This window comes from Amblyomma mixtum, chromosome 3, assembly GCF_055824585.1.
Source record: "Amblyomma mixtum isolate Tamu chromosome 3, ASM5582458v1, whole genome shotgun sequence".
Classification (NCBI taxonomy): Eukaryota; Metazoa; Arthropoda; class Arachnida; order Ixodida; family Ixodidae; genus Amblyomma; species Amblyomma mixtum.
The window spans coordinates 289558249-289629492 of record NC_143014.1 but is presented as its reverse complement, the minus strand read 5'-3'; the positions used below and the strand labels follow the sequence as shown (position 1 = coordinate 289629492).

Below are 71244 nucleotides of genomic sequence, written 5' to 3'. Positions count from 1 at the left end.
GAAGTATTTCTCCTATTTTGCACTAGAATCTGCATTTTCATTTGATCCACTTGATTTAAATTTTTAAAAAAACGAAGCCTTTGAATGCATTCATTACTGCCGTAAAAGAGAAAAACGTTTCTTCGGCACTCAGTTCAGGAGGTCTGACTTGCTGTCATCTAGATGGCGCCACAGTATGTTATGCTTCTCGCGCGCTACGCTCCCAACTAAAACTGTTGTGAGGACGGGTGGCAGTGCGCGCAAGGTGCGCCCGTAGCATGCGCAAAGCTTTTGCGGACGCACAGCTAATACTGTCTAATTTCACCATAGAGAGCGTTTCACAAAATGACGTCCGCCATTTGCCGGCCACCGCTGGCTGAGCTTTGGCTTGGCTTGGACTTGTGGTGTAGCAGTGATCAGCACGTTATTGAAATGAGAATTAGGATTTTAAAATCGGTTTCCATTAGCAAAGCAATACTTTTTGCAACGTATTGAAGCATACATCGAAATTTTTGTATGCTGTACTCTCTTTCCATCGCAATCGCCATCGTTTGCAAATGACATTAGTTTTTGCCGTGTAGCAGCGCGCAGAAAAAAATGACATTAAGTCGAACAAATGTCATTCGATGAGAATGACATTAAATTTGCCGTGTGGCAGGGGTATTACCCTACCCATCATAAAGAGGAGTGGATTGTACCAACCAAGACCTACTGAACTACAGACATGCACATATGGCGGGGTCCTATGGGACTGCGTGCGTCAACTTTCGTTAGCTTTTGGCCGCTGAGGGCGCTCGGTTGACTCGTCTGCCATTATCATCATCATCGTTTTCTATGTGTGACGGCGCGGTTGGCTTTCACGCATGCAATTTTAGAACGTGGTTTGAAGCAACGTGTTTGAAGTGCATGCGCTACGACAAATGATTTCTCCTCTCACTGCCTCTCGGTGCATTTGTCCTGTCTTATTATTTTGAAATCTAGTTATGAACCAAGCAAGTATGTTTTTTTTTCAATCCTAGCGCTGAATATTCTGTTTGCGCGCATGCATACGTGTGACTTGCTGGCATCGCGGCCGCGTTAAAAGAAAAAGTCGGTGAGGCACTCAGTTGTTAAAACACTTTATTTACACAAGGCTTACATATCATTCTGAGTAAAACACGCTTAATACAAGCGTAAAGTAATTTTTGTAAGTATTTTTAGAACCAGTTAATTACGTAAAGCGTTATGTGTCGCTGTTTATAGGTTCATGCAGCTGGTAGCTTAAGGACAATACTCGGGCTTGAAATATAGGCGTGTCTAGATCTCCAAGCCACCAAGAGAAAATTACCAGCGATAGTGTTTAATTAGTTTTACATTATGCACGCTGCCTTCCACATGTATAAACCTTAGCAGGTGAACTTAACATACTCATGACTTGTATTTAATCATAATTTTCGAAAACCCATTTTGAAGGTTTATTTTTCTTATACGTACCCGCTGAAATCTTCGGCGACGCTATATTCCGAGACGAGAATGAATTACGAGGGTAATCCCAAAAGTAAGGTCTTCAAAGGGCTGCGGCCGTAGGGAAACTATTTGTGTGGCTTCTCGCCACACTACTGTGTTCATTGTTCCTCGTCTTCCAAAGAAGCCATGACTCAGCGCGAAAGGGACTGTCAATCTTGGCACGGCAGCCATTTGAAATGGAGCTGCCGTTTGCCGCTACCGCCAGATGCGAAGTTCGCGCAGTTATTCAATTGTTGAACGCAAAAGGCGTTTAACCAATCGAAAATCATCGCCAGTTGACGGAAGTGTACGGAGAGCCTTGCATGGACATTAAATACGTCCGCAAGTGGTGTAGGGAGTTCACCGCTGGTTGCACTGAAATTCACGACGAATAAAGACGCCGGAGACTGTCAATTTCTGATGAGACAGTCGCAAAGGTCGAAGAAATGATGAGGCAAGATCGGAGGATCACACTCGACGAACTCTGCATTTTGGTTCCTGGCGTTTCTAGAAGCACTATTCATAAGATTTTGACAGCAAAGTTTAAATATTGGAAGGTGTGCGTAAGATGGGTTCCGGGAATGCTCAGAGACGACCATCAACGACAACGTCTTGACTCCTCGCGCGAATTTCTTCGGCGTTATGGAGATGAAATGGAGACCTTTTTGGATTCATAACTTAGGAGGGTAGATGTGTAGGCCAGTTGGTGAGACATGAAGGAGCTAGACACCGCAGCGGACACGGGACAGAGAAAGAAGACGACACAGGGCGGTTTGGATTCCATTGTTACGGGCGAAGAAACCTGGGCATTCCACTTCCCACCTGAGAGTAAACAACAATCACGTGAGTGGCGGCACTCCTCGCTGCTCAAGCCGCGAAAGTTCAAGAGAACACAGTCTGCCGGCAAAGTCATGGAAATTGTGTTTTTGGATCGAAAAGTGGTATTGTTGGTAGACCTCATGGCTCCAAGCCCCACAGTAAACGCGGAGAGATATTGATGAGACCCATAAGAAACTCAGACGGGCGATTCAAAATCGCAGAAGAATGCTGAGCAAGGGCGTGAGTCTTCTCCACGACAACGCTCGCCCCCACGTTACCTGCCAAACCGTCGCGCTCCTGCAACAGTTTGGATGAGACGTGATCAGCCACACACCGTACAGTCCGCACTTGGCACCAAGTTACTACGACTTGTTTCCAAAGTTAAGAGAACATCTCGCTGGAAGGCGCTTCACCCGATGACGACGAAGTGAAAGATGCGGTCAAACGCTCCCTAAACGGTATGGTGGTGAGCTGGTATGATATGGGCACACAAAAACTGCACCAACGTCTGCAAAAATGCACACACCGCAACGGCGATTATGTGGAAAAGAGGAAGAATGGTCTGCCTTTTAACTGATTTGTAAATTGCTTAAAAGAAACGTTTCTTCCGATTGATAAAAGAAGTGGAGACCTTAATTTTGGGATATGCTTCTGTCTTTGCTGCATGAAGATCTTGACCAAGACCGCGATGAAAGCTGCAGCAGTACCCGCGTCGACGTGCGACTAATTAAACTTTCAGCACTTTTCTAGATGTTGGCTTCTGAGATATTCTTTTCATTCTCCCTTCCTTGGCGGTCTTGTCGGCTAAGTAGTTAGCAAAAAAGGGCCTGCTGAACTTTTCGAGGACAAACGGTGTGACCACTTCTAGTTGCTGTTTGGTTGATCCGTCGTGCCTGAAAAGTTTGCTCTGAGTCGCTGCCGGAAGGACGCTTTGCACAAAAAGTGACATAGGTTTCTTTAGGCAAATGGACAAAGGCGCGAAGGCTTCTGCTGCTTTTTCTAACGCGCAGACGAAAGAAATGAATTGGAGGTTAGGATATGACAGTCCTCCGCGATCCATATTGAAGATCACGGCTGTGGCAGGGCCGGATGATCGCGGGGCCTTGATGTTTTCAACGCACTGGTGACAGTCGATCCCATCTTCCACTGCCTTGACCAAAAATCCTGCTATAAGGCTCAGTGTGCTGGCCCTAATGCCCGGAATTGGGGCACCTGAGAAAGAAACCAGAAGCCGAGATGAGGTGACAAAATGAGGGTTGCACGCACAAAAAGGTTAAGCTTTCTGTGTTAAGGCAAGTAAAATAGACAGCAAGTTACAAACGCAATTATTTTACACAGCGCAGGCCTGCGCATTCTTTGTAAAGCTCTGCAACGCATTTTTTTTCATGCATAGAGTTGTTACGCAAGCATAGCAGCAATCAGATAAACATGCAGACAGGGAAAAGAAAGTACAGACAGAGTACGATCAGAACTAAGAGGCGTTTGAAATGCATGCACTCAATTATTCTGGAAGACCTCCAAAACGGCACCCCTTTCTTCCTGCCCCGCCGCGGTGGCTCAGTGGTTACGGTGTTCGGCTGCTGACCCGAAAGACGCGGGTTCGATCCCGGCCGCGGCGGCTGAATTTCGATGAAGGCGAAATTCTAGAGGCCCGTGTACTGTGCGATTTCAGTGCACGTTAAAGAACCCCAGGTGGTCGAAATTTCCGGAGCCCTTCACTGCGGCGTCTCTCATAGCCTCAGTTGCTTTGGGACGTTAAACCTCAATAAACCATAAACCAAACCTTTCTTCCTTTCTTCTTTCACTCCCTCCTTTATCCCTTCCCTTACGGCGCTGTACAGGTGTCCACCGAGAGAAGTTAGACAGATACTGCGTCATTTCCTTCCCTCAAAACCGAAACCAAACCCAGCGACAATGAGGTGTGCTTGTTGTAAAAGCGGTCGATTTAATAATTACTTTTAAGGCGGAAGCCTTTAATGCCTCATCGTTGCAAGCAGGAGTTGTCGATAGAAATGTCACGCTTTTCAATTGGTCGAAATGGTAATGACGGCACAGTGGGCGAATTTCAACGGGGCCAATTGTACTTTGGCCAGTAACCATGCAACCGACTAAAGGGATCGTATAATGATGCTCCATGTAAGTTGGACTGAGTTTAGTTAACTGCTTAATTAACCAATTAGCCTAATTAACCTTTCTACTCAGACCAGAATAAAACCGAGTAGGAAATTGGTCGAGTTCGGGAATCGAACCCCGGTCTCCGGAGTGCGAGACGAGCATGCTAACCACTCCGCCATGCCAGCTTTTTTTTGTCGATGGTTTGGAATGAAAAAGGCGCGTCTAGTGAATACGGTGTCTTCGTTCACTCCCATCATCTTCCCTTCCCTTACGGCGAGGTTCAGGTGTCCACTGCACTTTCGTTCAAAAAAGCGGCCCCCTGAATTTTAATATTATCATTCTGTTTCTGTTGCTACAGCAGATCGCTTTTTCTGTAATTTAATTTTATTTGCGCGAAATTTTTGCCGTGCATGTGTCACGATGAGTTAATAATAAATATACGCTTCCAAACAAACAGAAGTCTAGGAACGCAGACATTTAGGAGCGGTGAAACTCTATGTATGAATGTTTTTTTTTTGTTCTTATTGTTGCTGTTTAGTACAAAATCATATGCATTTAGCCTACCCCGGAGATTTCGACATATGTGCCTCACGCGGAAAAAATGTAGCCTCAGCCAGACTCTGTAAGAAAATGGGTGTAATGCGGGCTTTCCTTTTTCTCTAAACCAGGGCAAGTTTTAGACTGGTGACATTGAGTAAAGGAAAAGCGCATAACTGGCCCGCTGGGTCAGTGGAAACCTCAATCGTGCTTTGAGGTATACGTGACGGTGGTGTGCACCTGCTGAAACCGCACTTTCGCAAAATATTTCGTGCTGAGCGATGCTAAACTGCCAGCCATGTTCTTCCTCTATATCGGTAATTATATCCACTTGAAAGGTGGTGTCAAAACAAGATGCTTAGCATTGCTGCAAACGGAAACGTTCACCATTCGAGATCCTCAAAGCAGCAAGGTGTGGCTGCAAAACCCGCCCCATTTCGGCACGCGTCGCGATTCCTCCTTCTGCGGCAGATCCGGCGTCACTGTGTCCGCGACCGCTGGCCATGGCGATAGATGACTCCTGTGACGGCTCTTGTCGCCTGCCAGTCCCTGCTGGTAGCATATGTGGCGCCTGGTAGCCCGAAAGCGTCTGAATGGAGCCCAGAGGGGCCACAACTTTCCCTGTAGTGCCGCTTGCTGATGACTGAACAACACCCATAACCAGCATTTTCTGCAAGGACGAAAGTGCGGCACGAGCATCTGTCTGGTCATTGCAGCCGTTCATGCGCCGGATTGCAGAAAACAGGGCTTCCACAGGATCGCTAGAGAATTTTGCCGTCAAAACATAGACGAAGCCAGATTGGATGAGGTATCTGGTGCACAAAACTGTTGACACCGTGGTCACCTGCAGCGCTTCATAGGTCTCAAGAGACAAGAATGCACTCTTGTGGGGTGCTGCTTTCTTCCAAGCCGCAAAGAAGAGAAGGAAGTCGTTCTCCAGCCAGGACAACCTGGAATAAACATCAGTAATAATGTCAAACCAACGGCCAAAAGATATGATAGACTATACCTGTCATCGTCAGGAGAGCTGAATGGCATCCTGTTTGGATCTCTGCTCACAATGTAAAATGTCGTGCTTCGTACATTGTGAATGGTGAAGCATTTGAAAATGAGTTCCATCAATTGTATGGTTGGCAGACTGTCCTCAAAGCCAATCACCCCAAATCTTTGTCCGTGTTGTAGATACCGAAGGACGGCTGTAACCTAAAAAAAGAAAAAAATTGTTGGGAGCGTTGGACAGCATGCGCCATTGATCTTCTGTTCTTTTTTCTCTTGGTTTAAATACCATTGGTACTTGCATGCGGAGAAAATATGTCAAGAGCCTTCTTGACATTCATTTTCTCGAAAGTCGTGGGAAAGACATGTTTCCGTGTGAGGCATCTCACTAACTTGAAAGAAGGCTGCCTTTCAGTAATTTCGAGCCGCATTCTAAGATATTTAGGGCTGTAGTGTTGATCCCCGTTGCATAGGGTTCGGCTCGAGGCGAGTAGCTGGCTTCGCAGGTTTTTCAGAATGTGGCAGTGATCAAATGCTAGAAACAACTTTCGCCCACTGTTCATGGGGTGTTTGCAAAAAAAAAAGAAAGAAGAGGGAAAGCGTCAATAAGCACAAGATAACAAAAAAAAATGCCATATCTGGTTCTGTCAGCTAATGCAAGCAAAAGAACTGTACGCCGGCGCTGGAATGAAGACAACGACCAAGCGCCGACGCCAACGACGCTGAGGCTCTGGGGGTGGCCTGTATACTGACGCTCGTGCTGAGAACTGCTTTTTATGTAACCCTCCCTTCCGCCCCGCTGTTTTCCCGATTACATGTGGCCGAGTATTCGTTGCCGGCGCCGCTCACATCCCCATAAACTCCTCTTCAGTGCATATATACTTGTGCCTCGCTGCTTCTGCTTCTACAAACGTATAGCACCGATCTTCGGGAGGTTAACATCGAAGAGTACACGGAGTGTTAACGGCGCTTACGAAATGTGCGTATTTAAAAGTATGAACCGTTCTTTTCCTAACGGGCAGCTCGTCTAACGAACGGGTGATCATGCATGCTATACAATAACCGAGTTGCCCAAATTCTAGCACTACTCCGACGCCCACAGTGTTCCCTCGATAAGGTCAGTGCACACAGCTGTGTATACTATATAGGTAAAGTGTATATGAAAGGAATTGCGCTCAAGTATACTTACGGCACCTCCGGGCTTATTTTGCCATTGCTTAGTATGGAAAGCATCTTGCAGTTGGAGGCATGGTTGTCGGCTACTAGGCGCACTACTTGGAATCCAGCCTACTCTACGGACTTCATTACTTTCATTGTCAGGTGGTGCAGTTCCTCTCCCTTTATCGATTGGGTAAAGTAGTACCCTACTGGTAGGCTGAAAAAATGTCACACACGTATGCCAGGTTAGAATAGCCCAGAACGCAAACACGATTTACATACTCGTTAATTATACATATACGTAAGCGTTGGCATAGCTCATGTGTAGTGCGTAGAGAGGCCGACGAAGACGAAGGCAAGAAGGTGCGTGGCCAGCTCATTCTCCAGACCTACTTCGCTCCCGAGGCCTCCCATTTCGACAAGTCCATGAACGGCGTCTCCTTGCTTTTCATAGCTTGCACACTGCTTTAGAGACATTTCGTCAAGTACAAGGGAGCCCATTTTTTCCTGAAAAAGCACATATATAGACCAGATTTTTTTACCCTCACGCGCAGGCTGCGGGCGCGCGCCTACTCTCTACGCCAGTCGCCATCTGTCGGCGCGCGCGGCCCGAGGGACTGCGGGTCGCGCCGGCGCCGCGCATAGAACGCATGTTTACGTGTTCGCTTCTGCCGTTTTGTGCTCCATCAGCTAACGTATGAGGGTGTGTGCTGTGCGTCACTACTCACATTTGCCCTCTTCCAGACAGTGCTGCGGTTATCTTGTGCGCAGTTACTCGTTAACGTGACATCCGAGGGTAGTCGACCAGGTAATGTACGGACTGGAAACCGGCACTTCGAAGCAGATTTCTGCGCTGTCGTGTCGTTTGTTGTCGCCTTTTACGTGCGATATCATCTATGATAATATTATGCATTAGAATGTAGATCTATTGACTTGACTCAGTGGAGTAGTAACTGGATAGGCGAGCTGCAGACTGAAGGTTGTCCCGACGGAGCGCGTGTTTTCGATCACCAGTACGTGTTCAGCATCCTTGCGCTGAGCTTGCTCTTGTTCCCATTCAGAACATTTCATGCACAGGATTGTAAGCACGACCGCTACCGATTTCAGCTGCTTTTTCCGCACACATGTCAGAGGTATCTGGGGGGTAAAGGTTTATCTATAGTATCTTTCTGCTGTTGGTATCTACCTTAGCTTGGTTTGGTTTATTAAGGTTTTACGTTCCAAAGCGACTCAGGCTATGAGGGACGCCGTAGTGAAGGGCTCCGGAAATTTCGACCACCTGGGGTTCTTTAACGTGCACTGACATCGCACAGTACACGGGCCTCTAGAATTTCGCCTCCTTCGAAATTCGACCGCCGCGGCCGGGATCGAACCCGCGTCTTTTGGGCCAGAGCAGAGAGCTGTAACCACTCAGCCACCGCAGCGGTGCGGTATCTACATTATTCATAGGAAAATATGCGCGATTTCATTACATTTTTCACACTTAGCCAAACGCCTACGCAACGCTCTCACACGCGGCGAGAGCTCCTGAGTAACATAACGCGACTTCGGACCTCAGAATTAGTGAAAGCTGGATTAGCTGCTCATATCTATTCAAGCTTTTATAAAGTAAGCGAAAGTACGTTTTTATGCACCAGGTTGCATAAACCATGACAAAATTTGTTTTCTGTTGGCGCTGCGACTCAGTTGAGCTCACAGCGGTAATTTGTTGATAAACTGGCGCGGCGACAAGAAAGCCGTTTGTGGAAGGGGGGGGGGGGGGGCTTTATGGCCGGCAGGAAGGAATAAGAGTGCATGGGAATTAGAACTGCATACTAGCCGCACACCTAATTCTTGATATTGAATAAAAAGTTTCTTTGCGGTGGAGCACCAAGATGGAATTCGATATAAGCACGAGCGCGTTCTAAGCGCCGGCACAATTAACCTGAATGTCAAACTAAATGTCATTAAAACGCGTCAATGTTATCGCTTTGATAACGTAAATACTTCCTGCAACACAGCCACGCAGCGGAAGTATGCTCGACAATGTTTTTTTAGCGCCCGAAGCGCGGCTATATGCAGGCGCGGCCGCGGAACTGCCGCAGCCCCGCAGTCCCCAAAGAAACGCCCGCACCGCGGCGCGCCAGTCGGTGCAAAATGGCCGCGCCCAGGAGAGGCTCAAAAATCTGGTCTATATCATACAAGTGAAGGGAAAGAGAGGTGCTCGAATTGTGACATATATGACTGTTTGCTTCCGTCTGGCGCGCACGCACGCACGCACAAACACACACGCGCGCACACACGCACGCACAAACACACGCGCGCGCACACACACACGCGCGCACACACGCACGCACACACACACACACATATATATAACAAATTTTTTGACAAATTTTGTAACAAATTTGTAGCAAATTTTTTAGATGTCGGGGATAACCGCAAAAAGTGCGTTACGAACAGCGTAGTCTTTCTGAACTTACCCGCTCAGTCAGATGCGCAGCTTCCTGGTGCAACCGCTGCTTCATTAATGAAGACACCACCCCTCCGTTGCACGGCCCGATGTACCTTTTTAGAGTGGTGCGACTCGGAAGAGTCAGGCACCCTGACTCCCGTATCATTTCATAACCGCACGGTGATTTGGAATGCGATAGTACAGCTTGTCTGATTGTGTCCTCTGACCAGTGGTGATGTTTCTTGTTCAGACAGTAGAGCTGTTCTTTGAGAAAAAGTGCTTTCGAGTTATTTGCAAGCAGCTTCTCCTGAAAAACAATGGAATTTTTTGCAAATATTTAATGCGCCAACCCACACCCTCAAGAAGAAGAATGCGATTTCATTATAGTTAATATAGTACCTGAAGTATTTCAACGCCAGCAAGCTGTGAGCACGCGCCGACTTTGGATGCTTTTTCTTCAGATCAAAAACGTGCGACTTCAAGGCACGATTCGTTTTTACAAGTCTCAGCGTCTTGCGCTTTAGTGTCTTTGTGGCCGCATTTGCGAGCCGCATCTTTTTCGAGGTCAGGTTTGTTTGCGACGAGACTGAGCGTTTGAAGCTTCTCGGTCTTGCTGTGCCGCTTTTGATGAACAAGAGGGCTCTGTTAAAGCAGGGTCATAACTCGCCGTTAGTGAGGTCGAATCGTGGATCCTAGTTGTTCGTGCTTCCTGTTGTGTCGACGGACGTGGTTCTGAATACGGTGCAACAGGCTGTGTTTCCTTCCTATGAAAAACCGAATTTCAATATCTATGCGCTGTATGTGAGGACAGGGGTCAAATGAATAATTAGCTGGCATATTGGCTCACATTTCCTTGTTTGGAGCTGGGCTTCCTCCCACTGCATTTCTGCAATGCAGTGACGCTTTCCTCCCGGTTGGCATCATATGGCAAGAGTCGCGCAGAGACACTGAAGGTACTGCATCCGGTTTCAGCCATCGTCGCTTCAAGCCTGGCCTATAATCGTCAGGCGTGAAGTGAAGGCTACATACTTTTGATCGGTCACTTGGCTGCCAGAGTTGATTTTCCAGGCCTTACAGAAGAACGAAATGGAAAAGTGAAACCAAAAGATAAATTACCGCGCACACTGCAGCTGTTGTCTGCAGTGCCTATTACCACTAGTATTTTCTTGCCTGCTGATATTTGCGCGTATAAGTGGAACAAGTTACAGCGTAAAGAACGAAACGATACTTTATTGTGCTTAGAAAACAGGTATACATGCAGGCTCTCTCATGTTTTGCGTTTGATGGTTTACTTTCCTTTTCTTCAAAATATGCTCCACAAGTTTCTCAACCAACCATGCATCACCTCCTGCACATATTATGTTCTGTTTTATTCCGATATAGCTTCAAAATTTCTAATTTTAAATTGCCTACCTCATTACTTTGTCGTCTAGCTGAAAGTGAGAGAGATCTGAAAAGGTCTCACCTTTCCTCGCAACAGCTTGGATCCATTCCTTCCGCACACTCGTGACAGGAAACTCATGAAAGCTTACTCCAGGTGTTTTTTCTTGCTCTGATTTGCAGAATGGTACGCAGCAGTAAACCATTCTACAGGCTTTACGATCGCCTTACGCCATGCAGCAGTCTTTTCCAAGACGAAAACAAGAAAAATACACCCGTTCGCAACGTATCCTAATGCCGCACAAAGATCTACAGGGTCTGGAATATTTGGGGGCCGGGTTTTAAAAAATTCCTATGCAAAATCTACTACCCCATTCGAGCTGAAATAACGTTCACAAAGTAGCAAAATGTGGTCTACATTATCTTATAGGTGATTCAACATCGGTACTTGCCTAGATTTTTCGGAATGGGCGGAAAACTGCTCTCGGCGGCGTGCACAATTTTCGCAAAAGCGAGTCGAGAGGCAGAGTTGACATGGTGCGCCATCTGTCGAGCGGCAAGGCAACCGCCATCTCCGGCAAGGCCGTTGGCGCGCTTGCTTCGAAGGTGCAGATCGACAGATGGCGCACCATGTCAACGCAGCTTCTCGACTCTCTTCTGCGAAAATTCTGCACGCCGCCGAGAGCAGTTTTCCGCCTATTCCGAAAAACCTAGGCAAGTACCGATGTTGAATCACTTATCAGATAACGTAGACCACATTTTGCTACTTTGTGAACGTTATTTCAGCTCGAATGGGGTAGTAGATTTTGCATAGAAATTTTTTAAAACCCAGCCCCCAAATATTAAAGACCGTGTACAACCAGTGCATCGACAACTGTCGCACCAAGCACCAAACTGCAGATATTTTGCGGCACGCTACCGTCTGCCAAACCTCCTACTCAGTTGTCGTCTGCCACATATATGTTTGCGACTCGTGGATGCTCGTTTTTTATAGTAGCGTTAATATGTGTAAGCTTCTTTTTTTAAGAAGTTCCTTTACGAGCACCAGCGCTAACAGAAAGTGCATGCTAGCATGCCGACACTCTCAAGGCCAAGTGCAGCGCCCAGGATTTTAAAAAGGCGCGATTACGCCGCTCCCGCCGCCCTCTGGTCGACAAAAGAAAGCAACACGCAAAAAAAAACGCCGAGCATGCGCAAATTGGGTGCTTCTGCAAAATAACATGGATGGATGAGTACTTAAAACATAGACAGCTGATAAAAGTATTACATTCATGAAGTAAAATAATCCCGTCTATACTTCTCGTCACTATCCTCTCCCTTTCCCTTTCATTTCTGCCGGCTGCAGCTCGGGTGCTTAAGATATTAGATAGCAATTGCCGCGGCCGGCAACACTCTTTTGCTTCACTTTTTTTATTTTTTAAATAAACCACTACCACCACAAGCGCCATCTTGTTCAACAGGTATATTGTAGCGTCACGCTTCCCGTAGATGCCTTTTCCTAGCGGCAAAAGGCATGAACTAGAACATGCGCGCTGGAGCAGTGCCAAATGTGCAGGTCTGTAGTTCAGTAGGTCTTGGTACCAACCCCTATATAAAAACCAAATACGCAATGAAACAATTAACCTTCACCCTTCCAACACTATTAAACAACTATAAAAAAATCCGGGACTGACCTGTTTATTATATCTAAACGCGAATTACGACAGCTTCACTGCATACACTCCTAAAAATTGTACCTGTGTTCCTATGATATGTGTATTTAATCATTTGTTTATTGTACCTCTTTGTGCCCTCTGTATTTATTGCATTACTGTTGTTTCTTCTTCTTTTTTGTTTCTACTGTACTTTATTTTGGCTCTGCTAAATCGCGAAGAGTTTAGATGTGCATATTTGTCTTTCCATGCCTTGCTGCTGTTGCCCTGTAGAGGGGGGCTTTGGGCCTTTGTCAAGCTGCCGTTGACGAGCAGCATTTACCCAAAACATCCTCCATCATACCGATGGAAATAAAGATTATTATTATTATTATTATTATTATAACTCCGGCGCCTTCACTCGCGCTCTTCTCGGATATCTCGGAAAGCGGGAATGCGGCATCCATCGATCAGTGGTCCCGAACTCTCTATTAGTGCTGCATCATGGTTTCGCTTTCGGGACCACAGATTGTTCACTTCAAGGGGCGCCATGTTGAATCACAGCGGTCGGTCGGGCTGGTCGTCATTGCTTAGTGCAAGCAGTTGAGCTTCCGTTTTTAGAGGCCCAGTGGCTGCGGACGATCGCTGGTGGCTTTATTTGTTTGACAGTGCTCTACCGCATGATTGAGGAGCTTCTCAAGTCCACCGAGGCAGCATGACGGGTTGTTGTGTTCTAATGTGCGCCGGGTCAGCGCGTAAAGGTCTACGCTGTTTTCGCTTCCCCGAGACTCCGAGCGAATGAAAAAATGGGAAGCTCAAGTAAAGCGGGATCAGCCCTAGAGTACATTGCTTTAAATGTTACACCTCACTGTGCTTTTTATCACTCTGTCTCGTTCTGCTATTTCGTGGTTTGCATCTTTTTTTTCATACTTTGTTTTCATGTTTACGGCGAAGGTTACACCACACTGGGCACAAGAACATTTTTCCCCTAGGTCTTATTAACTTATTTCGTGGTTTCAACCTTTTTTCATGCTTTACTTTTATGTTTTCCTTTAAAGTTGCACCCCACGGTACATGCCCCACTTTTCTGTCCCAATGTCTTGCTTACTTATACTGTTGTTAGTTCGTGTTTTTTTCATGACCTGCAATACAGTTGGCATTCAATGAAAAATTTGCATTGTCTTTTGTTTTGTTCTCTGTAACCTCTGTAAGAGGGTAGGCTGAAAAGCTATGTTACATATTTGTCTTCATCAGTAGTAAAGATCAACTTTTAGGTAGGAGTTGTTTTTCTAACAGCCTAATCCATCTGCACACAATTTTGTAGACAGAATAGGTACATACACTGATAGCCAACGTTAAAACCGCGTTTTTTTTTAACAAAACCCTCTATGGTCGATTTTTTTCGAAAAGCGTGACTTTTCAATGTCGATTAATTCGATTTCGAATTTAAAATTTTCAGAATTACTGCAGTTTCTTAATGACTAAAATCCACCCTTTTTTGAACAGGTTTACTTGCATGGTTTATTAATGAATACCGATTGGCTTGAACAAAAAATATGAAAAAATATGCGTAAAATTGTGTTTCACAAACTGAGGAATCGCGGGAGAGCAACCGGTGCGTATGTGCATGGCGCAAGCGAAGTGTGCATGCGAGCGCACGCAAGAACATTCGGTGGTTGTGCACCCCTCATAAAAATGAAACGAGTGAGAAACTTCCAGTAATCCTTTATGCTATTGCCAACGAGGGGCGATTCGTTTTCTTTGGCCTCGAGAAAGAAAACGCAGGAGCAGTGGCAACGTCGGTATACGGCGGCATCATTTGTATATACCAGCGACCACCCCATAAGCATATGTAATTGCGCCCTTGTGAGCAATAAACGGGCGAGCAACTCGCAGTTACCGTTTGAAAGATTAGAAGAAGACAGACACCAGTTTTTGCGAGCAAAAGGAACGGAAACAGCCCGCGCGACGATAGCGAAACCAGCAGCAGTGCTCGGGCGACTGACGGCACGCGGGCGTTAACAGAACGTGCGAATTAAAATCCAAAATATCGTGGAAAAAACAGAGGCAGCAATTTATTCTATCCGCATGGAGCAGCGGCACCTGCCCGGCAACAGATCTTTAAAATATCAGCGCGTTTTTCAAACCAACAGACGGAACAGTAAATGTTCAACCTCGACCACCTGGGGCTGTAAAATTAAGTCATGCAATTACGCCTTCGACCCTCGGATGTTAAAATGGCTATTATGAGTGAAAAGATACGCAGTGCGATGTTGATGAAAAAGACTGTTCTGGTCAAAAGCACTCTCACGCCCGCCGAGAGTAAGAGTGGCGCCGTTACACACGCTAGAGCAGCTGATCCCATGTGATTCAATATGGCGGCGCCCGCGATGTTGTCTCCACCCTGAACGGCGGCGCTGGCATCGAGGCACCCTAGGCGCAGGCGGCGCTCAGTCTATTTAAGGCGCCGCGCTCTACATAAACGAGGGCTCTCTAAACGTCGGTCAGCGTTAGCGTTAGCGTCAGTGTCTTTAGGCTGCTGTCCCGGCGTGGCGTTCTTGGAAGGCCGCGCGACACATTTTGGCGACGAGGGTCCATCCACATGCATCATGCCTATACGTGAGTCAGAAAATTTTACTTACTTCTCCGCTACGTCTACTACTTCTGCTGACCTACTTTCGAGCGGCATTTTTGCAGTTGGCTGCTTTTTGACGAGACTGCAACGTCGTCTGCGTGACCTCTTGACGCTACTGCGGCGTCTTCTGCACGGCTGTCCTGACCCCCTCGTTCCGCTTGCAGCTGCTTCAAGATGAACATGGCACCTCTGCCACCCTACTCGTCATGCCCCGGGGTACCGGCTAATCCTTGGCTCAAATGGCGACATGTTTTCCAGGCTTACGTAGACGCCGCCGCCGGGATCGCTATGCCAGACCACCAGAAAGCGTTTCTGCTCAACGCGCGGGGGGTAGATCAGTGCCTACTACAGCCTTATTGAGGAACAGACGCAGGCAGGAACCGACGTGGCGACAGGTGACTCCGAGGCACCGGACATATACAAAGCGGCGCTTCCAGTTCTAGACAAGCACTCTCAAAAAGAACAAAACGAATATTTCAGCCGCGTTCATTTCAAACGCAGAGTGCAGAGTCCTGCTGAGCCAACTGCCGAATATATTCGAGATGTCCACCGGCTCGCCAAATCGGGCAAATTTGGCACCGCTACCGACATCATGGTGCAAGATCAAATTCTTTGCGGCTTCCAGTCACATCGTCGCCGGTTCATCCAACTCGGCGAGAATTACGATCAAGAAAGCAATGGAGATTGCTCAAGGAAAACGCACAGATAAAATAATGCAGCAGCTAGGTGTTCCAGAAGACCGTTTCACAGCGTCGGTAGACACAAGATGACGAGTCTCGTCCTCGGCGAGACTTTCCTTCCCTGCGTGCAACGTTTCAAGATAAAGACAGTTGGAAAACTCTCTCCGGGTATGCGGCCCCTTTCTGTCGCCGATTTCATCTCAAAGAGATGCGAGCGCCATCTCTTGGGTGGTGGGTGTACCGCGTTTGTTTTCCGTGGCCTCCGTGACCAGCTCCAGCATCGGTCCTTTAACACACCGCTTGATCTCAGAGGCCACGATTTCTCTTCACCGCCGCGGCGTTCATTGACTGCGCTTGGTCACTGTTTGCTGTGCGAATGATTAACGTTAGTTCGCGCCTCGCATCGTCTGCGCCGGGGGCGGCTGCTTCTAGCCGCGCTCATCTACGAATTGCGAAGTCCGCGTGCGCTCCACGTCTTGGGTACGTGAGGGCAGGATGCTCGAGGTTGAGCTTTTGGCTGTAAATATCGGAAAAAACTGGAAGCCCCTCTTTCCGCGGTTTAGAGAAACATGACGTACCGCTTGCCCGCTTGCCTCCTCGTAGTTTATGTTGATAATATTCCTCGGGTGGGTAATATTCCTTAAATACGTTGTTTTTTTAACGGACGCGAGCCATCTCCATCTCCTTCCGACGCTCCTCAAGCTGGGAGTAGCAGACGACGCGTTCATCCTAAAGCGACCGCAGCGCCACCGCCTAGACGGCGATCGCGTGGGGCCGCTCCGCTCCCTGGCTCGCCGGCGCAGTTTCCCAACTGTCTTTATCTAGAAACGTTGCCTGCGTGGCTTCATTTCAAGATGGCGGTCTTTCTTTTCCTGTTCCAGTTCAATATGACTGTCTCCCTCCCTGCCCGGCTTCACTTCAAGATGGCGGCCAACGGACCGGCGTTCCCCCCCGGCCGGGTAGCGATGACGGACGCCGAGAGCGAGGAGGTCAGCCTCCCCGTCAGGCAGGTAGGCAACCGGGAGCCTCTGCGCCATCGGCATGGCCAGGCTGCTGTTTTTGCTGTGGCTCGCCGGATCATGGACGAATTTTCCTGCTTGTCCTGCTCGCCATAAATACTGCCAGACATGTGGGAAGAAGGGACATTTCTTCCAACTATGCCACTCATCAGAAGATACGGTGGGAACCGTCAACGAAATGGAAACTCAAGAAGGCACCATTACAAATGCATTGACTGTCTGCAAGGTCAGACAGTGTCAGTGCCCTGTTACTTTATGTGCCTTCCCATTCAAGCTGATAATGTGATCCTCCCCTTAATGATTGACACTGGGGCAGTTGTCTCTCTCATGAATGTTCGGGACTATGAGACATTCTTTTCACACATCTGCCTACTCAAATCCATTTGATCATCCAGAACTACTTGGAGCAAGAACTTGGGATTTTTCTCCATAGCCAAGTGAACTCGCTTGACTTAATGTAGTATGCTAACAGATTTTTAAATTGTGAGTGCTTTTAAGCTTCTTGGGAAACTCCTCAATGACAAGATAAATTTGATGGCTGTGTTCAAACATGCATTTATGTTTCTTCCTTTTCAGCTCCCCTGCAACTGAGAACCCCACAGCTGATGTGATGGCTCATCTCCATCGTCTTCTCCATCCTGAACCAGAGGGGTGAGTATCCATGAAATCCATTTTTTTTTCAAAGGCCTGCATGTGATGGTTAATTAAACCATTGCAGTGCATGTGCCACTGGGAGGTGCTTCAGTTAGATTAGACAGGGCAGCTACAGCCTAAAACCTCATTACTGAACCTCAGCACCCCTGACCCGAATGGCGTAAAGCCAAGTGCTCCCTAGATTTCCACTGTGTTTACTCACATAATGATTGCGGTCCTGAATTTTGTTGGCAAAACTAATTTTTGTATTCCCCATATAATGATCGCACCGAGAACTTGCAACTGCAATTCATGTGCCAAGTCTAGCCGACGATTGTACTCCACAGATGGCACGAGCAGATGACCACCATGCACTGTTGAAACATTGCTAATGCTGAAACGTTGCTGTTGGTTGGCCTGCGGTCACATGGGCAGTCAAAACACGGTAATGATTAACTGTGGATACCAAACTTAACTGCGGTTATCTCGAATCACGATTCGCCATTGTCACAAGGCTCGCCACCGTTCTGGGTTGCGGTGCAACGAACAAAGTGATGCGGAGGTCCGGAGCGAAGCGACATTTACAAATATCTAGCAGTGCAGTTGGCGCAGTGTCGAGAGTGCCATCCGACGGCACTGCCTCCACAAACGAATACAACACCGCGCCACCCGCAAGCCGACCGCGCCAAGGAAACATCTCTACGGCGGATCCCTAGTGGCAGCATCAGAAAACCGTGTTAAACTTTCTTGTTCTCGTAAATAATAAGCCCTGGGATATGGTAATGCCAGAAATGAATCCTTCTTGAGGATCGCTGACCTGTACCGAGTTGCTGGTAGGAGTAATAACTGTGGTACAAGCTAGTTTTATGCTCCCAGACCCATAGCAGCTGCCACCATTGCAGCGAGACTAACCCGATCTGCTTGCATGCCAGCCTCGCTGCTAAGGCGTCACTGAAATCGATAATATATCTTTCTTTTAATATGAAACAATGAGGTTGTCAGTAAGGCAGTGCCATAAGTAGACCCTTTAGTATAGCTTTGGTGAATTCAAAACAGCTTCCGCTATGGCTTCGATACGAAACAAGTTAGGCCTAGCGATGACTAGGGATAGCACTCCAGAGCGCCGTCGTCATCAGTGCTTTTGGGTGACACAATTGCGGTAAGCTCGCGGAATCCAGTGTTGCGAGCTACCTACTTTAACGCTGCAGAAGAGATCGGACAACCAAGCAAGCAAACAAAAAAAAGATGGGAGGCTGTTCTTTGATCAAGATGTATCTAGCATGAATTACCAGGACAGCAAGAATGTATTTGCAGCATCACATAAATTGCTCGAGCCATTCCTCATCCAGGCTAGTTCTGCCATAAAATACTTCCTATCTTCCCCTCGTGCTTCACTACGCTTTCCCCACATTTGCCGTTGGGGCAGTCGCAATTAGCCCAGTGGTAATCGGGACCCTAAAGCTTGTTCCGCTGCCTCCTGCGTACAGTGGCTGATGCATTCTGGCTGGATTCATGGCGTAGACCTCTGCTGTAAGTTCGTGCTAGCAAAAAAGAGGATGATCAGAAATGGGACCTTGAATCATCATTTGTTTGACTTGCTAGGCAAAACATTGAGTGGTGGGTATACTACAGAAAAATTATGCAAACACTTCCATTTCCGATGCCTGTTACTGCGCTATGAAAGAGCCTTTCGAGACATTTTTCTTAGCAGTGCATTCCTGTAAACATGCCTTACAGCCACCAGATAATAAATATATCTCCTGCCATAAGAGATCTACAGGCCGTAGTTCACGCGAAATTTCTAGCTTCTCTGCTAATAGTGGCCCTCGATGTGTTTGGGCTCAAATTTGATCTCTAGTAAACAGTATGTGTGGTGACTGAAAAGAATTATATGTAATCTTTTTAGATGTTTTTATGCAGGGGAACAGTTTCATTCTAGAAGCATGACTTTCAAGCATATGTGTATCACTTTTTGTTTGGCCAGAAATTTAAGGGTCATGTGTTCTAAATTTTGTGCAGACATCGTGTGGCTTACCTGCATCGCGTCCAGGGGAGACTGGGAGAGGCACAAAGCCTGTCTGTGTGAGTGCTTGCAAGTGATCATAGATGCGAAGAGGAAGACATAGGAAGTTGCGCTGCAATTATTTAAGGTCGCTGACAGCACTAATGATGAAAACAGCGAAGAAGGTCATGGACAGCTTTTTCCCTTCATTGGTTAAAACTTTGGTAAAATAGCTGTGCCTGAGTAGTAATGTCTTTCAAATTTAAGGTTATTTTCGGCTCTTCTCTCAGTGTATCGTCGAATATGCTACAACTTCACAATTTCAAAAGTGGCCCTTCTCACGGGCGTAACGGCTTTTTATGGTTTCACCTTTGACGACGTCGGTAGCCGAGTAAAGTTGCTCGAATTCATTAGGTGGTAGACTCTTTTTCTAGATTTTTTTGTATTCTAAGTGCTTTTAAGCTTTTTATGAAACTCCTCAGATAAAAGATACATTCAAAGCTGTGTTCAAACTTGCATGCTTGGGTTTCTTCGTTTTCAGCTCCCCTGAAATTGAGAATTTGTCGACATATTCATTCTGAACTCGAGGGGTGAGTATCCATGAAATCATGTTTTTTTTTTCAGAAGCATGCAGGTGACCTTTAATTAAAACACGGCAGTGCAAATGTCTCCGGGATACATTTCAGTTGGATGAAAATGGGCAGCTACAGCCTAAGGACTTTATTTGTGAACTTCAGCACTCCTAAGCCAAAACGGTGTAAAGGCAAGTGCTCCCTAGATATATACCAGGTGTTTCAGGGAAAGCTTTCAAAAATTTTCAAAATAGTTAATGGTGGTTTAATGTCCCAAAGCGATTCAGGCTATGAGGGATGCCATAGTGAAGGGCTTCAGAAATTTTGCCCACCTGGGGTTCTTTGACGTGCACTGACATCACTACATGGACAGCGTTCAGCCTGACCTCACCACGGTCTTTGCATCAAGAGAGAGGGATTCGTCCCTGCCCGGCATCACCTCCCGCACGTACAATCACGCTGACTCGGACGCCGCGAAGAGACGCCGCGGTGAGAGAGAGATGTGCCCCTTTTGAACACAGCTTTCGTGGTCATTAGAGTTACTGTACAAGTACCTAAAGTTGGGCGTACACCTGTCAAGTTGCCGCAGAAAGTGTCCAAGCCTCCATCAAAATTGGACTGCCGTGGCTGGGATGGAACCCGCATTTTTCGGGTCATCAGCCAAGCGCCACAACACTGAGCCACCGCAGTGGCTCAAAAATAGTGTTTTACGGGTAAAAGGATGGCTCTTATGGCCTAGTATCACCATTGTTAGCAGACACCAGAAAGCTGGTGAATTGTCTTAGGTAGTAAGCCGGTTAACTAATTTCTGATTAAGTGTCAGTGCACGTTCAAGAGTCCCAGGTGTTCGAAATTTTCGGAGCCCTCCACTACGGCGTCTCTCATAGCCTGAGTCGCTTTGGGACGTTAAACCGCATAAACCAACCAATTTCTGATAGCTGAATAACTAGCTTTTTAACTATCATGGATGGGCAACAGGTTGCAATTAGTAAATTGTAGCCAGTTGTTAGTAACAGGCACATCAGTTTTTAGAGTTTTAAAAACTCGATTTTCCTCGCCACTGTGATGCGACAGAATTTGGTGGCATCGTGCAGAAATTCATGAGCTTTCGAAAGCATCCAGGCTAAGTAACCCCTCCAGTGCATGTAGCTAGTCGAAAAAGCCAAACTTTATCGAGCCACAGCGCCAAGGGTAATTGCGCTTTCGAAATCCTGAAAGCTGGTATAGGTATTACTAACGACCTGCTACAAATCACTAATTGCAGCTGTTCTAGGCACAAAACTGTACTGGAGAAAAACTCCTCTGTTTCATAGTTTCCCCACAATGCAAAGCTGTTGTGGTTGATAAAACAATTTGTTTAGAGTACTTCTTGATCGATTTCAGCAATGAAACTTTGGGACAGTATAAAACATGAGGCATACAAGTAGGTACAACAGTTTAAAAAAAAAAGTTTTATTTCAAAGCTGCCCTCTTCTCTTGAGGTAGCTTCCATGTGCCGTTGCCCATAATGGAGGGGAATCTGCGTTGCAGGCAGTATGCTTTCTTAGGAGCAAGCTTACTTGGCGAGAATCTTTCATGCCAGTGTGTGGAAGGCCGGGTACCTTCTCTAGAGCTGCGCGTGCTGCCACAGCACGCATTTGAGGGGGAACGTGCTCTATGCATTTGAGGGGGAGCGTGCTCTAGAAAACAAAACTTTATTCATGTAGTCACAATTACAAAATCCCCCGGCAAACACGTATTTTGCTTGCTGATTCTAAATATATCGTTTAATTTCGTGTAAAACAATTCCTTGAGCACTAATGTAATTTTTATGCTGGTATTTTGTGCAGTGTGTGCAAGAAAATTTGCTGCAGGAAACTTGCCGAAATGTATTGGGTTCTCTTGACACCAAGGAATACAATAAAGGCAAAATTATCATCCTGCCTATCATAGAACTTGAGTTATAGGGCATTGAAGCTGCCACTTCAGAAACAGGAATACAAACCTTGCATTTCTGGAGTGACAACTTCAAATCCCTATAACTATCTGTGATAGGAAGCAAGACAGCTTTGCTATTATTGCATTCCCTTATGTAAAGAGAACCCATAACATACATTTCAGAAAGTTTCCGGCAGCAAATTTGCTTGGTGAGTTGGTAACAGGTGTGTTGCCGTAGGAGCAAGAGCACTCTGAGCTGGATGGAAAGGAAAACTCAGACTCACAAATGGCAGCTGCTGTGAGGTACAGTGGGAATTAAAAAAATGATGAAAAAAAGAACTTTAGACAGCTGACTATTGCCATGTTCAAATAGGATAACACGAGCTGGTTTCATGGTCTGTCTTCAGCTCACTTTATGTGTACTACAATGACTGCTATTTGCAGTTATCCTCTCTCTGAAGGGATATTTTATTCATTGTTTTCATAAAACATACATATGGACACACTTAGCACGCTCACATCTTTTTAGGGGCACTTCCGTTAGAATGACCAAATTTTGTGGTCCCTTCAAGTTAATGAGCGCCTACTGTATTGTGCTTAGGTTTTTCTCCGAGGTAAACTAGGAGGGAATTCTGGGAACTCTAAAGCTGGGATCATGCATTTCCCGTGAACGTTCTCTATCTTAGCAAAACTTCAGCCTGGCACAGCTGTGGGGACGCTTCCTGCTGCCCCCACTCTTTTGTGATGGCCATAAAGATGCCACACGGCATGGCACCCGCTGGAAGACCCACAAGTGGTGAATGAGAAAATGATGCTAGTGTGTGCAGTGGCAGAGGTGAAGTTTATCAAGGATGAAGTGTTTGGAACACCTTACATTTCGTGCTGTACAGGGCATTTTAGCGAGGAAATTCATATTGCTAATATTCTGCTTTACTTGGGAGCAGCATAGGGTAGGGCCTACATAAAGTAAGGAGAATCTACTTAAGTTTCATTCTGATACATGTTCCTTGAAAAATGTCCAGACCTGTCCTTCTAATGTGCCTGCCTAAAGCATCTCTGCCTCACAGTTTTCTATTTTAGTTTTGCCATTGAGTAAGTTCAGTGATCGGAAGCATGATTGGCATCTCACAGTATTTTACGACAAAACAAATTCCTTTCCGCCACAACCTGCTCTCAAGAGAGAATGCAGTAGTACTTATCCTGAGTTATTAGTTTTCTAAAAGAAGGAAAACTGTAACGATTTGAAAACTGGCGGTCCGCCAGCCCAGCAGTGCGGTCGTTCTAGCCCTGTGTTTGGTGCATGATAGCTTCAACTGTTCATACGCTGTAAAACCTAACATGCCAATCACTAATCATTGCTCCAGATGTTTCAGGAAGCCGATCACTAATTTCTTAAAGATAAGGTTTTTGAGGCAAAGAGAACCTTTCTGTGGCATAGCATTACCAGTGTTGGCACACACCAAAAATTGGGTATCACGTTAAGTAGTAAAGGTATTTACCAAATGCTAATAGTTAACTTTTTAACTATTGCCTGTAAACACCGGATTGCAAATAGAGATTTAAAGCAGGTCGTTAGTAATAGCCATGTCAATTTTTAGAATTTCAAATGCGTGATTACTCTCGCTGCTGCCTCATAACCAATTGTGGGTACATTATAGCCAAACATATGCACTTTTGAACTACATGCAAGCAAAGCAATCTCTCCAGTGCACATAACTAGTCAATTCATCCCCCTCATAAATAACAAGCATTAAAAGAGGTTCAAGATCCTTAACTGACCAAAGACACCCCTCTGAAATAAGCTTTAGATATCCACATGATTTCCTGTGATATCTTCAGAATTGTGAACATGAAAACTAGCAGTCTAAAGGCTCACTTTCGGGGACAAATTGGGTTTGACCTGAGTTTTAAGAAATATGTTCAAGGTGCAAAAATCAGGTAAAATTGTTCCTCAAGGTGAACTTTCTAGACTATGAATTGTGTTTTACCTTAAAAATAGAGGGCTTTACTTATATTTCATAGCTTCTGCCAGCAAAATTACAACTTCCTGTTACAAAGTGCACTGTTTTTTTTCACACTTGTTCCAGTTTGTTTGTGAGGTTTCTTTTGTGTGGATCTATGCATATTCTAAAAACAGACATAGTGCAAACAGGTATGTTAACTTTCATAGATGACTGAGTGTACTTAAAAATAACCTTCGGTAAAAGTGGAGCAGGCAATAGGCTTTTCCTGTAATCAAGTCAGTATGATTAGGACAGTGAAGCATTTCACTAAACGTAACCTCAATATATTTAACAGGTTCTATAGTTAGAACTACACTACTTATTTTACGTGAGCTGGGAAGGGAAGGGCTTCATCTTTTTTTTTTTAACTGCACACCATAACATTTTTCAGTACTGAAAGTCATCTGCCATAGATTGCACCAGGGAGAGGCTTTCTTGAGGCTAGACTGCAAAATAGACACATCGTCAAAGAATTTAATCGGACACAGTCATCACTATACGGCCTGATATTTTGCAAGGCCTGCTGCTCGATCATTTATTGACATTGTTAGGCCTCGAGGATTTTTCCTAGACCGAGGTCATACTGTCGTACACTTCCCCATGCCGGTGCCCTTCCCATGCCCCAGTTCATGCACAGATCGCAGGCATACCGCACTCATCTGTCTCCACCACGAAAGTCCTCCCTACTCACAACAAACACCATGCACATCAACTTCTTGCTCCTGGTCCCCCTTTGCCCACGTCACCTCGTTGTCTTCCCCAGTCTGTTCCACAGTGCTCCACTGTGACACCTAATGGCTCCACTGACACTGGCCTTCACAACACGAGGAATAAAAGTGGCGTAAATACAAAGCCTTCAGGCACTTCCTTCATGTGTACTAGATTGAGCAAACAAGGGAAGGGGATGAGGGGCTCGTTATAAATATGACAAGCCAACAGCCACAGAAACCAAGGGGCACAGGGGATTTTTTTTTTTGAAGTTATTTATTGTGTGGTGTTGATCAATTTAGAATATTACTGAATATGTTATCGTTTAAAGATAACTGATTAGAAAAGCAGAAGAAAAAACAACCACCTGCCACCGGTGGGATCCGAACCCACGACCTCCGAATTACGCGTCCGGTGCTCTACCTCTGAGCTACCGCGACGGCTGTCAATTCTTCTGCTTTCGGGGGTATTTATGTTTACAAGTAACCTAACCTTGAGAGTGTTCATCAGCGCCACCCACGTTCATAAGCGGCTGACGTAGAACGTCCTGAGTTACCGCAGGTGTGACGTAGGACGTCATCGAACGGAGAGGGTGGAAGCTGCGTGAGAACCCTCTTATGCTTCCTAAGGCGTCAAGGCTGCCAGAATCGAGGCCCTCGCTAAGCAATTAAGCAAACAAGGGAAGGGGATGAGGGGCTCGTTATAAATATGGCAGAAGCCAACAGCCACAGAAACCAAGGGGCACAGGGGATTTTTTTTTTTGAAGTTATTTATTTTGTGGTGTTGATCAATTTAGAATATTACTGAATATGTTATCGTTTAAAGATAACTGATTAGAAAAGCAGAAGAAAAAACAACCACCTGCCGCCGGTGGGATCCGAACCCACGACCTCCGAATTACGCGTCCGGTGCTCTACCTCTCAGCTACGGCGATGGCTGTCAATTCTGCTTTCGGGGGTATTTATGTTTACAAGTAACCTAACCTTGAGAGTGTTCATAAGCGCCACCCACGTTCATAAGCAGCTTACATAGAACGTCCTGAGTTACCGCAGGTGTGACGTAGGACGTCATCGAACGGAGACGTCCCCTGTGCCCCTTGGTTTCTGTGGCTGTTGGCTTCTGTCATATTTATAACGAGCCCCTCATCCCCTTCCCTTGTTTGCTTAATTGCTTAGTGAGGGCCTCGATTCTGGCAGCCTTGACGCCTTAGGAAGCATAAGAGGGTTCTCACGCAGCTTCGACCCTCTCCGTTCGATGACGTCCTACGTCACACCTGCGGTAACTCAGGACGTTCTACGTCAGCCGCTTATGAACGTGGGTGGCGCTGATGAACACTCTCAAGGTTAGGTTACTTGTAAACATAAATACCCCCGAAAGCAGAAGAATCGACAGCCGTCGCCGTAGCTCAGAGGTAGAGCACCGGACACGTAATTCGGAGGTCGTGAGTTCGGATCCCACCGGCGGCAGGTAGTTGTTTTTTCTTCTGCTTTTCTAATCAGTTATCTTTAAACGATAACATATTCAGTAATATTCTAAATTGATCAACACCACAAAATAAATAACTTAAAAAAAAATCCCCTGTGCCCCTTGGTTTCTGTGGCTGTTGGCTTCTGTATATGTGTACTAGATCTTATGTCACACTACTAGAACAACTACTGTTTGTGTCAGTAATTGTTTATCCTCTTGAGAATCTTTTGGAGTGGCCGTGAGGGGCAATTTTTTCAAAAGAAGATTGTGCAAATAAGCTCTCGTACTTGTTGATCAGTTTTTAAACTGGTTGTAGTTATGTCGTGTGCAAATTAGTTTATCTTGGGAGGCATATTTCTAATAAAACCTATCTAGGCACTAAATGCTAAGTATTGCTCAATAGGAGCGAGGAGTTAGAGCTATCTCAGCATTTCTGCTGTAAGCTCCTGAAATCTTTTGCAGAAAACCAGGCGCGGGCGATAGCGTAAACACGCGGACTCACAAATATGGCTTAGTGTTTCAGTGATCAGTCTCTTGTGGTTTTGTGTACAATAAACTGCCAACTAGCCCCTGTTATCGTTTACCTGATGTTGATGCATCTACGCCCAGTGTTATAGCTTTAGCGTAGTGTGGGTTCCCATCCTAGTTATTTAGTTGTGCTACACACGAAAAACTGAAGTGAAAACCTTGCTGGGTGGGGGTAAAAAAGATATTTTCCTAGAAGTGCTTTACCAGGTTAGAATACAGGAAGTGTTCGAGCATCTTGCAGCAAGTGAAAGTTAACGATACTAGTCTCTCGTTGCAGGTGTGTACATTCACCTTCTTCAAAAATTTGCATCACGTTGGATGTCTCTTCCAGTGTTAGGGCAATTTGCAGTTTGTTGAATTAGATTACTAAAAGAGGTGAAGCCTTTCTTGAGCAACTCATCAGAATGTAACCAGAAATTTTGTCATGTTCATGAGCTGAATGAGAATTAGCGTGGCTTACTGCAGCTGTGCGAAAAATGTTTTGCATAATTTTCCAGGACGCAATAGGAGACAGTCTACAACCGTTGGCATACCATGTGATTAGGAGGTGATGCCAATACCCTCTTAAACCCGACCCACATGGAGCGATTTTCTCGCGAAAAACCTGCGAACGGCCGCCCGGTGGCGGCCGCCTGGCCGCCGCCGGCCGTTCGCCGCCGACCAAGCAGTGCTAGATACGTTCGCCCGGCGGTCAGCCGCTCACCGGAAGCGGCGAATGCGAGCTCGGTGCGGACCAATGAGGGCGCTCTGCTCCCGCATCTAGCTTGCGCCCGATTTCCGCCGCGCGGCGACAAACATGGCGGCGCCCTTCGAAGCCGGACCCCTCGCTTCGGACTGAATTCTCGTTGTTGCTGCCTTTTTCAGTGCGTTTACTGGCCGTAAATGGAGCACCGGTCTTTCGCTTCGTCTCAGCTTGCCTGCAAGAAAATGTATAAGCGATAAATTTGGTTTATTTTTTTATTTAGAGTGAAAGTTCTCCCACTTCTAGGCTTACGAGGAGAGTCGGTTTGTTTACAGTATCAAGACGGCTGCTGTCTGGCGGCGGTCGCCTGTTTTTCGCCGTATGTGGTGCAGCACGGCGAACGCGCGTCGGCGTCCCGCCGCGCCGCATGAAATTCGCAGCGTCTGTTCGCTCCATGTGGGTCGGCCTTTATGTGTGTTTATCACTGTCTTGCATGAACGAGGCTAGTTGAACAATTTAAAGGGCTTTGGATGTGCTCGTGGTAAATCTGGTGCAGAGTGCTGTTGAACTGCTTTCTGCCTCTGCAGAGGTGTGTGAATGAAACCTTGCACCAGATTTGCTTGAATTGGTCTAAAAGAGTGGTGTATTGAATGTGTTCCTTGTGTGTTCTTCATGTGGTTTCTGCATGAGTGCAGACCTGCTTCAAAGTGTTGATATGCATGCTGGCTTGGCTCCAGGCAGCCTCGGAGGCTGGAAGAGACCGAGGTGCATTTGCATTTGTACGTCGTTAACACCATAGCAACCTTGGAGGAGACCTGCAGCTGTATTTCAGGGGCGGGGACACAATGGGCAGTTTTCAGCTAAGGCTGCTTTATTATGTATATGTACAGCTGAGAGTAAGAAAGATTAAGGCCGTATTGGAACATATGCAAAAATTAAAAATCATAACAGCCTTTGAAACTAAGGAAAGCTATGGGAAACATTATTATTGTGTTTTTTTTTTCTTTTTTATTTATTTTCACGGGAAGATTGGGAAATAATTTGATGATTAGATCCTAAAAGAAGCCAGATAATATCTGCTGCTTGATGTTTTCTATGCAAAACACTTTATTTCCACTTATATCCACATCTAGCTGGATTGTAAAAAAAGTGTGTTGACTCTGCAGGAGCCTGGAAGGGTGCAGTGGCAGCTGTAGGGTCTGCAGCATGGGTATAATTCTCCAGCTATTTGACACTGCCCATCTAGTAGATTCGTATAGTCTATACTTTAATTGCAGCAACTGCCTGTTGCAAAAGTTGGCTGCACAGTCAGTGTCAGTTTGAACTGTGGTCTTGATGCTGTGGTCTGCTTTTGTGATAGAACCTCAGTTGTTCACACGTTGTTGGTGCAGTGACGACTGAAAGGTATCTAGGCTTTTTGATCTTTAGAGTGAAATTGGGGCGTAATGATCATTACTGGAGGAAATGAACAGAATTAATTGAGCCTTTCACTTTTAACTAGTGATCTCATTAATGCACACTTAGAAAGACCAGAAGAATCATTCCAGTTATCCGAAGGGTGAATTATAATGGCGTCCCAAACAAACCTGTTAAAACTCGTTCGGATCACGGCAAACTGATTCGGTGAAAAATTCTGGAATGCTCGTGTTCTTCAAAAATCAAATCTACGCGGCTACAACCATTTTTTGTAGTTCCATTAAATGTTCTACTACATACGCACTATTGAGAACATAGAAGCCCGGCTGCTTCAAAATAGTAAAGACCTTCGCACTGTATTTCGAGGATGTGACACACTAGCACCGAAGCCTCACAAACAGCGACGTTGCATAAAGGGTAACTAAAGTGGTTCTAGAATTCGACGAGCTTAGAGGGATGGAAAGTGCACTACTCGCAAGCGAAGAATGCTGTTTTTTTTTTGTACTGGCATTTGAAATGGTGATGCACTCTCCAATTAAAGCCACAACTGCGTTCAGCTTCTCTGCACTGTGTAGTGCTAGGTGCGGGGTGTGTATTGCTGTCATATTAAGGAGGCTGTACATTTACAATGCTGGAATGCTTGCCCTAAAGAAAACAAACGCCATCAAAGGTAAAGCTTGCGGAGGGTTGGTGGCATTCGAGGAGGCACGCCAATATGTGGCTGGAAGACTCCAGCACTTTGAAATCTTCCTGAACGTGACGTGATCCCTGAGCTTCTCTGCGCAGCACCTGGGAGGAGAAGCTTACAAACCATGGTGGCTTTAATCAGTAATTATGTCACCATTTTAAATGATAGAAAAAACAAATTGTAATGCTTTACTTACAAGCTTCATTCATTCGCATCCTTGAATTGCATCTAATAAGGATGTGTAAGTGTGTAACATAAAAACAAACCACTGAACCTTAGCTATGTTTGGTGCTTGACGGCCTTAACTGCTTATGCACTCAAATACCTAACACAGTGGAAAGAAATTATAGTGCACTGCTTTTGTGATAAACACAGGGTGCTTTCTGCACTGTGCATAGCTTTGCTGAATCCATTATGTATCGTGCAGTTTCATTCTCATACATTATTTTTACATCTTCCAGGTCGTCACTGTCACTGAAGCGCGTTGAAACCTCGATGAGAAGCATATTGTAGGCTTTCGTGGCTACTTTGATGGCAGGTAGGTATACTTGTTTGTGCGCCTTCGTTCTCTTTGCAACTTTGTGGGATCTATATTTGGGATTGTGAACTACAGGTCTAAATGTGAACCATCTTCACAGTACTGCAGTATATTTAAATCAGGCCTGAGTTTGGTACTGGTTTGCAGATTCTTTTTTCCTCGGAGAGGCGAAGCTAAAGGGTCACCAATCGGGAAGGAAAACAAACTCTTAATGCAAGCATTAACAAGGTTATGGCTAGAACAAGTTCACATGGTACAGAACACGAGGAGCTGCGAGTGAACCCAATTCCTTTCATCAAATACTGTGTATCCCTGAAGAGGATTCTCTGGCTCGGTGAATCTCACCACACCACCAATGATAGGCTGAGGATCACTGGAATCCCTGATGAAGCTAGCAGGTCAAAGCGCAATGTGGACAACAACACAGCCGTTCACTTTGACTTCTTTCTCTGCAGCCACTTCGGCATCCAGGGAACCAGCCGGCCGGCCCACTACTATATCGTGTGGGAAGACTCCAACTTTAGTGCAGATGATCTGCAGAAGCTGAGCGTGTTAAGGTATGGTATCTGCTGTTTCCATAACTGTTCCGGCACGTGGAAAAACAGAGTGAATAGCCTCCTGATAAACATAGCTAAAAGTTTCCTTTATAAACCAGATAAGCAACCACAGGAAAGTGTATTTAAAGCCACGAAACTCCCCTCATTTGGCAATCTGTTTAAGCAAATTGTAGGTTTAAAACACTTTTGGGGCAGCCCTTACAATACTAAAACAGTAAAACCCAATCCACTAAGACTCATGCCGCTGTATGTTGGGCCAAGAGTGCGCACTCATTTTGGGGAAGGAATGAGGCGCTATTACATTCCTTCTATTTTTAATGAGTTGCCAGAGTATGTATTCTCCTTGACTTCTCGCACAGTGCTAACAAAGGCTATATTATCGCTAGAAATGTAACTGTAAAGAGCAGTAAACTTTCTGCCTATTTTTTTTATCCCCCTTAACGAAATAATCTTTTCTTCTTTTCCTTTCCTTCTTTTTCTTTTTTTAATTAGTATCTATAATCAATTCATTTTTTTAGTGCAGAAGTTTCAGTGCACGTGTACATAGGTATATATTCATTTTTTGTATGTGTTTCGTTCTCTATTGTATAAATTGTGTACTTGGATTGTCGCTGCTGCCAGGCGACACCCTACAAGCTCTCTTGTGGCTTTGGTGTGCCTGTGCAAGATTGTAAGTATTGTATGAATAAAGTTTATTATTATTATTATTATATAGGACCCTAGTGATACCAGCCGTTTCCAATATTGAGGGAAATTAATGCAGGTAATAGGCCCAATATTGGAATGCATTGGCAAGGGCCGGTCCTACAAAGGACCATAGTAATACCAGCCATTTCAGAAGTTACTTTATCTTGCATTGGCGCTGCAATTTTTGCCTAGAAGTGCTTGTTGCTTTAAAAAAACTTCCGAGATTCAACATTGCTGCTCAGTCTTTCTGATGACAGTCACACTGCTAATAACAAATAGCTTTGAAGGTACACAAGGGTGAATAAACGGTGCTTCAAGGTCCGTGCAATGTAGATAAAGCATGCTGTCTTTATTTTTTGTACGCAGCGTAAGCGACGTTGTGACTCCAGAACTCTGAGCTTTATTCCAATTCGCTGACCTAGAGCGTGTGCCCTTGAGAATGAGCTGCTAGCGCTCCAAATTGCTTTCTCCAACTAATCGTCTTTTGTTTTCACCGCCTTTCCCTCTTCTCTCCATAAGGCAGTGAAGGATTTTATAGGCTCTGAATTAAGGTTATGTTTTGTGCGTTAACTGCTGCATTAAAAGCTTCTTTGTGCTCATGCAGAGATCACCCCAGGACAACCGGGGTACATACCAGCCACGAAGTCCTACTTGGACAGGAGACTACGAGTTGCTCCTAGAGCACCATCGCTGGAACAAGTAGTAAGTAAAGCCTGAGACAAGTGTACGCTTCTGCATGCCAGTAAATTTCCACAGGTTCTTCCGTCTTCCTTATTGCACCAGCGGTGCCCCGCCAGAGACGGGTTGGTTTCAACTCGAAGACTGAAGCTCTTCGCACCAGCGGTGCCCCGTCAGAGACGGTCTCTCGATGAATAGAGCCGCAGGGATGAAAAAGGCAATGACTGGAGATTTATATACAAATATGTACAATAGATACAAGTTAAGACACTTGAGACAAATTAACGGCACAAGACAAACAACAAAAAGGGCGGAACTGGCTAATACTAGGGGAGGCCCCTGCTCGGCGTTGCCGAAGATGCGTTGCATCTTACCTTAGCGCAGAACGCCGCTTACTGCTCCGGGGCCCAGTTTTAAAGCCCTAAAGGCCCGGCCCACATTCCGTAGCTTCCAATCATGTTGTGCTGTTAACATGATTGGTTCTTCAAGGGCATGGCCAGCCCTCCGGCTTCAACAAGGTAGACACCCTATCTACCACTACATAAACATAAAAACAAACACAAATAGACATCCGTGCCAGCACGTGTGCGAATCAGTACCGCGGGTGGGGGGACACCCGTATACCTGCCGGCGCGTTCGCGAGCGGCCGCGTTCCAAGAAAGGAGACGCTTCGCTTTGAGCACCCCCGGCCGCGTTCCGATGACCCCCGCGAACGCTACCGAACCCTTACACGCCCTTCCCAAGATTCTACAAAGGGCTCAAATGCCACTTTTAGAATTATAACGAGAAGGGATCGGTACGGGTCACAAAACCACCCTGTGGGTGACATACCGCAGCTACACCAGCGCTGGCATCAACAAAACCAAAACCAAAAACAAAATGCAAAATGCACACACAACATCAGCAAATTCCACAAATTCACACGGTGGCATGCCTGCCGTGCGCCGTAACACGCGTCCAAGTTGGTGCGTTGCACCCAGTTCACCAGCATGCACACCCGCGTCCTGCTCGACACACACACCGACACTCGCAACTAGAGCGTTCAGTAGCACTGATACGGGCCACGTGAGCCTCCTTAGTCGCACCGAGCGTCCCTGTGTACATTCGAGCCACCACGTGTTGTCAGTAACACAATTAACGCCTAAACGGTAACTCACTCATTAGGCTGGCGCCACAACGGGGCGCGAACTGAAAAGATGGTGCCCTCCAGGATCAAAAACGTCCCGGGTTTTGATGGGTCCAAACCCCTCACTACACGACGCACCTGAGGGCCCGCTCTCTCTGGCGCGCCGGTACGAACCGCGTGCTGCGTAAGGAACATCTCTCTTGCCGAGTTCAGCTGTAACAGTGCGGCCGGCTTTGCTGAACATAATTTGGCGTACCGCAGCACGGAACGTACTGTTCCACACGCCGACATTCACTGTGAAGGCTATGCGCCTGTCCCCTGGTACTTTGGAGCGTTTGGAGCTATTTGCACCGTTCCTGCACGGGCAAACATTTAAATCGCCGCTCCCTGCTTGATAGACGCTGGCCGGCTTCGTGGCATCGTCTGCTGCACGAGCTGACTCGCCGTCGCTTGACCCGAGCTTGCCTTGCGGCAAGTCGCCACTCATTCCCGGGTCCTCAAATGACCTGGCCAGACACACATCGGGTGCGTTCCACAACTGTGTGGCACTCTGCCCGGTCGGCCCAGCAAGCCCACCTCCACTCTCTGGCTCGCATGGAACGCTCTTTCCATCAATGACGCTACGCGGCCCTTCATGCCCTATGACCGACACAGTCTGTGTTTGCAGCAACGCCAGATTTTCTCCGGTCCCTAGCTCCGTGTCAGAGATCACAATCTCATTCATAGAGCCTGCAGGAATTATATCACTCTCCTGCTTGGTCTCGGACAATTTGGTCTCGATTGGACCTAGACCATCAGAATTGGGCTGCTCCTTTTCTTTGTTAGCCGCCCGCAGTGGCGGAAAAGCTGTGATCCCTTCAGAAATCTCGTTTTCGCTCTCTGCGGCATTTCCTAACAAAGATGCGTTCCCGCAAACCGGCTGATTGCTTTCAGCGTCCTGACTGCTGTTTCCCTGATCTGTGCATGACAAGCATAATTCTTTGTCTTCCAGCACAGGCGGCCTCACCACTCGGGAATCGGAGCAGTTCTCCCTGGCTGATTCACTGGCTCTTCTAGATTCTTTGAGCTTAGCCAGCTCGAGCTCTAGCTGCTGGCGCCTTGCTTCCAACGCCTGCAAATCCGGAGGTTTTTCCTCGCATTGCGGCGCCTTTCCTCCATTCACTTTTGCAAGCTCAGCCTGATAATAAGCTAAACGCGCCTTCGCCAGTTCAACCTGGTACTTCACATCAAGTGAGGGCCGGCTTGGATAACTCTCCATACCGCCTTCCGTACCCCTCAGATGTCCTATCGGCTCGAACACAGGGACGTGAACAATGCGACCAAGGAAACTCACGGTTTCGATGCGTCGATCCGCATTGCCAGCTCCTTGGCGTCGGGGTCCACCGCCACTTTCCCCGGACGCTGCGATGAGCTGTCGCACGCCGCTGGTCCGCCGCCGGTGATCGTCGAGTTCCCGACGCGCTGCTTCCTTGACCGGACGCAGTCCCGCGTCGCTGGACTACTGCCGTGGTCCTTGCGTCCTTGCCGCCGTGTCTCCGCAGGTCCGTTCACGAACGCTGACCTGTCGCCTTGTCGTCACCTTTCTCCCTGCCTTGTCTTCTTCCTGCGCCGTCTTCTGATGGCCGCAGGATCCTGTCGACTGCGCCAGTAAATTTCCACAGGTTCTTCCGTCTTCCTTATTGCACCAGCGGTGCCCCGCCAGAGACGGGTTGGTTTCAACTCGAAGACTGAAGCTCTTCGCACCAGCGGTGCCCCGTCAGAGACGGTCTCTCGATGAATAGAGCCGCAGGGATGAAAAAGGCAATGACTGGAGATTTATATACAAATATGTACAATAGATACAAGTTAAGACACTTGAGACAAATTAACGGCACAAGACAAACAACAAAAAGGGCGGAACTGGCTAATACTAGGGGAGGCCCCTGCTCGGCGTTGCCGAAGATGCGTTGCATCTTACCTTAGCGCAGAACGCCGCTTACTGCTCCGGGGCCCAGTTTTAAAGCCCTAAAGGCCCGGCCCACATTCCGTAGCTTCCAATCATGTTGTGCTGTTAACATGATTGGTTCTTCAAGGGCATGGCCAGCCCTCCGGCTTCAACAAGGTAGACACCCTATCTACCACTACATAAACATAAAAACAAACACAAATAGACATCCGTGCCAGCACGTGTGCGAATCAGTACCGCGGGTGGGGGGACACCCGTATACCTGCCGGCGCGTTCGCGAGCGGCCGCGTTCCAAGAAAGGAGACGCTTCGCTTTGAGCACCCCCGGCCGCGTTCCGATGACCCCCGCGAACGCTACCGAACCCTTACAATGCCCATGGTGCCACCATCGCCCTTCCTCTACCTCAAGCTTTGCTGAAGCCATTTTCCTGCACTATATCTCACCAAGCAGTTCTTTTGCACACAAATAGTGTACGAAGCACGTACAAGTTGGGTGCTAACCTGTGTTGGGCTTGCGAAGTGGCTTGAAGAAATGAAGGTGAATGGGCACTCTCAGCAAAGGCCGGCATGTGATCCCCAGTGGCTCCAATTACCCATCTGCTTAGCTGGCGGCAGTAATTATTACGTGGCCTGTTGCTGGCAAAATTGGGGTTAAATGCTTGCAAAATAGGTGTTGGGAACCAGCTTTGGATTTAATCATTATTTACTCCAGCAAAGACCTTTCTGAGCGAATATCAGCACCATACCGAGAAAACCTATTGGCCTTTCCGAAATCGTAAGATTTAATGCTTTAATCTTCCTCAGAAATGCTCATTTCGAGCCAATGGTGTCGCAACACCGCAGCAATTTTCGGTAGCGGAAATGAGGTGGCATCCATATTGGACACTGCCTTACTGGTTGGTTGGGTGTACAGTTTGCATATTGTTCCCAACCCAAAATATTATGACTCTGAGTACTTAAAGCTTTTCGCATACCACAAAAACTGAAAAGTAGTAGTGAAAGCAAACAAAAAATAATAAGAATAACACTGAGGGTGACACTTTCTATATTATGACTCTGAGTACATAAAGCTTTTCGCATACCACAAAAACTGCAAAGAAGTAGTGAAAGCAAACAAAAATAATAAGACTAACACTGAGGGTGACACTTTCTATATTATGACTCTGAGTACTTAAAGCTTTTTGCATACCACAAAAACTGGAAAGAAGAAGTGAAAGCAAACAAAAAATAAGAATAACACTGAGGGTGACACTTTCTATTCTGCTTCAAGCCCTCAAGGGAGCGAGCGCTCTTAAACCACTGCCAGAAGGCAGCGAAAAAAAAAGCCAGTCGACACACCTTGTCCATGATAGTGAAGAGAAAGGCCGTACAGGGGACGGGAGGTGAGTTGGGGGGGACAGTCGACAGCCCTCCAATCCTACCAACAACGAAACATAGGGAGATTCTTTTGCTGTTAGTCACCCTTGCTCTGTGTGTGGCACCACATAGGTACTTGTTGGGGACAACGCCGTCAGAATGAGTGGCTGTGGGCTGCCCCAAAAAAGCAACATTTGTATGCAGGCTTCCACAGCATGTGTGCTTGGCATGGTTCTGATTGGTAGTTCCCAGTCTCAGTACTGGGTGAGTGTAATGGTTGCGTGAAAGACATTTTCAGCTGATCTTTTCATTTTGAATTTTCATAGTAGAATAACCTTCACTTGCATGCTCCAATTTCAATAATTCTTTTTGCACTAGTCTTTGAAATGCCTGTTGAATATATTTATTGATATTAATCTGTACCAAGAGAAGTGTCATGGTGCCCCTTCCTTGTAAGCATCATTTCTAACCGTGATAGTGCATATAATGTAATATTTTCATTTTGGTTTTAAGGTGTACGCCCCAAGGTGACTCAGGCTATGAGGAATGCCGTAGTGGAGGGCTGCAGATAATTTCGACTACCTGGGTTTTTTAAAAAAGAATGTGCATTGGCACCGCACTGTACACAGGCCTCTAGTATTTCATCTGCACAGAATTGAGACCACTGCAGCTACGATGATACCCATGTCATTTGGGTCATCAGCCATGAGCTATAACCACTGAGCCACCATTGCAGCTCGAAATATTTTCAAGTATGAATCGAGTGCTGAAAGAAAATCTGAAAAGTTGGTTTTGTCTATTCAGTAAAATGCAATATCTGCTCATTGCAAAGAAAATAAGAAACACTGTCATCGTCTATAATTTCAAAATTGCGTGTGGTCTTTGCAAAATAATTTATATAAGTGTAGATTTGACTGGGCAGCACATAAACAATGACGGGCACAAAAATGTATGGCAAGGCAGCATAAAGTATGAAACTTAATGTGGTCATGCAAAAAATGAAGTAATATGACCTACAGTAGTATTTTACAGCGAACTCTTTAATGTGGACTTACAAAGACCAGAACAATCATCCCAGTTATCCGAAGGCTGAATTATAGTGGCCTCCCAAAAACAACCTACTAAACCCGTTCACATCATGGCAAACTGATTTGGTGAAAAATTCAGGATTGCTCATGTTCTTCAAAAAGAGATCTACGCGGCTACTACGATTTTTTGCTGTTCAGTTAAACGTTTTACCACATGCACACTGTAGGGAGCTTAGAAACACAGCTGTTTCGAAGTAGCAAAGACCTTCGCAGTGTATTTTGAGGATGCGACATGCCAGCAATGAAGGCTCACAATCTCGGGCGTTGCATAAAGGGCAACTAAAGTTGTTCTAGAATATGACAAGCTTAGAGGGTTGGAAATTGTGCTACTTAGAAAAGAAGGATGCTGTTTTTTTTGTGTTGTTCTTTGAAATGATGATGCAATCGCCAATTAAAGCCGCAAATGCGTTCAGCTTCTCTGCACTGTGTAGTGCTAGGTGCGGGGTTTGTGAAGACGTCATATTAAAAAGGCTGTACATTTCCAACGCTGGAATGATTGTTCTAAAGAAAACAAACGCCAACAAAGGTAAAGCTTGCGGAGCCTTACTTGGCGATATTTGACGAGGAACAGCAGTATGCGGGGCAAGACACTAGGAGTTTGAAGTCTTCCTGAATGTGACATCATCCTCGAGCTTCTCTATGCAATAGCTGTGAGGAGAAGCTTACACACTGTTGTAGCTTGAGTGGTTACATCACCATTTTAGATAATAGAAAAAAAAACAAACTTGTAATGCTGTACTTACAAGCTTCGTGCTTTCGCATCCTTGAATTTCATTTCTCACAAAAAGAAAAAAACGCTTCAACTGCCTTTTAAGAAGGCTTCTTCGTACGAACTGCAAGTAACACTCGAGCGCGCAACTTCGGCGCAGTTAAGGACGGGATACCACATTTACAGAAGCTAGGTAAATGCTTGTTGACGCATGGTACAACACAGAGCAGCGCTGAAAGTGTCACCAGAATCAGGAGGTGCCAGCGAAGTGCACTGCTGCTGTACCAGAGCGTCATATGCAAAAGCACGAGGACCGAAGACAATGCGACAGAGAGTGTCGTTAGTGTTTAATCGTGATGCACTGTCCACACTCGCTATGCATTGAATTGGTTTGGACTTATGTTACCATATTTACTCGCATAATGATCGCACTTTTTTTAAAGAAACTGATGCAAATTTAGGGGTACGATTATTACGTGGGGTAAATTTTTGACAAAAATTTTTTGAGCACCGAAAATGCAAACAAGTTGCAGGTTAGACTACCCTTGTCACACGGGCATGCTACCCATGGTTAGGCCGCTAAACGCCATTGTCGCGAACTAAGCTTGGTGACCTTGGTTTACGTTGTTAACCGAGAAGGTAGAGTGAGAAAAGTGCACCAGCTGGGCCATTTCAGGAACGTACTTTCTTCGCATTATATCATGTTCCAAGGGCAACGCATCAAAATAGGCAGTGTGTATAGTTGCGCAGCCTTTGATCTCGTCGAAAGGCGTAACAGCAGCATACAAGAGCAACGCCCCATAGTGCTCAAGCTATGCATTTTACCGCTGTTACACTGAAAAATCCTAGTCCCTGCCACGGTGTTAAATTTGGTGACACGTTCACAACACTCACAGCACCGGATTTCACACGTTTACTGCATTACAGCAAAGGTGCCGCTCGCGAGCGTGGCAGACGATGCTGGTCTGGTGTGCCACTCCCTAGTCGTCACTTGGCCTAACTTGTGCTTGTCGTCGCTAGGCCACAGCGGACGGTGCTTTTGAATTGGCCAACGCTATACTAAATGGTCATATACTAAAGAACAAGAAAGTTTGGCACGGTTTTCTGAAGCTGGCGCCAGGTATCTGCCGTAGAGATGTTACCTTGGAGCAGGCGACTTGCGGTCGGCGTGGTGATGTGTTCAGCTGTGGAGGCAGTCCTGCGATCAGACAGCATTGTTGGACTGCACTCTCGACACTGGGCCAACTGCGCTGCAAGATATTTGCAAATGTTGCTTCACTCCGGATCACCGCGTCACTTCGTTTCTTGCATCGCAACCCAGAATGGTGGTGAGTCTTGTGACAACGGCGAACTGTGTTTCGAGATAACTGCAGTTAAGTTTGGAATCTGTGGTTAAGCATAATCGCATTTAGACTGCCCATGTGACTGCAGGTCAACAGACCAACAGACAGCTGCCACTGTAATGCTGACAGAGCAAGATGGTCATCTGCACGTGCTATCTATCAGACACATGGGAAGTATGATCATCGTCGGCTATACTTGGCACATGAAAAATTGCAGCAACAAGTTCGGGGTGCGATCATTACGCGGGGAATAAAAAAAATTCAGGGGACACTTTGACTGTCTAAAGTGCGTAGAGGCGAAAGCGTTTTACGCACCACTTTCACTGCTTCTGTGGCACTGGTGGCGTCACATGTAATTGAGCACTAATTACTAAGTGATGACAAATCACTAATGAATGGTTAATTACTGATTAATGCCTGAACACTAATTAACTGCTAATTAATTTAAGCTTTGCCTTTAGGAGTGGAATGCGACATCGTGTTGTAGCGCTGCCAGGGAGTCCACGGAACGCCACCACCCGTTCGGCACGATGCCTTGCCGTTTGAACGCAACGGTTTTTGAGGAAAGGAAGTGGCGCAGTAATTCTCTGTCATCTCGGTGGACACCTGAACCGCACCGTAGAGGAAGGGAGGAAGTGGGAGTGAAAGAAGAAAGACAAAGATGGCCCCTAATGAAGAAAATGAAAATTGTATTTGAGGAAAGAAAATTGCGCTGTAACTTTCTCACATATCTCGGTGGAAACCCGTCAAAATTCAGGGGGTGGGGGGGTGCACTTTTTTGACCTAAAGTGCGGTCACTTATGTGTGGCTAAGATGTTAAGCTTCGCCTCTAAGAGTGGAACGCGAGAGCGTCTTGCAACGCTGCCAGGGAGTCCATAGAACGCCATCGCCCATTCGGTTCTACCCCTCGCTCGTCGGTAAACGTCGGTAAACCTCGCCGGAAGGGAAGGGAGGAGGTTGGCAGTGAGCGAAGACACCGTATTCACTAGACGCGCCTTTGTTCATTCCAAACCATCGAGCTGGCATGGCGGAGTGGATAGCATGCTCGTCTCACACTCCGAAGACCGGGCGTTCGATTCCCGAGATCGACCAATTTCTTACTCGGTTTTATTTATTTATATGGCCTGACTTGAAAACTTAATTAGGCTAATTGGGTAATTAAGCAATTAACTAAGCTCAGTCCCACTTACTTGGAGCATCACTATATGATCCCTTCAATTGGTTGCATGGTTACTAGCCAAAGTACAATTGGCCCCGTTTGAAATTGGCGCACTATGACGTCACGACCGTTTCGACCAACTGAAAAGCGTGACATTTCTGTCGACAACTGCTGCTTACAACGATGACACATTAAAGGCTTTCGCCTTAAAAAATTGAATTTTGGCAACCAAATCTGGGGGTGTGAATTGCTAGATGCACCCGCCACGCTGTGTGAGCGTGGTGAGCGGGCATTCGTTTCGTGAACCTCGGCAGGCGCGTTTCGAGACGTGTTCAGCTATAGTGTTCGTGTGTCATTACACAAGGGCAATCATTAGGCGAGTAAATACGGTATGAACTTCACGCTTGTGCAGTAATAAAATGATTTGCTTCGTACATATTGTTGAAAAAATGCGTTATGTTTACGCTGTGCTGTGTAACACATTCAACCCGTTGAAAGTTGCAGGTGATGTGGATCTTTAATGTGAAATCTCTTCCAGACGCAGAAGCATAGCCACCACCATATTCCAGTTAGCTTTCACTGACTTAAAGGGTTTGCAAAGCACAGTATAAACATTATGTATTTTCCTGCATCATCGCTTGCATTGTCAGTCAAACCTGGATTTGGCCGCCCTTCACAAATCCATCCAAATTAACCTGTGCAAATGAGCCCAGCAGTGCACGATGGCATATGCTTGGGAGTTTGAACAGTCCAAGGAAAATACGGTGGACATGAAAACAAATAGGCTGCAGCTCGAGCACCCCATTTTGAAAGTACAGGCAAGATTTAATTTTCATTCTAGGGCATGGTGATGAAAGGTAAATTTAAACCTACCAGCTCTTTCTGAACTATATAGGGACTTTAAACGAAAACAATAGTGAATGCTGCAGAACCATGCTGATTAAGAATAGTGAAATTGACTTTGGCCAATTTTTTCTCACTTTTTTCAATTAGGTTCTCCAATAATTTACCAGATATTATGGTTGCATGAGGATCAGTTTTACAATAGTTGGTGGTATTTGAGTGTTGCCAATTATTCTGAAACCTTCGGATATTAATTCCTGGCTAGCCAGATCTCAAATATTTGATATCTGGTTATGATTTTGTGTTCGAAATGTGTGAGCTATATGCTTGGAGCTGTTCACTGCCATAGCGAGGAAGCAAAGATAATGATGGCATAGATTAATTTCGAGGTTTACCAAAGCGAGAAAATGTCGACTTTTTTGTTGCGGAGCGTCGAGGACTGTTCTGTTTGCCCTAAGTAATGTGGTAACAATCTGCTGTCTGAGGTTTGAAAACGGCCTTGTTGCATTATTCAGGTTTCATGGCGAACAACTCTTAAGGACCAGAGCACCTCTTGTAGCAGCGGCTAATTCATCTGGATCTCAGTCTGAGTAATCTGCGACTGGATGAAGCCGTGCAGCTCAAGGTGGCCGACTTTGGTTTCGCAACTCGGCTGAACAGCAGTGGCAAACAAGAAAAGGCGCTAGGCTTCTGTGTGGCACACCTGACTACATTGCTTCCGAGGTCTTGGCCAAGAAGGGCCATAGCTTCGAGGTCGACATCTGGGCAACCGGCTGCATCCTGTGAGTGTTACAGGCCACCAGAGGCTCGCAAACATTTGATTTTTAAGAGAGATCGTGATTCGGGAGAGGGGACATTTTGTGCAACTGCTTTCCAGTAATACTAGCACAAAGTGACATGACTTTGAGGCAGTGCTATCAGTCTCTTAGTCTAGCTGCAGTGCTGTAGGCCCACCGCTGGCGTTACATGGCTGTCATGTTTCAGTTCTTCTGTAGATATGATATCTATGTCATGCCATGGATCACGCATTTCAAAGGATAAGCAATGGTAAAAAAAATGATGGTCGATTTGCGTAGTTGGGCCAAATTCAAATTAGGTGCACTAGCAGGTTGGTTTTCCTTTCAGTTCCGGTGTTCAGATCTAGTGTTCATGATTGGCGGTTGTTCGGACAGTAATAATGCATTGATGTCCATATGTACAGAATTGGTTATTCTCTATATTTATAGATCCCTGAGTCTTCCTACCACTCCTGGTGCAGTGCGTGGTGAGTTGAGTTGTATACTACAGGTGGGATTAGCCTTGCTTATTCTGGCAGCAATCGCTCCACTGTAGCGCCACATGTATGTTAATAATGTCCTAAAACCGGTCAGATCTGTCCCGCTATGCGCACAGTCACTTATGTTAGTACATATTCCACTCCCACAGTCCCCATCTATACACACATTCACTCACAGCAGAACATAATCCACTCCAGAAGTCGCCATCTATACACACATTTAGTCACAGTAGAACAGCCGCTACCTCGATGTCATCCGTGCAAAGATCGTCAGTGCTTAAAGAAACGTGGTATTTCTCTTCTTATGTAAAGCACGGCACTTCCTGCAGGAAATGACTTGATGCTGCAGTTTTTATGGCCGACATATCCAGTCAAACATCTCCCGCTTGGCAGGCCAGCTTCCAACAGGGCCAATAATAGAACACAAGTCTCTTTCAAGAATAGTTCCAATTCAGCTAACTGACTTCCATTCCAGTGCAGTTGCATTGTAATATAAATGGCATTTTTCGGTGGATATTAGATCCACGAGATTGAACATCATCCATATTAGATTGAAAGGACGTTCGCTGCAAAGGTGGTAATCATGGACTCGAAGGCATCCAACTGTAGGGTGCTCTTCAGGTTATCAGATGGCATCGCTGGAACATGTGAACACAGGGCCCTAAACAAAATGTGAAAAAGGTGAGACACACCTTGATTTTTGAGCTCCTTATTTTGCGTAACACGCTCACTTGCAACTTCGACAAAAGATGCCAACGGGGATACACTCTTGGCCGCAGTAGCTGGTTTTCTTGTCACTTGTGCATATGAGAGTCCTTTTGCCATCGAGTCTGTGATCAGGTCACTCAGGAACACGGACACTTTTTGCTGGTCCACAGACTGTGGCATATTACTAGCGTTAAAATAAAAACAAAGGACAGAGAGCAGAAACACACAGGACAGACGCTAGACTTCAACTGCCGTTTATTGCACACGTATGTGAAGACATCACTATGCACATCTGTGCATGCTCGATACAGAAGACATATTTGATTAACACGATTGCTAGTTATCGCCGACACATAGAGTACAAAAAGAAAACGTGAAATCACAATAGATTGAAGCGCTTTCTTTATGCCAGGTGTGCAATTTTTTTACTCATGAGGGCTGTTGAAGGGCTGTTTGCACAGTTCTCTCCTGTTTAAACAATACGAAATGCTTCAAATATTTCCCTATCGACCTGCTTGTCGAACCGCTTCAGCACGTGAGTGCTGTGAAAAAGAGGGGGGCACTCTTCCTCCTCTAGTTCGCCATCTTTGTTTGTTTTGCACTTGCAGCAATGGGCCGTTAAATGGCCACCTCCCATCAGAGCTGCGACTGTTGTTTGATGCTTTCCCAACCTTTCTGTCTGTCCTATGTAGCACTTGCCACAAGACAGTAGTATAAAGTAGACCACTCCAATGATGCAGTTAACAAACGGCGTGGCGTGTTTGGTTGCACTGGCTATGGCTTCCTCGGTGCTGTTCACTATGCAGCACATCCTGCACATTTTGAGCAGCGCCAAAAAAAACGACGTGTACACCGCACTTTCCCGCCACCTTCTTGAGGCGGTGGCGCAGGCTGTGCATGTAGGGCACACACACAGGACGTCTGTGGGGACCATCACTGCTGAGGCGTGTTGACTTACATCCATGCCTAACCTCTTTGACAAGGCTCTTGGCAACGGACGTGAGAATGCTGTCTGGGAAGACAGCACTGCTCAGGCAGAGAGCCTTTTGTTGAACACTCGAGTTCACATTGTGTTCGCATAATTTCTGAAGGACGGCTCTTAAGCAGTTCAAAGCAATCCCTCTGTTATCAATTTTTGAATGGGCCAAATGGCTGAATGAGCTGGAGGTCAAACAACCGACTCGCACGCAATGGACCTTGGTGTCTTGCTGGACGCAACAACCTCAGACTCCATCGCTGCGAACTCATCAAATCGTGGCCCAGGCTTCTCAGTTGGTGGGGTTTTGGGACCAGCAATGAAAGATATTCGATGGTTCAGAGCACTCGCACGGAAGCGGCAGCCTCCGAAACTCACTAGACGATCACCACCGCAATTGGCACAAGCAAAATCGGCCTTGCAGGTTTTAAAGCCGTGGTCACTACCGCACCGCTTACAGTGTCGATCCTTTATCCAATTGGCCACATGCCCAAACCATTCGCATTTAAAACACCGTGGAGAAGCTTCAGTGAAATCAGCAACTGCATGTTTGGTGAATCCCAGATCAATTTTTCCGGGGTGCTCTGAGTTGGGAGCAAATGTCAGCACGATAGAGTTGGTAGGTTTCACAGCCCATTCCTTTTCTTGAGGCTCCACACGACGCACGAGTCGTTTCAAGTGCAGAACACCTTTTGGTTTCAAGTAATCAAGTAGGTCACTTTCTGAATACCACTTTGGTACACCCCAGCAACACAGGTGTTCTTCATGCAGGAATGGGGCAACCACACTTTAACCTTGATGTCACCAATCTGAGAGCACTGCAGGAGCTTGTCAACTTGCTCTTCCATTGAGATATCCAGCCGAAGAGCCCCTTGCATGGTGAACCGACTACGAATCGGAGCTGATCCCAGCAGTGATTGAATGGCTGCGAAAAGCAAGATAGGATTCCTCTCTCTTCAGTCAACCTCTCTCTCTGTGGACTTAACCACTACCGGGATCCCGACCGTTCGGTGCTTGCGTTGACTCACCAACTTGAAGCCCTCGCTGTCCATGTCATCCATATCGGCCACTGACTGGTCACCATCCATGATCGTTGACTCATCCCCACTGAGCGAAGAGGTCTCGCTGGACAGGTGATCGTCTGCATGTTGTTGTCGCTCCTCGGCCTAGGAAGCCATGGCCGCCTGTTCCGAGCCAGCCTTCCTTAGATTGCCATGGTGCCTTTAGACATGTTGTAGCAGCCATACTCTTCCTATAGGGACAGTACTGCCTTGCAGATGCAGCCGGCCTTGAATAATCAAATAACACTAGGTAAAATAGGCAAAATTAGGTAAATAACCAGAGCTGAGGTGATGGTAGGTCGAACAACATCTTCGTCTTCCTCTTCTCCAGTGCGTGGTGCTCAAGCGATGCGCCACTGCCCCTCTGTGGCAGGTGCTGCCATCAGTGGGACTGAGGTTGCTATGGTTGGGTTGTGATCCAAGTTGCTCTTCCCAAACAGCTTCTCGCAATTAATTGATCTGCCACCTGGCATGATTGGCACGCTGATCACCTGCCTACCACTCTGTGGGCAGGTGAGCAGCCTGCCAGATAACTGGCATCAGACAGACACACACGCACACAACGGCTAGATGTGGAGAATTACCATTATAGGTGCTAGCACACTAAAACACTCATATTTGAAGAACCTCATTTGGCATAATTTAGCCTCCACAAAAGGGCCCTTCATATCTTGTAGGGCAGCTTTGAATCTAAATTCCGTTTTGACTGGACAGCGTTTACGTGCACCACGCCTGGTGGTTCAGGCTGAGTCAACCTACCCTCTGCAGTTGGGCTTGACCAACCTGACCCGACGTCCGCTTAGCCAGACTCTCTAATGTAACATGAGCCTAACAGGTTGTTTTCAGCCCGACAGGCCTATCGACCTGATTTTGTCGGGCTCATGTAAATGCCCGGCATGTCTCTCACAGTATGCAGTTTCCCCCACCTTGTCTCGCATAGCTAGGTGGCGTAACGTTGCATTTCATCATGAATGCCACTAGTGAGCTGGATGATCACGCTTTATTAACCACTAAGTCTTGATATTTATCGCCGATAGGGAGAAAGTGGCATGAAGCTGTATGAAAATGAGCTCTTGCAGCATACAAAGCTGCCCCAAAGGGGATGTTTTACAGCACAGCAGAAAAGAAAAAAGTGGCCCAAAAAAAGAGCACCAACATACAAGAAAGATTGGGCAGAGTGCAACGATGACAGTTAAAAAAGACAGATGGAGGGGGATGCTTCTAGGTCATCGATTACTTTTGTAGCGATAGCTACACTACACCAGCTGCTTCGAGGTCAGCATCGCTGCGTGCTGAGCCATGGCACCACTACTCCGCCAGCTGTGCAAATGCGTGGAGTGACGTCATAGCCCACAACTGGTGTGTGCACCGTCCGTCTCGCCACTGTACCGACGGTGGAGCAGATGCCGCCACCTCGTCAGTTGTGCACATGCGCGGAGTGACGTCAGAGCATGCAGCTGGTGTGCGCGCCACACACCTGCATTACGCTAACATTCCGAGGCTTCAGCATGGCGGCGTCATGACCACCGTGGTGGTGCCGTGGCTGGTCACGTGGTTTGTCACATGGCGCGAAGCAGCTGCCAGCAGTGCGGCGCGCCGGCGAAACCCAGTGAGGGAGGAGTGGAGAGGGGTTGTAGAGTGAATCCACATCCAGGGACGAAGATAAACAAGGAATGCCCAACGAAACGGAATGGCAAAAGACTGACTTTGCAGTTCGACTGAGCGAGTTGCACTCGGTTAGCTGTAGCTATCGTGTCACTCCAGGTTTAACCAGAGCTAAACCACAGCCAATTTTTTAAAAAATGTTCAGTCGCCATGGTTATTGTATCTCGGGCACCTACCACGAGACCAGGAACAGGCATAGACAATGTCTTCGCAGCCACCAATCTGGCTTCGAGAGTAATGCTGTATGTTTTACACTTCAGTTGCCATAGCCGTTTGCAACATGCAGGTTGAATTGCAATAAGAAGGGCAAAAGTGTTAACTCAAATTCATGAATGAGCAAAATGCATCAGCACAATCACCCTTAGTATGTCTTCAGTCACTGAACATGTTGAAAATGTTAGTGCATGTTTCTGAACCCATACAGATTCCTTGTTCACAAAGAACTGCCCATAAAAGGTGCCACTTATGTAGCTTTAACTAATTGGTTTAATGATTTTGCGTAAGCTGGGCAGAGATTTCTATTTGTTCTGATGAATGTATTTGGCACCGTCTGTATTGTCAATTATTCCAGTTGCAACCAAACTGATGAAATCTTTTCGGTAGCAAAGATTTTCACATTTTGCCAAGTGGTTTTATGCCCTGCTTTTTACATGTATCCGCTTGAGACAACGGGAGATAAGTCCTTCCATTCAGCCAGAGAATGTGCGAATACGGGGCAGACTGCCACCATGCAATAACCCATGTATCTGTTTCCTGCAGATATACCTTGCTGTGGGGCATCCTCCATTTCTGGGTTCTTCTGTGAGGGACATGTGCATCCAAATATAATCATCATCAGCCTGACTGCACTCTCTGCAAGGCAGAGGACTCTCCCATGTTTCCATAGTGAATAATGTAAAGCACCATATAACCTCTACTGTGAGCGACCCGTCGCATGCTCTCATCCAGAGAATGCTTCAGCCTGAAGCAGCGTCGAGACCTAACATAGAAGCTATCTTACGGGATGAAATCTTCACCATCGGTAAGTTTTTCCTATTTTTGTTTTTTGATGGGAGAATGAGAGGAGCCCATACTCATATGTACCACAGTGAAGACCTATTATTCTGCATATCACCTAGAAACTCACAATCTTTTCTATTTCTGCAATCTTCTTAGTGAGATTTCTTAGGTGTTACTTGCTATTTGAACTGCAAGTACAGTCTTCGTCAAAAGTATACAGTCCTAGGGGTCTGCTTCTCAGCCCTACCACACGGTTCCCCTTACATACTCAGGAACCCTAATAACCCTAATCTCAAGCAGGCGGGAGGAACTTAAGTTCTCAACCCACCCAAGTTTAGGACTGTCATATCTGCTAAGCAGCCCCACTACATGGCTTGAAAGCAAACCCCTTGAGCTGTATATTTTGACAAAGACTGTCCCTGATTCACTACAAGCCTTTGTTTAAAATTAGGCACCACGCGATGAACATCACTAATGAAAGCATAATTTGTTACTGAGCATTCGGAAAGTTTGTGTGTAAGCAATACAGCACCCACATCTGCTACAGCCTGTTTGTGACAAAAGCAGGAATTTTCAGCTAAGAATTGCTAAGTTTAAAAAAAAGACGTGCTGCGCCAAGTTTCAACTAATGCACGGTTTAGACAGTCATCTTGTACGCTGCAGTAATTTCATAAATGTATCTGATTTTCACATTATGCAAAGTGGGCAACATTTTTATTGCTAACTTTAGCGAAAACTATTCGATGTAAAAGTTGTACTGCATTTAAGAGATGGCCATTTAAGTTAATTTCTTGAAACTGTAGTGTGGGTTCGTTTCTTCCATTTTAAAATGAAGCCCGTGTGCTGTTAGCACCGTAAAAGCACCCGATGGAAAGAACTTGGTCACACAAAGCGCAATAAATAAACCAGCAACCAGCCACAGCAATGGTTATGAGATGGGCGTAAATACTTCATTTTGCTAGGATTACAATGCTGTGGCTTATGCTGGGTCTGTGATGAATTCTGTGCTATGTCCTGAAATGGTGACTGTGCAGTCGCGCTTCTGCTTCAACATCCTGATTATAACAAAGTGATACGCTTGCACACCTCACAGGACTATCACTGTGGCCAGTGACCTCGTTCGACGGATCCTCTAAAAGTTTGGTGTTGTGCTATGGAATGCGTAACATGCTCATTGGACAGTTGTACTGTGATATCGATTTCAGCAGCTTTAGCAGAATTTTCTCCTCGAGAACACGTATTGCTTTTTTACATGGTGACAGCAAGTTCCCAACTCAACTTTGAAGCAGTCATTTCAACCCTCTCTTGACATCGAGATAAGTGTAGATCTGTTTCATGTGTACATGCTGATGACCACCATCTTGGCTACTCTCATTCTTCAGGGGAGACGCTCCTCGAAAACTTTATTTTTTAATATTGATGTTAAGTGAATGAAAATTGCACCACTTATAAAGATTGATCTCCTCTCTAAATATGTTTTTATTTTTAAAATGGCTTGATGGCTTCATATAAATGCCATGCATAAGTGAAAAACAGTGCATGCTTGTGCAGCTGATGGGCATAGCAGTAAACATGGTAGGGTCGTGCCAACTAATTTTTCTTGCCCTCAACACTCCATTGAGTGTAAATAAGCAATATAATGACATTTTCTTCGCATGCAGAATGTTGAGACAATTTTCTATGTGGTGCTTGCTTTTCAGTGGGTAGTGCCAGAGAATTAAAAAAAAATTTCATACCAATAAATATGTTGATTGTATTTAAACCTAGATATTGACACTCTACGCACCCTAAAGAATATGTATGCCAAATTTGGTGTTGATTGGACTAAAAGAAAAACCTGAAATGTGCACGAAAGCCATGTTTGGCGCAAAATAGGAAGTTGAGAAAAATGCAATTGAAAGGTCCAAAAGTTGTTTATTGGTGTTGTTGCAGCCATATATACATGAAATTGCACACAATGCAGGCCAGGATATCCAGCATCCTCAAGACGTGCTTTCTTGGCCAGACAGTGATGCTGGCATCTTCTTGCCTCTGCTGTCAGCTTCAGTGACATACTTGACATCCTTCGCTTGTCGCTCTTTTTTCTCAGTGCAGCCAGTTCCTTTGAGGAAAGTACTCCCAGTTCCCCGAGAACTTGTTCGAAGCCCTTGTGGCCTTGATTGAACCGCAGCACAGCGAGTGCAGTTTCCATCTCCACGACTGTGTGCGAGGCAAATCTTGTCTTCGGGCACAACAACCAAATCTTACTGTTCAGTGATTCGGCTGCATTTTGGGTTTTCCCCATCACACAGCGAGTGAGCAGCTGTTCATCCGTGAGCCTTTTATATGTGGGCAACATTGCCTTGGACTGCTTGTTGGTCAGAATAGGGGTGTGTGCGGGGCTGCCTGGCCCAACCCTTTTGCCCGCTTGAACTTGCACCAGGAGTTCTCTCCATCCGGGCAGAACTAGTGGCTCTTGGATGCATTCGTTGAGCATGAATGGAAAAAAGATGCCCAAATGGCACAATACATGCCACGCACACTTACTCTGTTTGCAGTGATGGCTACTTGGAAGTAGCTCTGTAGTTTCTGGATGACTGCGTCTACAAGCTTCTCCCCTCGTGGCATTTTAAGCTTTCGCAGCACAGCCCCAAGGCGCTTGGCAGCGTGGTTCATGCAGTCTTTAGCGATGGGCAGACTTCCATACACATTTGCCGCTGACACAGCTGCATAGGCCTTGCTGTCGCTGTCACTGAGGAAGGTTGTAAACCTTAGTGGAGTACTGTTGGACTTTGTCCTCATGTCCTCTTCCAAATCCTTTCAGCAGCAGTCGTCTCCATGGCATGTGCTGAGCAATGGGCATTTTTTTCACTCACTGGCATATGGAAAGCTTGCCATATTTCTTCCTCTTGTTCACTTTCAAGTGCCTTCTGTGTACTGCAGCTCTGGCAGTAGTTGGACAAAACTTAAAGTCCAGGCAAAGCCCTGTTTGTAAATAAATAGCTGTGCCTATGCCATTGTGGCTATTGTGGCCTCTTTTCTGCCAAGTTCTATCAAACATGACAGCTATGTGGGCAGACCCCGCTTCTTGTGCTGTTACTTTCCGGGCCAACTCCAAGCAGACCCCGCTTCTTGTGCTGTTACTTTCCGGGCCAACTCCAAGTTGTTAGCCACCGCTTTCGTAGCAGCCAGGTGCACTTTCTTTGTTAACGCATTGATACCCTTATGGTGCATTGGTTTTGGTAAACCAAAACCGGCAAAAAATTGGGAAATTTGATTGTGTCCAACACCAATAGCGCGCGCCGCAACCATGGCCTTCACGTTCACAACGGAACTCTCTCTCGGGCTTCCTGACAATTGCGCTCGATCGCTAGCGCCATCCACCAGAGCTGCACGCCGTGACGAGTATGTCGATGATACAATGGACTTAGGACACGTTAAATTGCTGCAACGCAGCTCCAGAATTAACACGAGTCCTTTCCGCTTTCGTGGACGCCAAGTTCGCACCGCCCGCACTCCAGACATGCTGCTCTGCTCACCAGTGCGCTCGCGGCGCCAATCTCGCTGATAAAGGTACTCGCCGACTCGTCAACGCTGATGTCTCCATTCTCGAAGATCCTTATCTTCTTTTCCGATGCGCTGACGAAGTCGTCTACTCTCTCAAGGAAACTTGAGTGTACAGTCGGCTCCGAACCGTTGCCTCCGCCGACTTAGGCCTAGCTGACGCGGATCCCTCAGCTGCACGCCGTTTCACTTTGTGGCGGCGTCCCTTGAACAGGTGTTTTGAGCGATGCTTTCGGTGTCGAAAATCACGTTTTCCCCGGAATCCATGAGAAGCACGAAGATGCATGAAAGCTTCAAAACACGTCGAGAAAATGCTTACAGAAAAACAAGAGAGCTGCGCGTCGCATGAAGAGCAGACGAGCTATGGCTGCTTCGCGCGCCGACAGCCAATGGCGTGGACGAAATCGCACCACGTGATTTAAAAGTCCAGTGAGAGCGCACGGGTTTGGCGGCGAAATGTTTTTTTTATTAATACTTCCTGGGGGTGACTGAAGCGGCAATGCCGGCTTTAGGGAGAAAAAGCATAGGCCTACCACTATGCAAGATTCCAATGGCGTGCGACGCCACAATTTGACGCATCATGCACTTGAAAATGGGTCATATCTGCCTCTTTTTTTAGCCACCTCGAGTGCTTTAACATTTATTCCAAGGCTTTCATGCAGACTTTAGAGGATACCATCCTGGACCGAACAAAGGCGTCTTGGAGTCGTGGCTTTTGCCAAATTCATGGCAACGAGTACTTCTTGAATCTGCTTCTGTAGTGTGCACAATATTGTCTGAATGGCCACAGGCTGCTTTCAAGCTTGGTTAAGATGATGCCCGAGGGATTTCGTCAACAGTTCAAGTCCTTCATAATGCTTATCCTAGTGGATGTGTCCAGTGGTGGTCCTAAGGGGAAGTTGTATGCTTTATCTCACGATGTGGGACTGTGCACATTTGCGTTTAGTCGAACTTTTTCCAACGCACCTTTCCTGATCAGGGAGACCTCAAGTGAGCTAGGAAAGCTTGCTCTCTGAGAAGAGTCACATGTTCTAGTGCCAATTTCTATAGAGAGCATCCGTGAGACTAACACTCATGACCTGACATTAGAACCTGGACACTCATCGCGGTGGCTTAGTGTTTATGGCGCTCAGCTGCTGATCTGAAAGACAAGGGTTCGATCTCGGCCACGGCGGTTGAATTTTGACGGATGCGAAATTATAGAGGCCCTTGTACTGTGCTATGTCAGTGCACTTTAGAGAACCCCAGGTGGCCGAAATTTCCGGAGCCCTTCACTACGGCGTCTCTCATCGCCTGAGTTGCTTTGGGACGTTAAACCCTAATAAATCAAATCAAACCAGAACCTGGACAGCTGTATTAGTGGACAATCTTGAGCTTGATCTAGTAACTAGGTCTAGCTTTTGGGATAACATTATTTAGCAAAGCTGTAGAGTGCAACTGTGTACTCTCTGCGACCCTTTGATTTGCATCACAGTTAATGGGAAGAGAATGGTTCCATGGCTGGCATTGCGTTGGTCTCTAATGGCCTCTTCACTTTTATTTGGGAAATCAGTGGGGAGATGAAACTGGTACACCTTTAAAAATTGGTGGGGGCTTTAGCTTTGGTTAAGCCTGGTAGGTTGCGAAAGCAGGTGTTTTATACTGCATATGCAGCGCCTCTAGTGGGTAGAGCGCAGCGTGCCGTGGCAAGCGGACGCTGTTACCCGACGAGCCGAGTTGGTAGCCCGTCTCTCGCTCCTGGTATGACATCATGCTGTGACATCACTAGGCATGGTATGACGTCAGGGGTCATACTAAAGGTAAAACATGCCAAGTGGCCACCGCTACGCGAAAGGCCATTCTTGGGAGTGGTATTGCTTTCGCAATAATAATACGTAGATGCTGTTTGCCTTTAAGCAGTTGCCACAAGTAGTGAGAGGTGTAAGAAGGCACAGATAAGAATGATGTTGAACCAGTGTTTTGTGCAGGATTGCTAGTGGTGACTATGCAAAACTCATACGGGAGTAAAGGGACAGTGAAGCTGCCAGAAATACTTTTGAATACAAATCTGGCAGGTGTAGATTTGTGGGGAACTCCTGGAGAGATGCATTATGCAAGACTGTTTCACTTGTTTTGTTTGGGGCCAATTCATTATTTTTCTGTGCACTAGATGTTCCTGTGTCAATCTGCAGCTGCCAGTGCCCTCTATTTCTTCCTTCTTCATTGTAACAAACAAGGGCGTCCGCAGAATTGGGCACCGATGTCCGGGGATGGGGGTGGCGGTAGGTTAGCACCAAAAAGGAACTAGTGCATTAGTAATATCCGTATTTCCAGGGGGGGGGGGGGGGGGCGACCGCCCCCCTCGCCCCCCTTCCGGACGCCCATGGCAACAAAAGCCTTTGCCTATTTTACCCTCTATGGGGGTGGGGCTGTGAAATTTATCCTCATTAACTGGCTTTTTAGCTTATCTTTCGAGTTTGAATCTCCACCTTTGGTAGTTAGGAGCCAGTGTCTATTCAGAATAACACAGTAAAAATGGAAGTAGAACATGTAGTGGGCTGTTGCAGAAACAGTAAGCAGTCTGAATGAGAGTGGAAGGACCGTAGGTAAATGAGTGAAAACTGCCACAGAGAGGAGACTGAAGAAATATTCGAAAAAACGAGCGAGAGGCTCCTTACATCAGAGTGAAAATAAATGCATCAACCTCATTAAAGGGCTCTGAAACACCTTTTGACATGAGTACATAAACTTTCTCAGTCACTACATTTTGTTGTTATGAGCACCTGAGCCAAATAATACACTTTTACATGCAGAAGAAAACCCGCAATCATGTGTGAAAGTTAGAAAGTTCTTTCCAGCCACTTTTTCTTGCTTGCACCCTCGTCTGAGCACTCTCTACTGCATAATTCTGTTCAGAGATGGTACTGGTTAGATTCTTTCAGGTATTTGGTTCAGTATTTTGAGCGTGCAAAAGTGATGAGAATAGGGGACACAACGATGCTGAAATTCAGGTTTTGACAACACATACCTTAGCTTCTACCAAGCGCATTTCAAAAATTATTTCTGGAAGATATTTGTCAAGGGGCATCTTTATTATCCCAGGAATACTGCATCTTTACTGAGAGCTCCTTTAAGGTGCACTCAAGGAAATTTCTTAGATAAGAGGAACAATGCGCGAACAATCGGTTGCCTTCTCTTAGGATTCAATGCAAAAATGAAAATCTGCTTAAGACAGATTGTTTGGCCTGTCCTTTGGTTGCAACAAACTTTCGCAGCGAATGTGAACCCTGCTGACCATGCACAATGGCTCTCACAGAGCATCTGCAAATTGCTTTTGAGGAAATAAAAATATAATAAAACACATCCGAGTGCAAAAAAACACATGCCCACAAGTCAGCTTCCGTACAGCTTCGTGCAAAAGAGCAAAAAAGCTACCGTAAGGGGCATACATTCTTGGCGAGAAGCTTTCCAGCTGGTGTGAAAAGATGTGCCTGCTTGTGCAAGGCACAGAGACCTAACGCGGCCTGCTCTTGGTATGCGTGTGTGTCACATGCCATGCATTTTCTCTGGCAGACTGCTGGGTGCACGGCGATCAGTACACCTGCTGTTGACTTACAGCTTAAGCAGTTGGGAGCCGAATTTTCAGCTTACGTGGCATCTCAATATGTGTTACTGCGGTGCATAGGTGTCCAGAGATCAGTTCTGTGTTTGCATTCTCTGCAGTGGATAACCTGTTTGTAGAGTTGTTAAGAACAACAATGTGAGAGGAGCGAGATAAGAGATTGATGCATGGCTATTCAGATGGCCTGCTTTGAAGCACTCAGAACCGAACGCAAAAAAAAAACTGAAAATTAACACAAATAGTGGGCACTGCAGAAAAAAGAGAAAAAGAGACAACGAATAAAAAAAACTAGACTAGTCTCAGTACGGCAGCATGAGCTTGTTCCATGCAATGCTATTTTATTCAGTGTTTTGTTGTAATACATATTTGATGCTCCTAGGAAAGTTGCATCTCTTTAATGGTTTTGGGGCATTTATTTTAGGTTGAATTTCTGATAAGAAGAATGAATCTTAAAGGTTCCTTTAAGTGACCTTAAAGGAAGTCTATTTATATGCCTCTTTTTGTACATGTGCAGAGATCAGCAACTTTTGGGCGATGTACAGATATGTAATCATTGTGGTCAAATGCAATGCACAGACTGATGGGCCAGCATTTGGCGCATGTACGTTCTGTGGCTTTAAGGCATGCTGTTGCCGCATTTCAAAAAGTTAATATTAGAATGCTGATGTGCATGGTTTAAACCTTCTTGTGTCACATTTCTTTTTCTCATACTGTAGTCTTTTCCAGTTACTCATGCCTAACATGGCCTGCAAAGGTAAAAGGAAGGATGGTACTTTAGCATGGCTGTGGATTAATGTTAGTACTAAAAGTTGTTGCCTTAACAGTAAGCAACAGATTTAGAAGATAATACATCCACCCCAGATACTTCATAGTACTGAAATGCTGTAGAGAACTGGCTAGATTCAGCATCTTGCGTGTGACTTTGGTGGGTTGGTCGCCCAACTTTGTTATGCGGCAGTGTTGTTCATGAGGTCATGTGAGTGACATGGAGTCAGCGGCATCTGTTTTGTTGTCACTTGACAGCATTTGTTATGGTATGCACAAGGCAGTGTGCCCATGGATATATTTTTGTTTCCACTTGTTGCCTGATGATTTAAGGAAAAGTGTGCTCATGAAAAGTGTACCTTGAAGATTGGCAACGCAAGTGGTGCCTCATTTGATGCAAGGTCATGACTTCAAGTGCTTTGTGACAGTTGTTTAGTGAAGGTCATACTTTTTGTCATTTTTGTGCTGCTGCAGAAGGGCAAGCAGGTTGCACAACCAGTTGGCAATTTTACTTTTGTCCACTTTCTTCTTTTTCAGATTGCTTTCCTGCTGCAAATTTCTGAGCTCAAGAGTTAAGACACCTTTCCAGGATGGTTAAAAATTAAATTTGGGATGTTTGAATAATACTTCTTTCATGACGTACATTGACTGGCCTAGTTCTAGCTTCAAAGCCTTACTTAGCTTTTTCAGACAGTTAGTCCATTAAATACATCTCTAAAGCTGCATAGCAACTGCTTATTTTTGTTTTCTTCGTTTACTAATATTACTGTGAGAAAGGTTAATCAAGTGTGTAAGCCTTCATGGAAGAGTGTTTTCATGTGGCGTGCAGTGCAGTGTGGAATTGAGATGTGAACCTGCAGGCATACACTGCTATTCAGCCAATGTCAAAATTCATGGCAGGATTCCACATGCACAATTTCATTGCTCCCGTGATCACTTAAGTTTCGAAGTTCATTGAACAGCCATAGTTGCAAAGTGGATGGAAGGCAGTATTAGTGAAAGTATTTAATTATATCATTGTTCTTTCATACATCCTGGAACAAATTGATGCCACAATTGTATTAGTGCTAATTACACAGTGTGCCATGAAATCACAAGCAGTATACAGTTTGGATGCAATTAAATTAAACGTCTTTGGCAAAGTCACCTTCCTTAAACTTTTGATGACTGATGCACTTCACGCTAAGTTACATGTGCCCCTGGGAGCAAAAGTAAAATCTGACAAAACCTTTGCAGCAGGCAAAAAATGAGTTCATTTTTTCCTTACAACTGATGATATCAATGAGGGTGAAGGAGTGCCTCAAAAGCATTTGGCCCCAGGGGTTATCTGGTGACTCAAGTCATTGGCACGTTAAAAAAAAAAATTAGATGCTAATACCCGCAACACCCTTGCTGTGCCAGAGTTGGGGCGAGAATTTTTTTGTTATCCTCTGCGACACCAGTGACAATGGCCATACTCTTCAGTCATGTTGCAGGCGCTGTCTCTCTACAGCTACCCCAGGCAGGCAAGATAAGCTCCAAGGCACAGACTTGTCTAAAGGTGAGCCAGCGGAGAAGCAGCCCGTCTGCTTCCAAATCAGTCTATGCTTGAAGGTGGGTTAAGTTGTGGTCTGAGTGAAGCAGTTTTTTTTTGCATGCTTTTTTCTTCTGATCTCTTAAATGTTATCATCAACCAGAACTTCCAGTTCACTCAGATATAGAAATAACAGCATTCATTGGTATCTTTCAGAAAGTGTATTCCTTTTTCAGGAGTTGCCAGATATAACTCATATTGAAATCTTGTGCAACTACAGCAGGCATGGAGAGAATAGTGAGTGTACTTGATAAATGACCTTGTGAAGCCAAATTGAGGGGTAACTATACATGTCTGAGTGTTTACCACTATCTTTCCTTGAACATATGCTGAAAGTAATAATTACAGGAATACAATATTCCCAGTAAAGGCTCTCTCCAAGGGACCTGTAACTTTTGATTCTTCGAATGCAAGTTTGTAATCTTTTTTTGGCAATGACTTCCGTTGTGGAGAAAATAATGCTTCTTGCAAATGCTCACAGTCAACAAAATGGGGGCTTAGCATGCCCCAAAATGCACTCGGGAGGATCACAGAATAGTTTAAAAGGATCAGTACTGAAAAATGCCATCTACTAACTGTTACGGACTTGATTTTCGTGCGATAATTGAAAGCTCCTTGCGCAAATAAGATAATACCAGGCTCCAGCATTTTCAAGCAGAGCAGAACAATCTAAAACCCAATTTTTTCATTTGGTTGTCATGCAGGCACGTAGCCAAGGGGGGGTCCGAGGGGGCTTGGGCTCCCTATGAAACTGAGCTCATCACCCCCCCCCCCCCCAACCATCTATATTAGAAGTTTCACTTTGAGCATGCAGTGCCCCTCCCGAAAAAAATTTCTGGCTATGTGCCTGTTGTCATGCTTTCTTGTGGTGAATGGTGTCTGCAAACACTTATATTGGGGACACGATATGCAGTTAGTACAATATAGTTTAGTTAGCATCCGCAAGGTATGCACCCACTGGCTCGGATCTGACCAATCTTTTAGTGCAGTAACTCAGTGGCTAAAATGACTGCTGCACCTCCAAGGCTATGTGCTAATGAGTGTAACATTAATCGAGACGCAGTTGTTAAAAAACCTAAGTTGAGTGCACTAAAGTGGTTTAACCCTTTCTGGTCAGATGTAGTTTTTCCTCACTGACTATTGTACCAGTCAGCATTCTTTTGGACCTTCTAGCCTCTCAAAGAAAAGGAATGCTGTGACATAATTTGATTATAAAAATTTATTGAAAGCATTTTTCTTCAGTCGCTCAGGGGCTTCAATGAAACATGTTTTAAGTTTGGAACCTCTCGAAGCACTCTCCTGGGTGGAGGCCAAGCTTCCTCTCGCACGTCTTGCAAAGAAATACAGTCTCCCTTCTGTCTCCATTTGTCATTTTGTCACTGCAGACAGCGTATTTCCTGCTGCTTCAGCCTTCAAGCCTGCCTTCAAGTCATCTAAAGATAACTTTCCGTATAACACGCCTAGCGGAATGGAAGTCATGCCACGAGTTTTTGGCACCAACTCGGGTCCTAGAAATCACGTGATCAAAAAATATTTTTCCAGCATTATGGAGCTGTCATCCCTTGAGAGAAAAGACAAATAGCCAACTCGCAGGGTACAACAAATTCAAACAGGTGGCTTGTGAATTTACCTACAGAAATAGTAGGCAAAACATTGTGTCGGGGCGTGCCTGACAACTGACCAGACAGGTACTTTTCCACTGTTGGGTGATGCCCAACAGATGACCGGAAATGAATAAATATGCCATCAAATATACTGTCAATAAAATAATCCTGCTGATGTGTGAGATACCAACAACCATTCTTGCCGATGGCAGCACTACTTGTCCTCTATGAAAGCACTGAAAGAAATGATGGGAAATCATGGTCAACTCTTTCTGTATTGTGAAAAAAAAAAAGATCGATTTTGAATGTTTTAAAGTAAAAATTATTTCTTCAGGAAGTGCTGAATGCAATGCGCACTGTGATACATCAAACTGTAGCTTATTGATTATACTTCCACACAAGAAAATGTCAGAGTTGTGTGTGCTAAACTTTTGAAAAATTTATTGGTTAAATATGGTGGTAGCAAAAAAAGAATACAAGCAAAACAAAAATAAGCCATTGCACTTAGCCAGAAATTGATTAAAAGAAATTAAAATGCAGAAAATGCACAGAAAATTTTGCAGGTGTTTTTAGCTACCATTGTGATTTTCAGCTGCGTACGTAATTCATTGCAGTTTCTATTGTCTTTCAGGTTAGGCAATATCACTGCTGTTTCACTAGCGAAAACGGTCTCACTAGGACATAAGTCAAGGTAGATGTGAGATGTGCTGCAGATTGCGACAGGTCTGAGTTCTGTTCTCGTTTTTTTTATAGTAGAGCTTGCAGTTCCTGCTTTTTCTGTTATTCTTGGTAGTGAATGGGTCCTATTGGTGAAAAGGGGGCGCGGCCTTCCTTGTCATCATCATAATGAAAAATCTGCTTGCACATTAAGTAAAATATCTTGACAGTATGTCGCAAAGACCGCAAAGCATCAAATAAAGCCATTCTCATCCTTAACAAATTAAGCGCAGTGCATAAAATACAACATGAATGGCAAAGTGAGATGCACAAGTGCGTACTGATGTCACGGGCCTCTGAGAATAAGTCTCGTAATCGGAACTGAAATCCGGCCATTACACATGGTTGTCTATCTCACCACTGCTGCTCTAAAAAAAAAGAAAAGAGCATAAGGACTGACAAAAGTGCTCAGTGTAGCCTTATGCCTTTGAGAAGCGTGCGTTGAAACGGTTGCCATGATCAGCGACCGGTGTACTACGTCTGGCCAATGTTTCATTTTTTACATCGTCTCTTCATGTTACAAAGTTAAAAAAAAGGAAGTGAAACCAAAGAAATGGTGTCATAGAAGCAAACCAGATGGTGTAGCCTGTCCAGGAGCATGGTCTTGAGCGGCAGGTTCAAAACGTCTGTTACATATGACCGATGGCCTGTGGAGTGGTGAGGAATTAAGAGTTGAACCATGCAAAAAATGGTGACTGGTTGCAAGAGAAAAAACGATGTGCCTTATATCACTTCCAGGAAAAATATGTACACATTTTATGCTGAGCTCAGTCCTATTCGTAGAATGTTGATATTACTCCAGGCAACAACGCCCGATACCTGAAGAGCCGTGAAGTTTTAACACAGCATGGCACAACTGTTGGCTCTGGCCTGAGTTTGTTTGTCAGTGTAAAACATCAATCTCTGCGAAATCTGTTTTTGTTAACAAGGATTCAAAATGAAAGGAAAATTGGGCAAGCTCCGCCTTTAAGGGTATGGTGCGACAGCGGTAATGAGTCCTTTCAGCGGTTCCTCTTGCCCACTTGGACACGGACACTTGTTTCCTGTTTCGCAGACATAATATTTATATGAAAGACTGCACAACCTACATATAAACCCCCGCATTAATGAAGTCTTACAAACGTGCCTGCGTGACCTTGCAGCAGCGTGTCTGACTTAAGAGACGTTTTATTCCAGACCAGTTTCCCCAATTTTCTTCTCAGTGCAATTCATTTACTTTATATACTTGCATGTCCTAATGACGTATGATTCATGTTGCGACGTTCTAATCACCAGTTTCAAGGTGTTATAATCTTTTTACAAATCCACAGCTCCGTATGCCAGTTTCAACCGGTTCAAATTTTTCATTCACGCTGCTAACACCAGATTTTCTGCAGAACTGGAATCTTACACTGTATCTCACCCCTGTAGATTAGAACTACAGTGGTGAGATACCAGTGACCATGTTACCAGAACTATCATGCTAAAATAAAAGTGCGTGGCACCCAACGTGCAATATAGCAAGTTGGGCAAGCTGGTTGGTGTGTTTAGCTAAAAAGAGGTACAAAAGAATGCAGGAGACTCTAAATGCATTTATTGTGAGGCATTGATGTGCTCCAGAGTCAGACAATTAGGGGCCATCTTTTCCAAACGTGTGCAATTTTTCTTGTATTTCATATTTGTGATGGGGAATGTTTAAATTGTTATGCAAAAGTGAGCATGTGGTGCCCAGTAGTCAAACTAGTATTTAGTGAGAAATCCTATGCAAAAGTTGAAATTGAGTGGTGAAAAAATCTTTTTGCAATGTAATTTTGTTGTTTTGTTGCTAGATACTACTCGACAACACAGCTACAAGTGTCCTTGAAGGAGACAGGTCTATCTCAACCAGTGAGTGGTGCAAAGCATTTCCTGCTGTCACTGCAGCGATGGATTTCTTCCAGAATTGCTGTTTGCGTTGTGCTGTGAGCTGTCACCTCAGGTAGTTGCCTGTAGCTGCGAGCTCACCAAGTTGCCATTTACCACAGATATAATATATATGTACTCTAAAAACGCACTGTTCTGCCGTACCATTATTCTACAAAAATCTTTGCAATGAGCCTTATAACAGCATTGTAGCTCCACTGTAGTTTTGTATTTATGCAAAGTAAATGCAACTGATCTTCCTTTGTTTTGGTTTATCAGCATGATAAAAGCCTGCATATTTCATTCCATGCCGGTTTGCAGAATAATTTTGTCTGCTTCCTGGTTCATGCATTAAAATGTGCTTGTTCTTTCTGTCACAGAGCTCAGTTAACTCACGCGGCTGCTGCTGGATTTATCCTGCAAGGGCAGCTCTCGTGGTTCTCTTGCTTGGTTTTTGCTCCAAATTCAGATAGTTGTTTCTTTCAGCCGTTACAAAGTCTCGATAGCTTTTCTGAAAACTTTTCAGTCCAGTTGTCAGAGTTATCTGACATGCTAGCTTGTTCACAGTTGAGATCAGAAGCTTCTTCCAGGCCTTGCAGCGTCCTGATAATGGCCATGGAGGTTGTATTAAGGCAGGAATGCATTTGAGGGCTACATTTTCATCACTCTTTGTCCACTGTCCATCCGGTTTCCGCCCAACCAGAGCCCCCTTATAGGACCTGCTTAAGTGCATGAGGTGCTGCTTAAATTAGGTTCATAAATTATTGTTTTCTGTTTCTTGCAGCTGTTAGCCTGCAACTTTTTAGCTGGGGATTTTAGCTGGGCCAGCTACACAGGGTTTTAAATTATTATCAACAATAATGACATTGCAAGGGAAGAAGGCATCCAAAAGGAAATTGTAACACTGGGCAGTGGGATTCTGGAGCAGCTTCCAGTGTGTGCATAGAAGCAGCACACGTTGCACGGCCATCTAAACAAAAATTGCCGGCATTGGTTAGTGCCACGTGTTGGCGAGTTCGGTGCATGCCTGCTGTGTCGGGACCAATCGGCAGGTGTGCACTGTCAGCGCAAATTTATCTTATCAAACAGCGCTTGAGATGACCGTTTTGACTCCCCTCTGAAAATTTCACAGTGTATTCTTGTGACTAAACATGATGGTGTTTTTGACCACGGAAAAAGAGCGAGAACAAGGATGCTTTCGGAGACAGAAATATGGGTCAGCACACATGCATTCCCACAGTGGGGTAGCACGGATGGCACAGCTAATTTTTCCTCCTGCTGAGGCAGCTACCAGGGTCATTTTCTGACACTATTGGTTTATGATGAAAAACAGAATCATGCAGTCTAATGGCACAGTGTCCTAGTTAAGCTTAGTTAAATGGAGTAGACGTGCGAAAGCATGTGTTTAGCCTGGTTGGCTCATGGTTTTCTCTTGCTAGGCCGCCGGCACGTCTCTCAACGATATTAGACTCAGGTTAAGCTGATCTCATCTGTTTGTGCTGCATATTGAACTTGATAAAGACAACTATGTGCAATGCATGGTGTGCGAGTGTGTTGCAGTTTAACACGAGGCGTGATCGGCTGCAGTGATAGCATTGTGCTCTCATGCAGTGGCCAGCAAAGCTGATCTTTTCGCACCACTCTGGGTTCGAAACCCAGTTGCGGCATTATTTGTTTTTTTTTCTCCAGGTTGGCCAAGGTCATCCTCAAGGTCACCCTCCCATTGGCTATAGCTGCCACAACGCTCCTTCTAACTAACCCGAGCTTGCCTGAATTACTGCGAGTCTTCACACAATTTTTTTTTGTTGGAACCGCATGATAATGATTTCGCACTGAAACTGCAACTCCTTAAACACTGTCTTGATGATTTTTCAAGTGGTGCACAGGAAAACAATCAGCTACTCCAGCTGTTTGCACCAGTGGTATTGGCATGCCAGTGTGTTTGTGTGTGTGTGTGATGATGATGATGATGGCAGGGCATATCAACTGCTTTTAAGTGACCATATGCGTGAGTACAGGCTGAGAACAGCCTTCTTGCACTTGGTATTTGTATACCATAAATAATTGCATCTTTCTTGTTTTAAGTGTGTTTTCATAATGTTCAGTATTGTTTGGAAAAATTTCAAACCAATTTTCTTAGATTCAGCCTATGTTTGTGGTGCCTTTTGTGCAAAAGTTTTATTTGTGGTGTTTTGTTTGTCATTGTGATAAATGCCTGCTCACTGGTTCAATTCAGAGACCTTGTTTTGTAACCAAACTCTTCAAATGGTGCTGTGGTTTTTATTTTTTGCTTTCATTTACATCTTGAACTTCGATGTAGATAAATGTGCAAGTTTGAGGGTGTGTAAACAATGCAATTTCAAAGAGACAATGGTCTTGGCTTCCAGAACACATTTCTTAAGATTTAACAAAATCAGCACTTTGTTTCTTATGGAAGTTTGAATGTTGTCAGGAATGCACCATGAGAGCTACTTCATTTTTAAATCAGTGCAAAGTAGTTACAGTATGTAGCTGTTCTGGCTCTTCTCCAAAACTAACTTTATTGTGGTTAAATTTCTTGTGTTTTTACGTATATCCAATGTTATAACACTTTTGTTCATTGAGTGCAAGAAAGACAATCAAAATATATGATCATTTGGGATTGCAAATAAGACAACATATATACTTTTTTTCTTAGTGCATGCAATTTTAATTTTCAGAAGGTTCTTCAGTTCGCAGGTTTTTGCCTGCATCTTGTATGGAGGGACAAGCAAAGTAAATGCTTTGCATTATGGCATTTTTGAACTCGCTGAGAGCCAGATAAGTGGAGGTACCTGAATCCTTCAAAAAAGCTCTTGGAGTGAACCAAATTTATTTCATCACTTGTGTTCCAACTGTGATAGAAACACTGCAGACATCCTTTCTTGTCTTGCTTCTGGGCTCACATTGAGTGACCTCAACAAGTCATAATTTCATTTCTGTTTGTATAGCAAGTTTGAATGAGAAGGTGTATAAACAGGGTTGAATGCAAGCCCTGACTACAGTTCATGTTATTCTTTTTTTTTCAGGTATTAAGCATGCCTTCCGATATTTTGGACAATGCGCAAGACACCACTGTATCAATCTGTGGCTTACATTTAAGCTTACCATTTTTGCTTGGCACCTTTTCTCACTGCAATGAAAAATTGCTGAAGTGGCCTTTGCCCTCATGTGCATGGTAACATTTGCAACAAAGCTATCGTTCCTTTGTTTTACGATGCTTTACCAGCTTTCTGGTATTTTTACAGATTACTCTGTATGTTCTTACTTCATGTTAACAGCACCTATTACTTTGCATCCATTTCACACTTAGCGCTACCGGCAGCAAGGTTCTTGAGGTGCAGGTTTTGCTCATTGCTAAGAAAGTGGTTGTATTTCTCCAGTGAAGCTCATGTGATGGCCAAACCAGTAGTTTTTGTTGGTAACAGCTGCACTATGTCCATGGTTTCTACCATGGCTCTGCTTGACACATGTGAATTGATCAGCTGGATTAAATTATGATTTTTTTTATATGCTAGTAGGCTATCAACTCATTGTTATTTTGCAATGGCCTTGCCTTCTGTTCCCCACAGTGCATAGAGAATGTGTACTGTGAGCAGTCTTCGCCAAGGTATACATAATCTGGTAGGGAAGCTTACTTTGGCACCTTTGGGCTTACCAGCATCCCAAGGTAGAATAGGGGGAGAGAAGCAGTTATTGCAGCTAAAAATAATGTTTTAAGAAAGAACTCGTGAGTGCATGTATTTCTGGCATGGATTGTGCAAAGCTTTTTGTAGTTCAAACTGTCCTGTAATCCCTCTTGTAGAAATTGTTCTTTTGTTCCACATGCCATCTTTTTGCACTCAGTTGCACCAGCTAGCACAGATTCAGTGTAGGCTAGGTCCAGCTGCCACAGTTAGCAAATAAACCTTAACTTGTAGTTCGAGCAGTAGCATTAATGATAGTAGTGGTAGTAATAAGTCTGGAACAATTTCCATTTGGTTTCATCTGGAACGAACTCGGACGAATTGAATTCTCAGTTGATTCCATCTGGGAAGCGTTCCAAGTTATACTGGTCAAGATGGAACTGAAAAATTCCTAATTGCAAATATATTTAAAATTAGAATTTTTTCAGGAGTGTTTTTGCAAGCAATTGCATGCTCCAACTGAAATTCCAAGTTAGCCAATGCAAATGTCCAATTGGGTGTTAACTACAATTGGTTCCAGATATGCAACTGGAAATTTTCTAATTGTAAGGTCAAGAAAAGGGTTGTAGCGCTGAAAAGGACAACACAGCAAGTGAGACAGGACAAGTGCAACCTTTTTGGTGCTGCAACCTTTTTCTGGAAATATGCACTAACTAGCCCCCCAACAAGTATTACTGGAAAGTCAAGCCAGTGGTTGCCTTGACGGTGACCTGCATATTGCTCTCTGTTTGCACAGAACAGTTAACTAATGTTTGTAAAAAAGACATAAGCAGCTTTAACTGCTGCAATTGTTTTAATCATTTCCATCATCCCATGAGTGTGAATAAAAAAAAACTTGAATTAACAAACAAGCACCACTGGCTCTAGCAGGAGGGTCCTGTGCATGAAGTATAGAAGTGGGAGCAAACATGTGTTCTGCAGATGTATATATATCATGTCCCTTTGTGATACAGACTTACTTGCCTGGTTTCATTTCTCTAATAGTGTGGAATTCGTTTATGGCAATTGCCTTGTAAAAATAGCACAAAGTAGTGCCTCCTGCAGTCCTGGGATAAAATTCAATTGGTTAAAATTGGATCCAGTTGATTTTTGGACACCATCAAGGCCAATTGGCTCTAATTAGCTTTAAACTCAAGTGGCTCCAATGGTGTCCAAAAATCAATTGGTTCCAAATGGGATTCTCAGTGGTTTGTTTTGACAAGGATATAATTAATTTGCTCCTTCAAAGTTCCTTTATGCCACTAGTGTGCCCTCTTCTGCTGTGTTCAGCCTATTTTAAATTTTCTGCTAGGCTTCTGTACATGACCTTGCAAGTAAACAATCATCATTATTAAAATTAAATTAAACATGGTGTGGAAAATTTTCATTTCTGCGTAACTGCACTGGTTTGCATCATTCATCTCCCTAGTTGCTGTTCTATTATCGATTCTATTGGGGCCCCATATATCTTTTTTGTCACGACACATAAATAGGTGATGTGTATTCTTGTATTTGCACTATGTAGTCATTTGCAGTTATTCAGTTTTTATGTCGATGTGAACTATATGCCAAATAGAAAACTGGAAATTTTATTTTAAGTTCAAGCTTTATTCACTTTGGACTTGCTGGCTTTGTCATCATATGTACCAGCTAAGATGGTCTGAATGAAGACATCTTTAGTATTAATATACCTTTGTTGAAAGGTGCACCTGTGCTGAACTGTGGAGTGAGACATACCTCTCTCATTTTAGTAAATGTATGTTTTTTATTGTGCAGGTGCAGTCATCGCTCATCTTCACGATCTTGCAAACAGGAGGCCACACAAGTGCAACCATTGTGTGAAAAGGTTCTTGAAGAAGGCGCACTTGTTGGACCACCTTCGCACCCACACCGGCGAGAAGCCTTACACATGCAGCCAATGTAGCAAGGGCTTTATCACGAACACTACCCTTGTCCGACACTTTCGCACCCACACCGGAGAGAGGCCTTACGAATGCAACCTGTGTCCAATGGCCTTTAAACAAAGATCACACCTAACTAGGCACATGAAAATCCACCAAAATTGAAAGAAGTCAATTTTGATGCAAGCTGTTGTCCTGCTTATTCAAATTCTGTGGTTTGAAATGATGTGTGAAAAATAAGTTTATTTTGAAGGATTGCGAACAGGTCAGGCTTTCAATTTCTGGGGAATGAGGAATGGCATTAAATGTTGCTGTGGGCAATAAAGCTGTTTTCTGTACCATAAAATTTGTTTCACTAATAAATATTTGCATACTTTTTCCTGTGTGGCTCTTGCACGCCTGCTATGACAAAAGGGGCTATGGAAGATGCCTAAAAAAACTGGAGACACAGAGCATTGCTTTGAAGAATGTTTTCTCTTAGGTTTTTGGAATCACATGTTAGGGTACGTTTTCTCTGTTGCAACTGGAACAAGGTCTTTGAAAGGTGGTTTTGTATTTTGTGTAGAAGCTATATAGAAAGTGCGAAGTGCAATTCCTGTTCAGTGGCTAGGCACTATCTGTGTTGTTTTTAGGCAGTGTGAAATAAGTGCAGCAAGAAACCTTTGCTGTCTCAACTCTTAAAGCATTAATTCTAGTAGTTTATACCCTACTTCTCACAAGTTTGTTATTGCTCAATGGTTATTTTTTGGTGAAAATAACTGTACAGTTTTTCTGACAGTTTCACATTCCTTTTAAATTCACCTCTGGGTGTTGTGGAAGTAGCAAGCACAGCAGCTCTGCCAGCAGTTCACGCTACCGATTTCATTTGGAACCAGTTCAATGTTTACTTATGCATTAGACGTTTGCATGCGTGGCACCCTACAGGTGCCAGCAGAGTAGCCTTCTCGTATTTCTTTTCTTTTGTTGCTACAAGAGGCTGCATGTTTTTCCCCTTCTGCTGGTGCTGTGAAATTTATCTGGGCAAACTGCTACATATAGTTCGCATTTTTGTGATTTGCAGGTTTTCTCCTTTGGTGGTGGAAGGGGTTGATAATGTCTATGGGGTTGATAATGTCTTCCGGGTCAGCAGCCGAGCACCATAACCACTGAGCCATCGCGGCGGCGGAAACATGCAACCTCCACTGCTGAGCAAAGGCCCTGTTCCATTGAGACCACCAGTTAACCTTGTCCAGCAGCTGCATTAGCTGCAGCAACCTAGCAGGAGAGAGAGCGGGTTTATGACGGGAAAGGCAGAGAGGTTGGCCGGAAAAATGAATATCTCGCCTGCTACTCTGCACTGGGAAACGGGAAGAGAAAAAAGAAGGTCGCGATGAGGGATGATGATGATGGGAGGAGGCAGATGAAAGAATAGACAAGGCACACTTGCTAACATATTACAAACGTGAGTGAAGACACGTGTCACTTAAAAAGCGGGAGAGCGCTCGCGTTGCCTGTATAGTTTTCGAACTATCTTGCCAAGCGTCGAGGATCAAATCATCCGAGAGGGGCCTGGTGTCAAAAGACTTTCAAAATAGATGCTAGCATGGCTCTTTCTCGTGCATATGCTGGGCAAACCACTAAAACATGCTCATTTTCTAGCATGCCAAGTGTGGAACAGTCTGGGGAGTCTGACTGTCCAATTAAGTGCAAGTACTTGCACGCGAAGGTGACGTTTAAACGTAGCCTATCTATGTATTAGGCCTGCAATAGGGCGTGGTATTCTGCAAGGAAGAGAAAAGGCGAGCACCAGATCTAGCCGTTTAAGGTGGATGTGTCGAGCGTCTGGCAGGGCCCAGTATCTAGCCGTTGCATTCCTCACAGATTCTGAAAGGAGTCGAGTGGTGCACCGTCTAGAGAATGGCACAGCTGTGCGCAGGCCTGCTGAACAGTGCAGAGGTAGAGCATATGCCTCGCACGCAATAAGTCTGTGGTTTCAGTTCTAGTGCTACGACAGTTCTTCACTGGATAAAAAAAAATTCAGGCGCTGAAATGGCATAATCAGATGTGTGGTGTGACCTGATACTGGCAAACAGAGCGGACTGAGCCATTTTACCACGCTGATGTTGTATTTGGCCACCTTCCATGGGAATTTAATGATAAACATTTCATCTTGTGCACAGAGACTGGAAACAATAAACAGATGATGTGCTGGTTCTCCGCCGTCTTGATTCTAGTTTTGCCTCTACTAATCATGTGGATGTGAGCTGATGTGGCCAAATTAATGCACTGCACAGGGTGATGAACTCAGGCTCCTTGGCCAGGAATTGGCCTGTTGCTGTAGTTTCAAAGCCTCCTGTTTGCTGCAGTTGTAAACTTGGATTTTACTAACCTGGCATGCACACTTTCAAGAAGGCAAATACGGGCTGGTTAGTACACTTTTGAAGAACTGCATAAAACAGCGCAATGGAAGAAGACAAATGCCACGCTAACTAACCCAGTCAAAAAAAACCATTGAGATTTCCAATTGGAACCAGTTGATTTTTGGGCACCATTAGAACCAATTGGCTAGAAACCAATTGGAAAGACCAATTGGTTCCAGTTGGCTTTTGAGCCAATTGGTTCCAATGGTGTCTGAAAACCAATTGGTCCCAATGGTTTTTTTGACTGGGTAGTGCCAATCAAGATTTTTTCTACGGAATTGAAATTAACATGCTTTTATGGAAATGAAAGCCAACACACACATACATCCCACACAAGCAACACTGCACATTCAGGCACTAGTAGCATACATTAGCTCAATATGTACATCCAGAGAACACACTTCTGCTCCAACTTATATACTCAATTTATTAGGCTCTCATGCTGGGGCCGGTGATGCTTGCCCACTGAGCGCAGTTATTTAATTTAATTTCAGCTCCAGTGGTGATGTAGGTGATGAGTACAATTTATTAGGCTAAGCTGCTGATAGCTCTTATTGTAAGTACCATATTAGTTCTACCTTTCTCGTCAAACATGCAAACATTCATTGGATAAATTGGATGCAGTTCGGCGGACCAATTGGATGCAATGGGTAAGATCAATTGGGCTCACCAATTGGAAACCCAAACGGTCCAATTGGACCATCCAATTGGAACCAATTGGAAATCCAAATGGTCCAATTGGAAACTGAACTCGTCTAATTGGAACCCATTGGAAATCCAATTGGTTCCAATGTTTTTTTTTGACTGGGAACAACCAAATGGTTTATTACTACAGGTGAGGCAGCATATAAATGAAATGGCATGAGTAAAAACAAGAGAACCTTGAGAAAGAAAAAAGACTGCACAACCACACAGCCTGACTGAAAAAATAAGGCTCGTCACTGATTAAGATACGCAAGTTCCTAAGGTAGTAGATTTATCGACGGCCTGCTGATACAGGTACCTGTCACCGAGCTTCTTTATATGGCAGGTCTCCGAAATGAGCCTTGGGGTCTCATCTTTATATCTTTAGTCCGGCACCCACATCGTCTGCAGAGTTCTCCCTTTGACTGTACTCGACGCCCATGTGGGCTGTGGTATGCGTCAACGTCGGGCCCCGAGACGGACTGTCCACCGTTCTTTTCTGTGGAGAGAGTTTATGCTTATGAATGGCGGCAAAAAAGAGCACACCGCATCATGACATTTTGAAGGGCCGTTCAGGAGCAAGCTTTCAAAAAGGAAAAAAGACGCCTAAATAGTCGGTTCAATAAAGACTTGAGAGCTTGTTGCTTACCCACTCAGCCATCCTTTTCAGTTAATGGCCTTATGAAGGAGACGGAA

General features: G+C 45.2%; 2 protein-coding genes and 1 pseudogene across 33 annotated transcripts; 1 reads left to right on the top strand and 2 right to left on the bottom strand.

The window, feature by feature from the left end:
* Positions 1 to 5293: 5293 nt before the first annotated feature.
* Positions 5294 to 9931, bottom strand: LOC149355129 (uncharacterized). Its single transcript, XM_089576071.1, has 8 exons — positions 9923 to 9931; positions 9548 to 9830; positions 8862 to 8896; positions 7391 to 7632; positions 7128 to 7306; positions 6234 to 6508; positions 5945 to 6138; positions 5294 to 5885 (listed from the first exon to the last, which is right to left on the bottom strand). Exons 5-8 carry the CDS (start codon positions 7162 to 7164, stop codon positions 5294 to 5296), a joined length of 1098 nt encoding a protein of 365 aa, XP_089432197.1. The 5' UTR covers positions 7165 to 7306; positions 7391 to 7632; positions 8862 to 8896; positions 9548 to 9830; positions 9923 to 9931.
* Positions 9932 to 15011: 5080 nt separating this feature from the next.
* Positions 15012 to 67841, top strand: LOC149355127 (uncharacterized). 32 transcript variants are annotated; one of them, XR_016291462.1, is made up of 12 exons: positions 15012 to 15153; positions 16731 to 16859; positions 17445 to 17519; positions 19521 to 19583; positions 29946 to 30022; positions 30478 to 30579; positions 31871 to 31968; positions 42028 to 42294; positions 47958 to 48219; positions 56644 to 57646; positions 59915 to 60006; positions 61809 to 67841. XR_016291462.1 is itself a non-coding variant. In XM_089583619.1 (12 exons), the coding sequence occupies exons 10-12, from the start codon at positions 57554 to 57556 to the stop codon at positions 67628 to 67630; spliced, it is 441 nt and encodes a 146-aa protein (XP_089439745.1). In that variant the 5' UTR covers positions 15012 to 15153; positions 16731 to 16859; positions 17445 to 17519; positions 19521 to 19583; positions 29946 to 30022; positions 30478 to 30579; positions 31871 to 31968; positions 42028 to 42294; positions 47958 to 48219; positions 56644 to 57553; the 3' UTR covers positions 67631 to 67841. The 32 variants fall into 32 exon arrangements, 15 of the variants coding, with proteins under 15 accessions (XP_089439745.1, XP_089439757.1, XP_089439756.1 ...); XM_089583619.1 differs by lacking the exon at positions 59915 to 60006 and having other exon boundaries at positions 61809 to 61866; positions 67341 to 67841; XM_089583631.1 differs by lacking the exon at positions 59915 to 60006 and having other exon boundaries at positions 61809 to 61866; positions 63571 to 67841.
* Positions 43335 to 51271, bottom strand: LOC149355128 (uncharacterized; annotated as a pseudogene).
* Positions 67842 to 71244: the final 3403 nt, after the last annotated feature.

What these genes read in the sequence shown, in the direction of transcription:
- LOC149355129 (XM_089576071.1), bottom strand. Translation starts at nt 7,164, where the DNA reads ATGCTTTCCATACTAAGCAATGGCAAAATAAGCCCGG. An exon ending in TTGACATATTTTCTCCGCAT is followed by an intron (nt 6,139 to 6,233) that starts GCAAGTACCAAT and finishes TTCTTTTTTTAG; the next exon opens with GTTACAGCCGTCCTTCGGTA. An exon ending in AGCTCTCCTGACGATGACAG is followed by an intron (nt 5,886 to 5,944) that starts GTATAGTCTATC and finishes TGTTTATTCCAG; the next exon opens with GTTGTCCTGGCTGGAGAACG.
- LOC149355127 (XM_089583619.1), top strand. Translation starts at nt 57,554, where the DNA reads ATGGCCATACTCTTCAGTCATGTTGCAGGCGCTGTCTCTCTACAGCTA. An exon ending in AGGCACAGACTTGTCTAAAG is followed by an intron (nt 57,647 to 61,808) that starts GTGAGCCAGCGG and finishes TTTTGTTGCTAG; the next exon opens with ATACTACTCGACAACACAGC. An exon ending in AGACAGGTCTATCTCAACCA is followed by an intron (nt 61,867 to 67,340) that starts GTGAGTGGTGCA and finishes TTTATTGTGCAG; the next exon opens with GTGCAGTCATCGCTCATCTT.